Here is a 69,416-nt window from a genome sequence, read left to right on the forward strand (position 1 = left end):
TATGAGACCACAATCTTTTGTTGTTGTTTGTTTGTTTTTGGCTTTTGGCGACAGGGTTTCTCTGTGTAGCCCTGGCTGTCCTGGAACTCACTCTGTAGACCAGGCTGGCCTCGAACTCAGAAATCTGCCGGCCTCTGCCTCCCAAGTGCTGGGATTAAAGGCGTGCACCACCACCACCCAGCAATACCTACTTCTTAAGGACTCTGAGATCTGCTCTGGCTCCAGGCTCTACTTTCACAACTTCACCAGTCTATATCAGCATCCTGATTTATAATTGTTTGAATTGTTAGGGACCCAACACAAGGCTTGGCACAAGAGAGACAAGTTCTCAACTACTGAACTATACCCTCAATCTATGCTTTACAATTCTTAAAGTTTTTTTTAAATTATTTTTTCATTATTAGTTTGTGCATGTGTGCAGAACAAAAGGCCACTATTAGGAATTGGTTCTCTCCTTCCATTAAAACCTTCTGACTACCATGAGTGTGCTTGAGTCCTCTAAGATTTAACTTGTTGGAGCTGGAGAGATAGTTCAGCAGGTAAGAGCATTTGCTGCTCCTCCAAAGGACCCGGGTTCATTTCCCAGCACCCACAAACATCTATGACTTAACATGGGATCTGATACCATCTTTTGACCTCCACAGGCACCAAGCACACATGTGGCCCACGTACATCTATGCATACAAGATACTTATAAAAAATAAATGAATAAACTTAATAAATTAAAAAAACAGTTTAAATGTGTATAGTTCTGAGTAGTGCCATGAAATATGATTGAAAATCATCCCTTTGTCTAAAATCCATGCTGCATTTGCTATTTAATCTATTAGTCAATTAGACTTTTATTTACTTATTTATTTAATTAGTTAGTTTTTTGAGACAGAGTTTCTCTGAGTAATAGTCAGAGAAACTGGAACTCACTTTGTTGACCAGACTGGCCTCGAACTCAGAGAGATCCCCTTGCCTCTGCCTCCACTGCTGAATTGATTAGACTTTTTTTTTTAAAAAGAAAGATTTATTTATTTATTATTTATATGAGCAAAGTGTAGCTGTCTTCAGACATACCAGACATCAGATCCCATGGTTGTGAGCCACCATGTGGTTGCTTGGAATTGAACTCAGGAGCTCTGGAAATGCAGTCAGTGCTCTTAAACCCCGAGCCATCTTTCCAGCCCCCAACTAGACATTCAATAATGAGATCAGTTCCTTTGGGATTGCAGTACTTATGTTCAAGTAGTTCTTATTTTATGTAATGAGGACCCAATGAGTGATGTGGCAAATCAGAGAAGTCATAGAGGAGCTTCCTTTAAGTGAATGGTCCTGAAAGACACTTTGAAACAGAGAGCCCACTCACGAAACTTTCATTATGATATATTATTAAGAGCATTCTATTTTAGCTTCATTGTGGTGGCACAGGACTTTTATCCCAGCGTTCGGGAAGCTGAGGCATCAGAAAGCTGAGGCAGGTGGATCTCTGTGAGTTTGAAGCCAGCCTGGTCTACAGAGAGAGTTCCAGGACAGCTGAGGCTACACAGAGAAACTGCCTCCAGAAAACAAAACAAAACAAACAAAAACCATTCTATTTTAATTAGAAGGTGTTAAGTTCTTACTGGGCCTAATATAAACTTAGTTCTCTTTGTATGTATAGGAAAAAAAATACATTCCATGTAGAGATTCCTATTTTCAGAGTTTCAGACATGCACTTGAGGAAAAGGGGAGACTAATTACAATGTCAAATAAAAAAGTGGAGTCAGGGATGAGAATAGGTTGTGCAAGCTCCCAGGTTCAATCCCAGCACTCCCTCCTTCCCACCTGGAGAAGAGGAATTATGTGTACATGACTTGTTATGGGGTCTAGAACGGTAGGTACAACATTCCTCTGAAAAAGACAAAAGCATGGAGAAGAATGTTTGTTCCTATTAGAATGATTGTACCAATGCCTTCAACACATGGAAGTTTTTGCCTGTTGGAGCACAAGGAAACACTTTTGAACTTTGTTCAGGCTCACTCAGTGCCAGATCTGGCCCTTTGCTGCTCTCTAAACTAGAGAAAAGTCAACCCGTTTCTCTGATTTTTATATTGCAGGAGGACGTGGGTGAAGGATGGCAGCTGGTGCTGGGAGGTTTATTTATTTATTTATTTATTTATTTATTTTTTTATTTTTGGTTTTTCGAGACAGGGTTTCTCTGTGTAGCCCTGGCTGTCCTGGAACTCACTCTGTAGACCAGGCTAGCCTTGAACTCAGAAATCTGCCTGCCTCTGCCTCCCAAGTGCTGGGATTAAAGGCGTGTGCCACCACTGCCCGGCTGCTGGGAGGTTTAAAAGTGCATCTGCACAGTTCCTTCTATGAGTATTGTAATATCAAATGGATATTATTGGGAGGGGGACTTTGTCATTATTACCATTCCTTGTTCCAGACTGCCCTTCTCTCCCTTCTGTTTGTCTGTCCGTCTATTTATTTTTGTTTCTACTGGTGCTGAGACTTGAACCCAGGCCTTGAGAATGGATATATGGTCTATGACTGAGCTGTATCCCAGAGCTGTTCTTCCTTTTATTCAGCTGAGATCACAGGATTACTCTTATTTATTTAGATACTTTATGTCATGCATGTATTATCTCTCACTTAAAGCCCCCGTACTGCCTTAGGAGGCAAACGTTATTATCTGATATAGGCCCGTAAATAGCACCTTTGTTAGAATCAAAACCATGGCTTTGCCAATTGTGTGACCCTGACAATAGTAAGACTTCCTTTCTTTATCTGCAAAATGAGGATATTGATTCCTTCCCTGAGGGGCTGTCAGATGCTCAATAAGTGGTATTTAGATCCCACCGAAGAAACACAAGTTTGATAATTTGCTTAAGGTCATATTATTTGGTAAATGGCCTCAGATTCTAATTCACCTAACCCTACAGCTAATGCTTTTGTACGACTATTTTATAATTGGTTATAATCATTTTGAGTGAATGTCCTGTGAGCTTCTGGTTCTTCGTATGCAAATGAGGATAATATTTTATAGAGTTCATTCATTAAACGTTTTTGTATAAGGTGTGGGCTTAAGCGAGACTCCAGTTGCTTTCCCTTTCTCTATTTCGTCCCACGTAAGATATTTATCCTTTACATGTATTTATTTCCTTAGCTTTCAAAAGAGCCCTGCAAGCACTTAGCCAAGCCGACCGGCGGCCGCACATTCTTACTGTACTCAAGATTCCCCTTTATTTCCTCTTCCACCTAGGCTCCCGCCCCACCCAGCGCCAGACCACGCCCCTGCGCGTGACGTCAGCACGCCTCGTGCGTCGCGTCGCGGCGCTTGCTGGGGGCCCGGCTTTCGCCCGCTGCTGCCGCCGCCGCCGCCGGCCGCGGCTGCTCTCCCAAGATGGCGGCTCCTCCGGGCGAGTACTTCAGCGTTGGGAGCCAGGTGTCGTGCCGGACGTGCCAGGAGCAGCGGCTGCAGGGCGAGGTGGTAGCCTTCGACTACCAGTCCAAAATGCTGGCTCTAAGTATCCTTCTCTGCGTGGACCCCAAGGCCGGGCCGGCGTATAGGTGCGGTGGTGGGGGGGCGGGGGACAGCGGCGGCAGCTAGGGCCCTCTCCCGGCCTAGGGGCGACCGGCTACCGCGGTGCCCCGGGCGCATGCGCACGGCCCTGAGTTCCCCTCCCCCTCCCGCGGGCCTTTCGGTCCACTTTGGGGACCCTTGTCTTCCACCCCTTGTGGGAGCTGGGCCCCAACTGAGGGTTGGTGGGTGGAGCGGGACTTGACACGCGGGTGGCTTTTCGGGAGGAGATGATGTGTTAAGGGGACTCCGTGATTAAGGGAGGGGGTAGTGGTGGGGAGAGGGCTGGAGATTGGAACCTGGACGGAGTGGGGAGCGGTAAAACACTGGGGAGGGGTGTGTAGGGTGAGGAACTGCTAGTTGGGTAAGGGTATGGACTTTACGAGTGGACTGTCTGCTGATGAGATTTGATTCAGGAAAGGGCGGTGGTGGGATGGTGGTCTAATGGGCCTTGCCAGTTTGGGGATGGGAAGTGAGAGACTGAGTTGTAAATGAACTGGTGGCTAATTTTGCTGGAGTCGACTATGCTTGGTGTCATTGTGTGTGCTCACTTGGAGGTTCTCAGTCATTTGAAAATTGCTGCTTAGGGGGTGTTGGAATTGGAAGCCTGGTTCAGAGAGGACTTGCTCCGTTTTTAGGGGTTTGTGTATGACAGCGTGGGCTTCTGTTCAGTTCAACACATTCCATAGTAACATCCTTCTTTTTGAAAGTACCAATGTTAAACTGCATGGAAGAGGTGGCCCTGTTCCTTGGGGTGGGGATTATTTCTGAATTACTCCACCAACTCACTGTTGGAAAACAAGACACTTCCTGGTTGGAATAAATGAACCTCTGCCTCCCCCTTTATTTGAGCTACAGGTGGGTTTACTCGAATTATTTTTAGAAGGTAGCCTCTGTCTTTAAAACGAAGTTTCTTACGGAGTCTGCTGTTTTAGTTGTGAGTTGTTGATTTCCAGCTGAGAAAGATTTCTTCATATACAGCATACAACAAGAACAATTTATTTTTGTGTGTGTTATTTTAAAAACAAGAGATCATACTTGGCCTAAACCCTCTTCCTTTGGTGACTTAGTGGAAGAGTCTGAAAAGGAAACCCACTCTCTTTATCTGACATGCAGCAGGGTCTTAGTAAATGGTTGGAAAATGAATGAATGAATGGATGAATGGATGGCTGAATAAGGCCTCATCTTGGGCAACTTCCTTCCCAGTGGTGTAGTTTTTGCCTCTGAAAAATGAAAAATTTCAAGTGTGAAAAAGAAACTGAAAAAAAAAAAGAAAGAAAGAAAAAGCATGAAATCTGAGTGAGAAGCACTCTCTAGATTCAGGGAGATTCCAGTGCTGCCTGAAAGCACTGGTGACTCTTTGTGGCTCCTAAGTTTAAGACAAACAGTGCATCTACCATCAAGACTGCATTTCTTCCCATAAAACCCACGGAGAAAGTGACAGGAACTCTCTTGAGGGTTTCAGTTTCTGGCTGTATACCGAATTGAAAAACTTGAGATCCTTTGCTTCTGCGTTTTGGCAGGAGCAAGGTGATGGAGGGTTATTGAGAGCTAAGATTCCTATGAGGCTTACATGGGGATGGTATCATTTTCGTGTGTGTGTGTGTGTGTGTGTGTGTGTGTGTGTGTGTGTGTGTGTGTGTGTGGTGTGTGGTGTGTGGTGTGTGTAGTTTTTGGAGACAGGGTTTCTCTGTGTAGCCCTGGCTGTCCTTTAACCCCCCTCTGTAGATCAGCTTAAGTAGACATCCATTGCCTGTGCCTTCTCCCGAGTGCTGGGATTAAAGGTGTGCCACACCACTGCCCTGCTGCCTGGATTGTTGTATATACTACTTGTGCAATGTACCTTTGTCCTATTTTCCTTAACTTTTATTTTCTCACCAGAATGTCCCTCTTCCAGTGGAAAGCCCAACCATGCAGACATCTTGCTTATAAACTTACAGTATGTTTCAGAAGTGGAAATAATTAATGATCGAACAGAAACCCCTCCTCCCCTAGCTTCACTCAATGTTAGTAAGGTAAGGACTCAAGGACGGTTCTAGCTGTCGGAAATGTTGGGAAGGAGGGGTGCTCTCCAGCTTTTGGTGATGTATACATTGTTCTCTTGTGCTTTTTTTTATTGACTTACCATTGTGGTATCATGTTTGTTTGTTTTTTCTTGGGGTGGGGCAGGAACTCTCTTCCCTTTTGAGACAGGTTCTTGTGTATTTTATGCTAACCTTGAATTTAATATATACCCAAGAATGACTTAGAACTTCAGATTTTCCTGACTCTGCTTCCTGACTCTGCTGAGATTACTGGCATGTGCCACCACACACAGTGTCTGTGATGCGAGGATCAAATACAGGCCCTTTGCCTTGCCTGCTAGGCAAGCACTCTACCAACTAACTTTCCCCAGCTTTTCTTTGGTTTGTATGAGACAGGGTCTCATGTAGCCTAGGCTGGCCTTGAACTTTGCTGTGTAAACTTTGTAATAATTACTTTAAACCCAGATCTCCCTGACTACATCTCCTAAGTGGTAAAATTACATGTGAGTCCCACTATATCTGGTTTGGTATCTTTTCTAAAGTATATTTGTGTAATACCGCCCCCCCCCCCTTATTTCTGAATGTCTTTGTTGCACCTTAAGAAATGCTTTGGAGCCAAGCAGTGATGGTGCACCGCCTTTAATCCAAGCACCTGGGAGGCAGAGGCAGGCGGATTTTTGAGTTTGAGGCCAGCCTGGTCTACAGAGTGAGTTAAGAAATACTTTTGAACCAGGTGTGATGGTACACACCTTTCATCCCAGCACTTGGGAGGCTGAGGAATGCAGTTCTTTTTAGTTCAAGGCCAGCCTGGTGTACAAACAAGTTCCCAGACAGCCTGGGCTCTGTTACACATAGAAACCCTGTCTTGGGGGAAAAAAAAAAAGAAAGAAAGAAAGAAAAGAAAAGAAAGAAAGAAAGAAAGAAAAGAGAAAAGAAAGGAAAGGAAAATGGTGGTACGAGCCTACAATGTCAGCACTTGACAGGTAGACACAGGAAGTTCAGAAGTTTAAGTAATTCTCAGCTGCAGAATGAGTTTGAGGCCAGCTTGGAATATGTGAGACCTGACAAAGGAAAAAAAATAACAAGTATCTTGAAAGTTGGGCATAGTGGTCCATGTTTATATATAGTCCCAGCATGCAGGATGCAGAAGTAAGAGGATTGCTGAAAATTCAAAGCTAGTCTGCTTTATATAGCAGACTCTAGATTGGAACAGTATACAAATAATGATAATAACTTATGCATTTTAGGGTTTTGTTTTTTTGTTTATTTTTTTTTGTTGTTGTTTTGTTTTGTTTTTTTTGTCATTATTTTGAGACAGGGTCTCAAGCTGTGTATTACTGGTTGGCTCAAAACTTGCTAATATAGACCAGCTTGGCCCTGAATTCATGGAGATTGACCTGCCTCTGCCTCTCAAGTGTTTGGATCAAAGGCGTGCGCCATCATGCCCAGCCTGTGTATATAGATAGCTTGTTGTATGTGTGCAAGTGCCCGAGGCCAGAAGAGGGCTCAGATCCTTTGGCCTTAGGCTGATAGGCAGTTGTGAGCAGCCTGTTGCTCAGATCCTCTGGAAGAGCATCAAATGCTCTTAACCACTAAACTATCTCTCCAGCTTCTACCCAGTCTAATCTTAATTCTCAAATAGAGTTTAGAGCTTGCTTTTGTCCTTTATAAAGAGCACTTGTGTGAATACATTTGGAGGGTAGAGGATGACTTCCTTTTTTACTTTTCTTTTTATTTTTTGAGACAGCTCTGATTGACTTAGACTGGCTGGCCAGAAAACTCCAGAGTTCTGTTTGTCTCTTCCCTAGAGTAGAAAATCCAGACACAGGCCACCACACCCAGCCATTTATGTGGGTCCTAGGAGTTGAAATCGTGGTCTCTTGTTTGTGTGGCCAGCACTTCAACTGATTCACCTCCCAGCTGTTTTTTTCCCCTTCACCTGCTTTTTAAATCTAGACTCATATGTGTTAATTTTTGGTGGTGGTGGGGTTAGTAAGGGGGTGCCTGTTGACCTGGAGTTATGTGATGTGGATATTTGTATATAATGGGTGTTCAGGAATTTCGTGATATAAAACCTTTGAAAGCCATAACCCAAGTGTGGCTCATGCCTTTAGTCCTGGCATTCAGGAGGCAGTCACGTGGATCTCTTTTGAGTTCAAGGTCAGCTCGATCTATACAGTTAAGTTTCAGGATATCCAAGGCTACATGGAGAAATTTTGTATCAAATATGTCTATGTCAAATATGATTTATGGGAACTGCAAGTCGCATAATCTTTGACTCTTCAGTTCAATTAGTCAAACAAAATGTTGATCAGTAGTGATAACCCCATCCTAGCCTTGCCAGAGCCTGTCCTATCTCCTCAGCTTGGAATGCTCTTCCAGAATAGCTGGAGACTTAACTATCAGGACCCAATAAACAGCACCTCTTTCATGAAGTCTCTGCTCAATTGGCCTAAAGTAGTCTGTAGCCATGATTCTTCTTGGGATAGGGTGTGCTTCCCTTCTGATGGCTTACAGCACAATTGGGGCAGTTTTTGAGAGTGAAGGACACATGCTTTTATTTTACACTTGGACAACAGGTAATGTGTCCTGCGTAAACTGTGCCCTAAAGTTACCTTATGTATAGCTTTTTGTAATTATATGTTGATTGTTTACTTATCTAATGTCTTTCCTGTCAAACAATGTATATCATACCTGTTAAGTACACCTTTTTTTTTTTTTTAATACAATACTGCTGTGGGTTTTTAAATTTTTTTTTTTTTTTAATTTTAGTACTTGGGTCTTGTGTATGTTAGACAAGCACACCCCTAGGTTTACTTTTGAGTATTATGCACAGAGTAGGTGCTTAATGGACAACTTTTGAACCTGTGTTAGGCCTTCAGTTTAGTAGCAGCTGTCTGAGATTAGCTTGGCAGGAAGTTTTTCCCTGTAGAGGAGTCTTGTAATAGTGTATGTTCTCTTGCCTCTCTAGGGAATGTGGAGTGTTTGCTACAGTTAAGCAAAGCAAGGAAACACTCAGGGAGCTGCAGCAGGAGATAGAGGGCAGGGAATGGAGTTCAGACGATCTGGAGCTCCCTTGTCAGATTCCAGGGAGGTGCCACACGTTTTGTTTTGTTTTCTTTTTTTTTTTTTTTTAGTCATGGCTAAGGATAGATTTGGAAGGGTCTTGGGTTTCGTCTCTAGGGTAGTTATCTTCTGGCTGTCCCAGTTTTTGAAGCTTGTAGATGTTTAAAGCCCTGGCGTAGTCAGATGCCTCCTACTAGGATATTGGAGCTCTTTGGGTGGCCTCTGTTACAGCTCATGAAATTTTAAAAGATTTGCATGAAGTGATTTATTCCCAGGATGTTAGAGCTGCAGGCTGTTACACTGTGTATAAAAAGTCTCCCCTGGACCTTATAGTAAGGATTATCGGAAAGAGGATGATTTTCTGAAAAGATACTGAAAAATAAAAAGAGATTCCTGTCCTTGAGACCAAGTACCACCATGTGGAAGGGTTGGATGGTATATGTGGTGCTGTTATGTGGGTACCGAGAAATTAGTCGTCGAGCATATAAACACATGGCCATTTACCTCACATCGTAGCAGCTCCTGCTTAGGTTAGTTTGTGAATTACTTTTGCTTTTAATGTTGTCTTGGTGCTATTTAGTGTTGTTGGTTTGTTTTTGTTTTAATTTATTTTTATTTTTTGAGGCAGGTTTTCATGGATCCCAGGTTGGCCTCAAACTCACTCTAGCTCAGGATGACCCTGAATTTCTGAGCCTTAACCTCCCAAGTGCTGAGACTGTAGGCATGCACCACTGCTTGGCTTTGCTGGTTGTCTTAATTATTCACTAACTTTGCTATAAACTGGTTGATTACCCACTTTTATTTTTAAAAAGCAGCAAGAAGCACTAGCTTGGAGAACAACAGAACTCTATTTCTTATACCTGTGCAGCTCACTTGCCTATTCTGCAAAAGATTTACTGGGAGGAGAAGTCAGGAACCAAAAGTTAGGTTGAATAAGTTATGAATAAGCTGTCTGCTTTCCTTTCAAACCGACCTTTCAGGATACTCTACCATTCCTCCTTGGAGACTGATTCAGATGGATTGCCTGCTGGGCTCTGACTGAAAATAATCTGAGTGGCTGTTATGCATCGCTTGAATAGCATGAAAGGCTCTTAGACTGAGCATGGAGCTCAGTGGTAGAATGCTTACCTACCATGCACAAGGCACTACTATTTGTTTATTTATATATTTTTTTCTGGTTTTTTGAGACAGGGTTTCTCTGTCCTGGAACTCACTCTGTAGACCAGGCTGGCCTCGAACTCAGAAATCCTCCTGCCTCTGCCTTTCAGGTGCTGGGATCAAAGGCATGCGCCACCACTGCCCGGCAAGATTTATTTGTTTGTTTGTTTGTTTGTTTGTTTATTTTTATGTCTTCTATACTATAGCTGTCTTCAGACACACCAGAAGAGGCCATCAGATCACATTGCAGATGGTTGTGAGCCACCATGTGGTTGCTGGAAATTGAACTCAGGACCTCTGGAAGAGCAGTCAGTGGTCTTAACTGATCTCTCCAGCCCCAGATTTCTTTTTTTAAAAAAAGAAACTATGTTTACTTTTAAGTGTGGTATCACAATGAAGGAAATACTGACTTAATTGTTATTTGAATTTTACTAGCTACACAGCTAAGAATCAACATAACCTTGTAATTTTCTGGTGATTTGATGGTTAAACTCCCAAGTTTGAGTACATTACTGGGTAGTTGATAGTTAGTAGATTGTGGTCTATTTATGAGCCTAACCCATTAGCAAGCCCTTCCCTTTATTGTATCTTTTAAAAAATTATGTAATTTATAATTATTTTATGTTCATCGATGTTTTGTCTGCATGTATGTCTGTGTGAGAATGTTAGAAGCCCTGGAACTCGAGTTGCAAACAGTTGTGAGCTGCCATCTAGGTGCTGGGAAATTCCTATCCTCAACGCCCATTACATCTTGACATGGTGTCAATACCAAGTAGGATCAGAAGTATCCCTGATCACCCTCCAGTTAGTTATGAGTATATATTTTCCACAGTATTAGGGATTAAATCCATGGGCTTTCTATATGCTATGCAAGCACTCCACCCTCATCTCTTTGGTATGTGTATTTGGTACATGGAGGAAGTATATAAATGAAGGACGAGAAAAAGCCACTGTTTTCTAGCAATAAATAGTTTTCCCCTGCGTTGAGGGCTGGGTATTAAACTAGAGTCTTCATATATGCCTAGCATATGCTTTCCTCTAACCGAGGAAAAGTTTTCTGTTGGCTGTAACTTTTCTGGCTCCTAGAGGCTATAATCTTTTAGAGTATTTAGTCTGCCAGAAGGATGGGTACCTGGTTCTGGGCAGACACTGTCATGGATGTGTCTTGAGTCGAATGGGAAGAGGAGAGGGAGAGCTTGCTGCCGAATGGCAAGGATTATGGTAAGTGAATTGTGTCAGACAGGTAGTGATTGGCTGCTGTGTAAGAAGGACTGGTTCTTTGAAGATCAGTTGCCCTGTCGTTGAGACTTGAGGGTCAACCTGACAGAAGAGCCATTGCTCCAGATCAGAGCTTGTGACTCGGCTCAGCCTACAGTGTGTGTCAGCCAGCTGACTCCAGGGCCTTCCTTAGGCCACTCATTACCAAGGCACCTTCTCAGTGTCACGTGTATGTGATGAGGAACCACTGCCTGCAGGAAAAGGCAAATTGTGAGCCAGTGTAATTGACAAAGTTGGGCCATAACATTTTGTGTCACCTCTTTGACTCAGAGGTGACAGTTGAAAGTATGGATTTTATGGTGGGTCCAATGGTGGTATTGCTTTCAGTGTTAAGCCGAAGGTCTTATTGGCTAAGGACAACTAGCACTGGAAGCTCTAGGCTAGCTTAGGAAAATGCTGGCCATTGCCCTGGAGATGAACAGTGAAGGTTCCACACACTCTAAGTGCCAAAAGTATGCTGTGGTAGAATGTGGAGTACAAGTCTCTTACAAAGCCCGAGCCATCCTTCAACTTGTCCTGCTTCCTCAGTCTCCTAGTGCTGAGGTCGGATGTGTGCACCATGCTCTGGAAGGACCATGTAAGTCATTTAACTGCTGGGAGCTGTTAGCTCTATGTTTGGTTTTGTCTACCTTCTCTCTTGTTCTCATTCCTTTCCAGGTACTGGGAAATGTCAGCATGATTAAGACACTTACCTTTCTCCAAGGAATCTCACAATTTGTTGGGAGTATTGAGGGTTAGCAGCACTTTCGGGAGGTATTCTGAAATTGACTCTAGACTTTTGTGCATGCTAAGTGCACTGTCCCTTGTAGGTACAGATCTATGGTTATAACAGCATAGGAAAGAAGAGAACAATCCTTTTCCTGTAAAGGATCAGGCAGTCATTCTTCTAGGTGTTGTGACCCATCTTGTAATAGACAAAACTAGTCAGTGTTGTCTTTGTAGACTATATAGTCAAACAGCTAGGATTGTGCTCCAGTAAAACTTATGTCAAGCGGGTAGTTGGCTGGATTTGGCTCTAGTTGTGGTTCATCGACTCTTGGCATACTGAGCTTAAGTGAAGGCTTCCCATATGTGACCTTGGAAAATAAATGACATCGCTCAGCTTGTCTGTCCTTTCTGTCACTGGCTACATTAGAAGTGTTAGAGAAGAAACTGTTAGAAGCCTTGGGAAAAAGCACAAAACACTTTTGTGGAGCTGGAGTGAGTGTAGGGCTTCATGTATGCTAGACTGCTGAGCTGTGTCTGCAGCCCAGCACCGTTTCACTTGACGAGAATCAGTGTATTCTTTTTTTTTTTTTTTTTTTTTTGGTTTTTCGAGACAGGGTTTCTCTGTGTAGCCCTGGCTGCTGTCCTGGAACTCACTCTGTAGACCAGGCTGGCCTCGAACTCAGAAATCTGCCTGCCTCTGCCTCCCAAGTGCTGGGATTAAAGGCGTGCACTACCACCGCCCGGCAAGAATCAGTGTATTCTTACAGTGTGCATCATATGCTTGTTTTCTGTGGGTACAAGCTGTGTGAGTGTGAGTGTATGTGAAGATCGGATGACAGCTTTGATGAACAGGTTCTTATTCTACCATGGCTGTAACTTTTCTGGCTCCTAGAGGCTATAATCTTTTAGAGTATTTAGTCTGCCAGAAGGTTCTGGTATTTAGTCTGCCAGAAGTGTCTGGTTCTGGGCAGACACTGTCATGGATGTGTCATGGTGTCCTAGAGACCACACTCAGGTCATTGGGCTTGATGGTGATTGCTTTTACTTGCTGAAGTATGTTACCAGTTTCCTGACTTGGTGGTGGTAGACTTGTTAGTGAGATGTTCTACCGTGTAGCTGAGGCTGGCCTTGAACTCATGATTCTTCTGCATCCTTCATCGAGGTCACTGAGATTATGTGTATGCTACCTCACCTAGTAAGTAGCTTTTTGTTGTTACATTATTATTTCTTGTATAGATCACAGTGCTTGCTTGCTTGCATGCATGTGTGTGCCACAGCATGCCTGTGGAAGTCAGAGGACAACTTAGGGGAGTTAGTTCTCTCCTTCTACCATGTGGGTCCCAGAGATAGAACTTTATATAGAGAGAGTCAGGTTTGCCACTAAATGCCTTTAGGAGCTGAGACACCTCCTTAGCCTTGTTTGTTTTCTAACTCAGATATTTTTGGTCATCTGTTTACTGTACAGTATTTGGGGATTTTAGAGGATACATTAGCAAACAACAATAGGAACAAAATTTTATTAAAGTTCAGCCTGATGTGCATCTGTGATTGCAGCTAAGGAATCAGGAGGCTAAGGCAGGAAGACACGAAGTTCAAGGTCAGCACAGGCAGCTCTGTGTCACACGAACACACACCCCTAAGTTAACTTTGCAGCCAACACTGGCCTTGAACTCTTGGCTCTCCTGCCTCTACTTCCTGAATGATGGTATTATAGGCTTGAGTCAACATGCTTAGCCATTTGTTTGGAAAATATTCCCTTTAGGATTTACATCCTCTTTAGCAGGTCTTTTAGCAAATACAAGACAGGTTTCTAATAGAGTGATGGCTACGTGGTGATTAGTATTTTGAGATGATCTTGCTGTGTATCCCAGGCTGGCTTGGAACTCATAATTGTCCTGCTTCCACCTTCTAAGGGCCAAGATTATAGCTGTGCACTATAGCTGTGCACTACCAAGTCTGGTTTGGATATGAGAACTCAGCTACTAATAGTGATCCTTTTTTACTATCCATATTTTTAATAACATATTGCATACCTCAAGGATATAATAAAATGTGTATTAAAAGGGTGAAGAAGCAATGAACTCATTGGCTACGGGAAGGATTGAATTGCTTTTTTTTTTTTAAATAACCCATAAGCTGCCTTCTCTGTACTCATAATGTTAAAACAATATCTAATATCTGTGAGTGCGTTATAGCTCACCTGGTGCTGTTTCAACTTCCACACAGAGCTTCTTTAATGGCTCTATTGTGAGATGGCTGTGTTGAGCATCCGTTCTCTGAGAGAAGTGTTGAGGTCGCTTTCAGCTTGTATTACACTTGGGTTTCTCTCTGACAGAGACAGGGTAAGTTTGACGGCAACAAGCCTTGGTTTCAGAACCTTAAGACTGGGAAATCATTCATTATCAGTAGTACTTAAGAGCTGAAGTGGTTTCTGTAGCTGCCAGTGATGTTGACAAAATCTGTGGCTTTGTTGACACGTGTTTGTATTTTAAACCAATTAAAGATAAAATTTTGGCCCGGCGGTGGTAGCGCACGCCTTTAATCCCAGCACTTGGGAGGCAGAGGCAGGTGGATTTCTGAGTTCGAGGCCAGCCTGGTCTACAGAGTGAGTTCCAGGACAGCCAGACAGCCAGGGCTACACAGAGAAACCATGTCTCGAATAAAAAAAAAAAAAAAAAAAAAAAGATAAAAAAATTTTGCCTGTAATATATATTGACTGTCTGGGATCTGGTTCCCTGTGATGAATAGCAGTATATGGACTTTTTACACTAGCAAGTTGAATTTGTAGTGTTAAGTGCAGGAGGCATCCCTGGATTTACCTTTCTCTAGTCTTAGAGCCTTAAGAAATGGTGGTTCTGGGGGGCACATACCTATTTTTATCAGCTGAAATAAGTGGCTTTCTAATGAAGAATTTGTGTTCTTTGAAATGCTGAAGGAGATTACATACTTTCTGCTTATTTAAAAGAAAACAGGTTATTGAATGTGCCGCAAACGGAACAGGCTGAGCAGAGGTAAAGAGGGGCTGGGCAGGCAACTGGCTCTTACAGCATATCCTGTCCCCTTTATTACTTTTTGTAAGTTGACTGCTGTGTTTATTAGGGCTTTTGTTGGCATCATCCTGGTCTCTGTAAACCTTTTTGGTTTTATTGATTAAATTTGTCCTTTGACATCTTCATTTATGTACACAGCACTATTACTATGCTGTTGCTCTCACCCCAACCTCTCCTGGTGCCTTCCCACCCCTGGTAATGTGCATGCGTGCACACAGAGCTCATGCGTTTGTTTCCTACATTCCTGTGGTTTTAACCTCTGATTTTAACCAAGACATCTGGTATGGCCATGGGTTTGGAGCTATTGATGGAGCCTGGTTGGTTCATCAACTGATAGAAAACTGAAGGCAATTTTACTGTCTTTCTCTAGAATCCATTAATTAGACCACAGGCCATTACACTCAACTATGGTTCCCTTTTTCAGAATATTTTATTTCTGTTGTGTACATGAAGCTCCTGTATGAGATAGTAGGCATAGAGATAAGAGTACAACTTTGGGGGCATTTCCTTCCGTCATGGGTTCCAGGGATCAACCTCAGGTCATCAGGCCTTAGAGCAAGCACTGTTACTCTCTTAGCCATCATGCTGGAACCCAGATATCTTATTATTCAAATTTATAACCCTTTTCAACAGTGATTTTGACTTAAGGAAAAAAAACCATGCTTTTTAAGGATTTATTTTCAGTGGTGGTGCACGCCTTTAATCCCAGCACTTGGGAGGCAGAGGCAGGTGGATTTCTGAGTTCTAGGCCAGCCTGGTCTACAGAGTGAGTTCCAGGACAGCTAGGGGTACACAGAGAAACCCTGTCTCGAAAAAACAAAACAAAACAAAACAAAAAAAAAAAAAAAAAGAATTTATTTTCAGGGTATGTGAGTGCTCTTTGTGTAGGTGAAAGGAGTTGGTTTTCTGTTCCCACCGTGTTAGTCCTACAGAGTGAAACTCTAGCCAGCCTTAGACTTCACTTTCTTGTTCCGTTTGTTTTTGAGACCAGATTTTACGCCGTAGCCAAGCTGCCTTGGAGTGCAGAGCACTCCTGCTTTAGCCTCCCATGGGCTGGCGTTGCAAGCATGGTTAGATTTTAAATTGTTTCTTTGTTTTCCTTTTTCTTTTTTTATTTTAAAGTTAGGCTAGATTCCACTTTTCTTGTTAAAAATAAATGTAATTATGTTTATTTATTTGTATTGGGGCATCCACATGCCACAGTACTTATGTGGAAGTTGGAGGACAACTTAAGGGAGTCACCGTCTTCTTCCACACAAATAGATCATCAGGCTTGCTGACAAGTACTTGTATCCATGGAGCCCTAGAGTTCACTCCTGTTGGAGAGACTGGGAGTTACAGTCTGTAGTGCTCAGGGACACCTGCTGTGGCTGGGAGTTAGCGCCCTTTGATTCAGCATTAGATTCTAGGACACAGCTTCACACCGAGTACTGTACTGTTTAGTTTCCAGGATTGTAAGGAGATCTCTCTATCTTCCTCCTCCCTTTCCCCCCACCTCCCTCGGTCATGTGGTCTGTCTGTCTGTCTTTAGCTTGCACGTGTTTAAAATAGATTGGGCCTTGCCATATTGTTCAGTCTTCCTCCCAAGAAGCTGGGTCCACAGTTGCATGATACTGTCCCTGGCCCAGAGCCGTGGTTTACTAGAACTTTCAGGTTCAGGAGCTTTCAGCTTGGAATCTGTGGCATGGGAGTATTGATATTTAGAAGATTTTTTTGTTTTGTTTTTTTTTTTGTTTTTTTGTTTTTTTTTGTTTTTTTGTTTTTTGAGACAGGGTTTCTCGGTGTAGCCCTGGCTGTCCTGGAACTCACTCTGTAGACCAGGCTGGCCTCGAACTCAGAAATCCGCCTGCCTCTGCCTCCCAAGTGCTGGGATTAAAGGCGTGCGCCACCACCGCCCGGCGAAGATATTTTTTTGAGAGCTTGTTTGTTGCTAGCTTAGAATGAACATTTTTTATTTTAACAGCTGTAGTAGCACAAGTCTGTAATCCCACCACATGGAAGCAGAAGCAGTCCTCCTGTTTGCAAGTTCTAGGCCACCCTGAGTGGAACCATGCATCAAAAGGGCTTTGGAGGTGTGTGTGTGGGAGGGTGTTGGAGAAACGATGGCTCAGCTGTTAAGAACATTGGCTGTTCTTCCGGAGGACCCAGGCTCAATTCCTAGCACCTACATGGCAGCTCACACCTGCCTCTAACTTCAGTCTCAAACGATCTGACACCCTCTTGTGGGCTCTGAGCACTAGGCATGCTTCTTGTGCACAACATATACATACATGCAAAACACCCATTCACATAAAAATCAGTTATATTTAAAGGAGGAGGGGATCCTATGATTGCATGATTTGAAAGATCCAGGAGTGAGATTTTTATCTACTTTGCCCCTTCTCTCCACCAGGCTTGCAGGCAGCATCAGCCATTTCAGATGGCAGCTGCATTGCTGCCTAACTTCTCTGCAAGGGCAGCTGCTTACAAGACCCAAATACAAGGGGGAAGGCAAGTTGTACAGTGAAGTCAGTAGGTCACAGCAGCAGGTTTCTCCCTGGCCTCTGCTTCTCTTGCCCTGTCAGCTGTCTCAGTCTGTTAAGTGCTTGCATAAGAATCCCTCTGCAGTGAGTCCCCACAGCACCTGTGCTTTCTTGGGTGCATGAGAAAAGACAGTTCAGCCAGCAACAATATGAAGTACATAGTACTTGGATTTTCTTGTTGGGAGTCTTCCTTTTTCCCTACATATGACAGTATACAAAGGGCTCTGTGAATATCCTGGTGTTCATTAAATCACATGACTATTTAATACATATTTTAATAAATATTAAAATATTTTAATATATATTTTACATGTTTTGTATGTGTGTGGGTACATGTGAATGCACATGAAAGTCAGAGGACCGTTTGCACTAGCTGGTTCTCCTTCCATCCTATGACTCTGGTTATTGAACTTGGGTCAGTGGGGTTGGCAGCAAGCACTTTCCCCACTGAACCATCTCACCAGGCTGGGGCCACTTCATACTGATGTTCTTTGTTTTGGTATCACATTCATGTGCTTTTTTTTTTTTTTTTTTTTTTTTCCTTTGCTCACATCAAGATGCTATTTATAAAGTGGCCTCTGAAGGAAGCTCTGGTTTGTAGAAGTTACTTTGTTTCCAGTGGGAATAATACACAGTGGGGGAGGGGATATAAATTCAAGTTGACAGGTACATTACTTCAATTAAGCCACATACTGTTTTTTAGTGACATGTACTTGTGAGTTTATGCTTTGGATTTGCCTGAGCCTGCTGTGCTCTTAAACATGATGTTTTCTAATTTTTTTGAGGTACTGGCTGGTTCTTGTTTTGGTTGATAGCAAAGCCAGCAGCTAGTACTGATAGTAAGCATAGGGTAGGCTTTACTCAAATGAATGTTTTAAAATGTACTAAGAACCGTATCTAGCTCAAAATTGTCACTGGGACCTTTGCTCCTGAAGATAGCATACTGAGGATACCCAGGTGCACTGCTGGCTGAAGGTGATAGGATCTGTAGTAAGTGGAGGGCTCTGCAGCCTAATTGCAGGTATTGCATCATAGAGTAGTTGAGCCCATTGTCCATGAGGTGAAGCATAGCTCAGGGAACCAGCTGTGGCCCTCAGGGCCTCTGAGAGGTGCCACTGCCCTCTGGTTTATCTTCCTTTCCTTGGAGACTTCATTTTCTGAGACATTGTTTGGAAAGCAAGACTCAAGGAAACCCCTCTGGTTGGTTACCAGGGTTTTCTTGGTTCCTGAAAAGGCGTTGATTGTTGCTTAAAATACATACCAGCAGTTCTCTTTCCATAGAAACTCAGTGTTTCCAAGCTCCAGGCTTTCTCACTTCAGTTGGAATTGACTTGCTCAGAGTACATCAATTCCTCTGTGAAGTTGTAGTCTGATGGGCCAGAACAGCAGCCAAGCCTGCAAGATAACTACTACACTGCTGTGGTATTTGTCTGTCCGTATCTGTATTGGGCTGGCTTGTTTCATTGGCTTTGTAATCATGCTGACTCTAGACCCATCTTTGCTGACCTGCTTCCTCAGTTTGAGGTTCAGAGTTGGAAAGAACGAAGCGGAACACTTTTCTGACTCTTTTTTCTCTCTCTCACCTTAGCTTGCCAGCAAAGCACGGACAGAGAAGGAGGAGAAGCTGAGCCAGGCCTATGCAATCAGCGCTGGCGTCTCCCTGGAGGGCCAGCAGCTCTTCCAGACCATTCACAAGACGTGAGTTGGGGGAGCATAGGGGTTCCTATTCCTGAAGCTGTTATTCTTTGGCTGGCTGTTGGACGAAAGGCTTCTGGGTGGTTGTCTTGCTGAAAGTGTACCAGGGCAACTGGGGTAGCTGTTGACAGCATTTTGGCATCCAGAGATGTAGCACTTGGAGCTCCCTGTACAGTATACTGTGATGCTAAATCAGTCATTGCAATCTTTCTGTTTGTGAAAGCTTGTTTGAGATTGCATTGTCTTGTAAGGGTCTCTGGTAATAGTAATCCATAATTTAGAGCTCATGATTAGTTTCCTGTTTGTTGTTGTTATTGCCGTCCTTACCTCTAAGATAGCTTAATAAAACCACAGTTTTATTAGGGGAAGTTATATGACTTTCCCTAGTTTGCCTTGGGACAAACACAGGGAGCTAGGAAGAACAGAAGGCAACCTTCTTACCTCTTCCTAAAACACATGTTGTCACAGCAGAAGTCATTTGACTCTCTACTAGCTTCCCTAAGTGCTGAAAGGCTGGAACATTTGACACCCTCCTCAACCCCCTCCCCCCCACACGCTGCCTTCTGTTACCCTGTTTAACCACCCAGGGTCTGATGCACAGATGGCAGCTGGCTGTAGAACTGTCTGGGGCCGGGTGTATCTGAGCATTTCCAGGTATGTGAAGGAATTCTCTTAGTAGCATCAGCTGCCCTGGGATTCCCCATGTGTGAAATCAAATGGATCTTCTTGGTCTGGCAGGTGTCTACCTATCTGGTAATTGAGTGGGGCCAGCTGGAGTGCAGCTTGCATGGTTGAGGGTAGAGGCTGGGTGGGAGCAAAGTACAGATCATTATTTCTAGAAGTTCTATTTTTTTTTTCCCTAGGTCAAGAGCGGGCAGATTATGCCAGCAAGACAGATCTGCCCCTTGTATATGTGTCATCCGTTGGCAGATTTCTGTAGCTGCTTATAATCTGACATTGTCTAGAAAGCAGTTGGCAGCCTCTGCTCTAGACCAGTATGTCAGTTCTAGTGGTTTAGGTCTGGTTGTTCATTTGTAACTTGGTTTGAGCTTCTGAGACCCTGATGCTGCAGACTAACAGCTCCGGGCTCTCCCTAGGATAATGTGCATTACTGCTGTACTTTTCTGTCCAGAGATGCCCAGGGAATGGTTCTTGTCTCCTCTCTATGGCTCAATAGTGAGCTAAGAACTTGGAGTCAGCCTGTTAGTCTAGTGGTAGTTTTTTCTTTTCTCCCCTCCCCCTTTTTTTTCTTTTTCCTTCTCTTCTCTTCTTTTCTCAAGTTAGGTTTTCTCTGTGTAGCCCTGGCTGCCCGGGAACTTGGTCTGTAGTCCAGGCTGGCTTCAAATTTAGGCCCACTTGCCTCTGCCACTTGGCTCTGAAGTCAGTTCTTCATTAGATGGGAGGATGGTGTCCACAGAATATCACAATCACTTATATTCTTCTCCTTCCAGCATTAAAGACTGTAAATGGCAAGAAAAAAACATTGTCGTCATGGAAGAAGTTGTTATTACACCCCCATATCAAGTGGAAAACTGTAAAGGCAAAGAGGGGAGTGCACTGAGCCATGTACGCAAAATAGTAAGTAAGGCGCCATGGAGCTTTAGAAGGGGAGGGTTCCTTGGCCTTGGTCCTTCCTTGTCAGAGCAGGACACCCGTGTTCCTGCAGTCAAGATGTCTCCTAGCAGTGTTGCCTGCTGCCCCTGCTCACCAGGCTCTGCAGCTGCGTCTTAGATGATTGGAGATAGAAACCTTGGGTATGGCATAGGGTAGGCAGTCAGCCCCGCGTCTTACACATAATTGCAGAATTACAGCACATTTAATAGTATAGGCTGTAAACCAGGTTCGGGATTCCTAACTGTAGGTAAAGAACTGTACGTTCAGTTGTAGCAGTTGTAAAAAAAACAACTTTTAATCTCTGATGATTGAAGGCCACTGTTATGTGTCTTTGGTTTTTTAAATTTACTTCATGGGTGTATTTTGCATATGTATATGCAAAATACATACCATACATGCGTACATGCATGCATGCATCCATCCATCCATCCATCCATGCATATGAGACTGTACACCATGTATGTGTCTGTTGCCTATGGAGGTCAGAAGAGGGTATTGGGACGCGAACTGGAGCTGTAGCTAGCTGTGAGCTACCGTGTGGGTGCTGGGAATCGAATTCAGGTCCTTGCCAAGAACAAGTGCTCCTAAGTCCGAGCCTCCTCTCAGGCCTGCACTGCTGTGTAGTTAGAAAATATAATAGGACTGATTTTCCTACCCACTAGCTTTTTCTTCTGTATTTATGTCAGATAGGAAGAAGGGGCTTGAAGAGATGACTCAGCAGTTAAAGAGTACTTGCTGCTCTTCAAGAAGACCTGAATCTGTTCTCTGCATTTATGTAAGGCAGCTCACAACTCTTTGTATCCTAAACTCCAGTGGACCCAAGGCTTCTGACACCTGCACTCTCTTACTTGTGCACATACACAACTACACATAATTAAAAATAAAATAACACAATACATTGTTATAAAGGAAGGGGAAATTTTGGTGGTAATAATTACCCCATTTTATTACATATTAGTTTATAGCTAGACTATTAAGCCAGTCCTAGCTTAGTTTCCACACATGTGGCTGAAATAAGAGGTTTTTCCTGTCTATTTTGCAGTTTGGGGTGGGGTGCAGGGAGCATTGGATAACAACAAGCCAAACAGCCAGGCTTGGGAAGCTTGGCTTAGATTGTACAGAAGACCTTGTCCTGTCTCCATTTCTAACTTGGCTGTTTGGTCTCTTGCAGGTTGAAAAACATTTTAGAGACGTGGAAAGCCAAAAGATACTGCAGCGTTCACAAGCCCAACAACCACAGAAGGAGGCTGCGCTGTCATCCTGAGTCCACAAACATGGAGGACTCTCCCAGCATCCAGCCACAGAGGTGGTGGTGGTGGTGGCTTCAGCGGAGGCAGGCCGGGGGAGGGGAGGGATCCTGTATTTCTTGCTGATTCTTATTAGGGTCAGTGTTTCAAAAAAACCTAGACTTGAACAAACACCCAACGAAAAAAAAAAAAAAAAAGAACAAGAGAATAATTTAAAGTTGAATCATTACTTGACTAACAGACTTCGGCCCACCATGTCCTTTACACAGCCCCCTGGAGCAGTCATCTTGTTAGTTTTATTTTTGCAAATTCCTTTTCACTCTGCCCTTCACCTGTGACTTTCCTTCCCTAGTCTGTTTCTGCTATTCTGATTTTATAAGTGGATATACTTGCCTTCTGAATGATTGAAAGAAACTTTTACATCTTTTCTTCCAAAATAAAAGTAACAAGCTGACTGTGACTCTAAAGTTGAGACCAGAGCAGAAGACAGAGGTCTCACTTTGAATTTTTCCTTTTTTTTTTTTTTTTTTTTTTTTTTTTTTTTTTTTTTTTTTTTTTTTGACTTTTTTTTTCTTTTTTTGCACAGGGCATGGCTTGAATTAGTTTTATTTTTCTTAACTTTAAATATATATATGGAAATATATATTAAAATGTTCTCTAAGTATTTTCTGCTTCTTGCAGGTCTCTTTTTACTAGATCATGGCCACTCTTCCCACCTCATCCCTCTGAAAACAAAAATGTGTTGTCCTTTCTACCACCCAGAGCCCGACGATTAACTTGACTTAGTTCACAGCGAGGATCTCCTGCAGCCCTGCAGAGCCAGTGTGCAGACGGGATTTGGCTTTGAGGGTCCTGATGGCTTTCTGGTCTTTAACTGTATGTACCTGTCTCACATTTGGTCCCAACCTCAGGACTCCCTCTGCCTTTGTCTTCATGGTACTAGACGAACTCTCAGCGCTCTCCACTCGGGAGTCAGTGGCCCCTCCCCCTGTGCCTCTGCAGGAAGACCTCGCTTGCATGGCACATCTCAGCTCCTCCTCCTTCGGGCTGGTTTTCTCTTCTAAGAAACCTGGACTCCATCTACCCCAGTCTTTCTTAAGTCTATGTCCAGAGCCTCTAGCCCAGGAAAAAGCTTGAATAACCTCTAGTTTCTCTTCTGCCATCCTCCTGCTCTTCTGCCCCCTCCTACCCCTGAAATCTTACAAGCTAATGACAGTTTGTATGTGCTCAGCCAATGGGCAGAAAACCTGGAAAGAATTTCTGGACTTTAGCCCACCAGTTTGCCTGGTTTGACTAACCTGCTGAGAGCCGAAACTGGTACTTGTTGCCCCTGCACCTCCATGGTAGTCTCAGGGGGCAGAGTGCCACCACCTGAATATCAGGCACTGAGTGGGACATGGGTGATGCTCATGTGACTGGCTAGAGCTTTGGGAGTAGGGTGGGGCTAATTTTTTTTTGGCCATGATCTTTTTTCCCTTCTTTTTTTTTTTTTTTTTTAATTAAATAAATGGATCAAAATTAAATAATTCAAGCCCTGCCTTCAAAATGGAAAAAACTTTTTTTTTTTTTTTTAGTATTGTTTAGCAAAAACAATAAAACCCAAATTTTTTTAACCATCACTCATGTCTCAGGTTTGTGCGTACTTTAGCACCCCAAATGAGGGGTCTGAAATGTAGAGGATGATGTGTCTCCTAAGCTCAGCCTTTGTCTTTAGATTGCCTACTTTTCTTTTTACCTAGTCTTCTTACTCCCGAGAAGTCATCCAGAGGTGCCAGGTAAGGTGTGTCATTAAGAGCAGCTAGGGTCAGAGCAATTGGAGCACAAGCCTGATGCTGACCCCAGTCTGAATCCTGGAACACACAAAAGGGAGGAGACCCAACTCCATATACAGACTGCAGTGTGTATGATCATGAACACACACAAGTTTTAAAGGGGGAGGGACCCAGGGTTTCTGTGTGTGTGTCTGTGTGTGTGTGTGTGTAAGAGAGAGAGAGAGAGATTCATTCATAGAGCTCCATTCATTGTAAGTGGATTTATAGAGCAACTGAAAAAAGAACCTGTGCATCACTTATCACTTGCTGTTGGCCAGATTCAAAGAACAGCCTTTGATTTAATTCACACAGAAATGTAGGCCTTAGGGAAGAAGAGACCATGTCAGATCCAGAGAGCCCAAGAAATACAGTTGGAGGTATGAAAGTAATTGGATATGGTTGTGAACCTGTAGTTTCAGCGCTCAGGTGGCTGAGAAAGAAGGATTGAGAGCTCAAGACCACTCAGGTTGTCTGTATAGTGAGTTACAGGCTAGCCTGGGCTATATAGGCAGTCCTGTTTCAAAATGGAAAACTGATCCAAAAAAGGAAGAGTGGCTCGATGACACTGAGAGAAGAGTCAACTGGGTAGGTGCTTCTTGGTTTCTAAAAGGAGGAGAGAACTTTAAGTCGTCCCAGGGGTGCTGTTGGTGTGGTTAGGGAGGCATAGGGCAAAGATTTAGAAGCATGCAGTTAGAATCAATTCCTTACTCTTGTTCCATTCTTTGTAATTGGAGAAACATATTATCTACCCAAGACTTGCCAGCTCTGAACACGAAAATACCTATCTAGAATTGGCATAAATGCCTGGATGTTCTTGATATAAATACCCATGAAAAGAACTTAGTCCTAGGGTGTTTTAATTGAGAGATGAAAGTGAATTCAATGCCTGCTAGGGACTCAACTTCCATTTAGAAGCAGGTATGGTAATATATCACTAATTCAGCATGTGTCAGGCTGAGGCACAGTCATGAGTTCAAGGCCAGCCTGGGATATATGAGACCCTACTGTTAAAAAGGTTGTTTGTGGTAAAACAAATGAACAAATAAAACCCGATGATTTGTATTAAAAATCTGTGTTGGGGAGGGGGCTGTTTATGTTCTTTAAGTGCCACAGTCAGCCTGCATAGATGCTGGGAACCACAGTATATGCTTTTAATCCCTGAGCCATTGCTCCAACCCCTTTCACTTTTTAATTTGTGTCACTTTGTGAGTTGATGTACACCACCCATATGTGCATGTCTAAACAAGACAGAAAAAGGTGTGAGATTACCAGGAATTGGAGCTAATATGATTATGAGCTACTGTGTGTGGGTTCTAGGGACCAAACCAGGTCCCCTGTGAGAAAAGTAAGCACTCTTAACCAGTTACGTCATCCCTCCAGCCCTGTGAAAGGATATTTTATGTGAGGCTAATAAATGATCTGTTGGCAAATATAGTTTAGGCAGAGTAGAGGGCTCACATCTCTGCCCTCCGTCCCTCATGGAGTTTTCCTTTGAAGTCCCTGTGAAAACAATTGGATTATTATCTGAAAAACAATGTGTGTGCCCTCCCCTACCCCCATGAATTCCATCCAGGCCCATGACTTGACCACAGTGTCTCAGCTGCCTGTAATGTGGAACTGGGGCAGTCCCCAAGCCTTGGTTAGTCTATGGGCCTGTGCTGTACTATGACGTTCCAGACTGACTCCCTTTGCACAGCTTTAGTTGCTAGGTTTGGGGTAGGATCCAATGCCCTGTAAGTTGAAAGGACTTTGAAGTAGTCAAGAATATGATGCAGAAGGCTGTGTCTGGTGAAGTGTGTACAGGCAGCTTCACTGTGTCTCCTTGGCCTTGGGGCATTGTTTTCCTCCCCACATGGACCCCGACACCAGCATTTGATTATCTCCCACTGCACACTGCTCTTTAGGGTGCTAGTATGGTACAGGGGTGATGCTGAGTCTGTGCTGTTTTGAGTCTGGATGTCTGATTTCTTTGTTGTAAAGTTTGGAAACTTAGACCATCACCTTGACACTTTTTTTTTTTTTAGATTTATTTATTTTGTATATGTGAGCACACTGTTACTGTCTTCAGACACAGCAGAAGAGGGCATTGGATCCCATTACAGATGGTTGTGAGCCATCATGTGGTTGCTGGGAATTGAGCTCAGGATCTCTGGAAGAACAAGTCACTTGACACTATATTTTCCATTGTTTTGTTTTTTGAGAGGGTTTCTCTGTATAGACCTGGCTTACCTGGAGCTTGCTCTGTAGGCGCGCCTTCAACTCAGAGATCTGCTTGATTCTCCTGAATACTAGGATTAAAGGTATATGCCACCATGGCCTTACTTAAGGTTTATTCTTAAGACAGTGTTATTATTCTTAAGCTGGAGGGGAGTTAAGGTGTTTGTAAGTCACCCTCGGAGGATGCTGAGAGCCGACTTGGGTCCTCTGAAAGAGGAGCAAGTGCTCTTAACCGTTAGCTCAGCCATCTTCCAGTCCCCAATTGACACTTAATTTTTTTTTTTTTCATTTTGTGTGTTGGGGGAGGGGGCACATGTGGGGATTAGAAGACAGCTTGCAGGACTTGGTTCTCTCTTTCTATAATGTGGGTCCTGGGGCTAGAACTCAGGTCATCGGGCTTGGGAATGGTCACCTTTACATTCTGAGCCACACTGCTGGCTGCTCCTTAACACTTAAGAATTTTTGAAAATTTGTACGTGTGGTTGTGGGTATGTACCTGCCGTTGTGCCGCTGTGGAGGTTGGGGAGCATGTGTATGACAGAGATCAAACTCAGGTTGTCAGACTTGGTAGCCAGAGTCTACCTGCTGAACCGTCTGACCAGTCCTCCCCAACACTGCTGAAGCTAAGAAAGCATGTTTCAGAATCTATTCTTGGGGCAGGCAAAGTTTGTCTTCCCTACTGTACTGGTGTTTCAGTTTCCCACACTGGTCCGTTGTGTTCCTTGGTAAGGAGGAAATGACATAGTGGGTGCTGCGGAGGTGCACACCAGCACTAGGGAGGCAGTGGCAGGAGGATACCTGAGTCTGAGGCTGGCCAGGGCCTGTTTTTAAAGAAAAGTCATATATATACTATTTTCTCTTTTAACTACCAAGGGTGGTAATGTATAATGCTGGGACCTGGTTGAATGAGTGTTAGATCTGGAGGGTGGTTACATCCCCACGATGGGCTTACCTTTCCATCTGCATCAGATTTCCCCCTAAAGAAACTTGAAATTGCCAGGTAGTGGTGACACATACCTTTAATGCCAGTGAAGGCAGAGACAGGTGGAACCCTGTAAGTTCGAGGCCAGCCTGGTCAGCGGAGTGAGTTCCAGGACAGCCAGGGCTACACAGAGAAACTATGTCTTGAAAAACAGAGCAAAACCAAACAAGCTTGACATTCCAGTGTGCTGCCTGAGCTTAAGGAATTTTCTATAGTGATCAATAATAGCACCTTACTGGTCAAGAGGGGATCCATACTGCTTCATTGTGTTTTAACCAAACTCACAAAAGCCTTTCATGGTGTCATATACAAGAACTTTAAGAAGGCAAGTATTTTTTTACCAGTCATCTCAAAGTATTAAAACCTATTGTGTCCTTTGCCATAAAGACTGATTTTCTAGAGTCTTAAGTAATCTTCCTGCCTGTTGCATTTCTTTTTTTTTTTTAAATGAATTATTTATTTTATGTATAGGAATACACTGTAGCTGTCTTCAGACACACCAGAAGAGGGCATCAGATTGCATTACAGATGGTTGTGAGCCACCACGTGGTTGCTGGGAATTGAACTCAGGACCTCTGGAAGAGCAGCAGGTGCTATTAACCACTGAGCCATCTCTCCAGCCCGGCCTGTTGCATTTCTGAAGATGCAGCCACCTTCACTGTCAAAAGAAACTTGCCAGGGCTCTCCTTCCCTAGCCACGGAGCCCATCACTGACTCAGTGGTGTGCTCTGCCTTTTGGCACCTTATAGCTGTTGATAAGAAGTTTGGAGCTTGTTTATCTTATGATGCTGTGCTTAAGAGGCAGCTGCAAACCAGGTGGTGATGCACCCCTTTAATCCCAGGCAGAGGCAGGATCTTTGTAAGTTTGAGGCCAGCCTGGTCTACAGAGTGAGTTCCAGGAAATCAAGGGCTACACACACACACACACACACCTGTCTGGGGCTTGGGGGAGAAAGTGATCCATATATTTTTAAACAGGATCTCTCTAGCCCTTGCTAGTCTCAGGCTCATAGGTATCCTGCCTCTGCCACTGCCTCCGCCTCCCTAGTCATGGAATTGTAGGAGTGTACCACCACACACCTGCTTTTAAACATCACCTTTTATGCTACTGCTCTGGCTGGCCTGGAACTCACTAGCCAGTGTTCTCAACCTTCTTAACACCGTGGCCCTTTAATACAGTTTCTTATGCTGTGATGGCCCCCATAACACTTTTTCACAATTTTGCTAGTTATGAATTATAAGTATCTGTTTCCCGATAGTCTGATAGGTAACCCCTGTGAAAGGGTCATTTAATTCCCCCTCAAAGGGGTCATGAGAACCACTGCACCAGCTCATGCTGGACTTGAACTCAGGACAATCCTGCTGCTTCATTCCTCAGTATAGTGGGGTTGTAGCTGTGAACTACCAGAGCCACCCCACCTCTTGTTCTCTCTTTAAATTACTTTTTTGTGTACATGAGTATTTATTTTGTCAACATATATGTCTTTATACTACATGCACACCTCATGCTCCTAGAGGCCAGAAGAGGGCATCGGATCCCCTGGAACTGAGTTACAGATGGTTGTGAGCCATGTGGATGCTGGGAGTGCTCTGAGCCATCTCTCCAGCCCTTTCTCCAGCTTCTAGGATGTATCACTGTCCCTGCACTGATGATTAACAAAGCCCGCCCAGACTTTCTTCCAGAAGTAGCTAGGATGCAAGTTACTTCCAGCTTGCATAATGCAGAGTTTGAATTCTTTTTGTTTTTGTTTTTTTATTTATTTTTTTTTTTTTAGATTTATTATTTCATGTGTATGAGTTCTTTGGCTGTGTGTGGTGTTTAAGGAGGTGATGAGCCTCCATGTGGAGCTAGGAATCGAACCCAGGTCCTTTGCAAAAAGTGCTCTTAACCACTGAGCCAGCTTTCCAGTTCTGAGGTTTGTTTGTTTGATTGGCTGGTTGGTTTTTTTTTTTGTTTTTATTTATTTTTTTTATGTGTATGGTTATTTTGCCTGCATGTATGCCTGTGCACCATGTGTATGCCTGGTATTCACAGAGGCCAGATGGGTGTTGGATTTCCCTGGAAATGGAATTCTGGATGGTTGTGAGCCACCATGTGGGCGATAGGAAACCTGGGCCTTCTAGAAGATCAACCAGTGATCTTAATCACTGAGCCATTTTTGTAGCCTCTGCCTGAGTTTGTTTTTCTAAATACGGAATTTTACATCTTTCTCTGTAAAACTGTTTGTTTAGCAGCAGAAGATTGAACTCAGGGTCATGTATGCCAGGATGAACCTTAGCCCAGCTCCAAATGTTTTAAACTGCCTATTGTAACCTAGCTTAAGAGCTGGAGACATGGCTCAGCAGTTAAAAGTACTTCCAGAGGACCCAGGTTGAATTCCCAGCATTCTCATGGTGTCTCACGGTTACCTGTTGAACAACACGAAAAGTTTTAAACACCGCATGGTGACATACAATTGCAGTCTCAGCTGGCTGAGGCAGGAAGATCATGAGTCTGAAGTCATTCTGGGCTTCATGTTTGTAATGAAATATGCTACTTGAAAACAGAAGTTACAAAGCTGAATTTGTTATGCTAGTTCCCTGTCAATATAATTTCCAATTTTGATAAACATTTTAAAATATTATTTTGCTTTATTATTGTGTGTGTGCATGATGTATGTGTGTGGGTATATGTACCACAGCACACATATTACAACATGAGTAGAGGTCAGAGATTAACTTTGTAGAATCAGGCAACCTGAGTTTGATCTTTGGAACCCATGTGAAGTTGGAAGAAGAGAGCTGTCTTATTTTATGAGACAGGTTCTCATATGGACCAGGCTGACCTTGAACTCTGGATATCCCTGCCCCTGCTTTCTAAATACTGGAGACAAGACCTACAGGACAACACCCCTTCATTTTGTTTTGCTTTTTTTCCAAGACAGGGTTTTTCTGTTTTACAGTCCTGGCTGTCCTGGAACTTGCTCTGTAGACCAGGCTTGCCTAGAACTCAGGTCCACTTGTCTCTGCCTCCCAAGTGCTGAAATTAAAGGCATGTACCACCACTGCCCAGCTGACAAACTCTTAATATTTAGTGACCTTACTGTAAAGAAAATTGGGGCTTTGGAGATGGCTGAAGTGCATGTTGTTCAAGTGTGAGGTGGAGCTGAATTTGTGGACACCCAGAACACAGAACCCATATGGTGTTTCATGCAGGTGCACTTAGAGGCCAGGGGAGATGATTGGATCTTCTGGACCTACGGTAACGGCTAGTTTTTACCTGCCTAATGTGATTCTGGGAACCAAAGTTTCTGCAAGAGCAACAAGTGCTCTTAACTACTGAACTGTCTTTTCAGTCCTTCCCCCGCCCCATCCCAACTGCTTTTCATCCTGATAGTGCTAAGAGAAAGTGAAACAGCTGTGGGGATCAGGACAGCAGCATCTCCATTGGAGATGGAAGTTTTTTTGCTTTTTTTTTTTTTTTTTTTAATAATGCAGGGTCTCATATCTTGGGTTTGTACATGGCCGTGAACTCACCATGTATGGGAGAATAACCTTTGACCCTCTGATCTCCTTCCCCTATGTCTCCAAGGGCCAGGATTACAGGCCTGTGCAGCCATGCCTAATTTATGTGGCACTGGGGTTTGAACTCAGGGTCTTATGCCTGCTAGGCAGTCATTCTACCAACTGATGACCAGCCCTTGTTTTGTGAAAGGGTCATGATCTATAGATCTATAGATATAGATCTATGTATCTAGACTAGCTTAGAAGTCAGGGAGATTGTCCTGCTAGGAGGATAGGCACGGCCTACTGTGTCCTGCTTAAAATTAGTCTTGCCAGGAGGAATTGAAGCATGAGGGTCTCCCTGTCCTCTAGTCTCCAGTGCCATCTTCAGATGAATCTCTGACTGGACAGGAACGGGCCAGGTGCAGCCACTCCTTGTTCACAATGACCACACCATAATAGTGGGCTTAACCTTTCTTTGGAGTTTGACAGCAGTGTGTGCCAAACAGTATGTGGACTATGGGAGCCTCAGCCTGCTCTGCTTCCCTTCATGCTGTGAGTCGGGTTCCTGGAGCTGAGCCACAGTAACCTTAGCCACCTGCCACTTGCCATTTCCAGTAACCCTGGGGGCTCTACGGGCTGCCCTTCTCCCCCCCCCCCCCCCCCCCCCCAGTATCCTGTGGAGTCTGCTATGGGGTTTTGGACAATCCACGTTTCCTGGAGCTGCTCAATCTCTTTCTACACCCGACTGGCCCTCCCGCCTTAGAGTTTTTCAGCTGCTCTGGGATTTCTACTATGAATCTTTTCCACAACTGCTCACCACCTGGACCTTTGCACCCAGTAGCACTGGGGGAAGTTGAGGCAGCCTAGCCCGAGTCACAGCTGCCCGAATTGGACTGTAGCGGACTCACAGCTCTTCCACCCTTTACTGGTTCTCAATGGGACTAGTTGCAGTAGGAACCACCCTGGCTGTCACATCAGGCCTGAAAGCCCTCTCTGGCTGGGAGCAACAACAGCACACTGGAAGCCAGGGCCTTTGTGGCCTTGTGGGCAGTAATTTGTCTCTTTTGGTTAATTGGCTACAGCACCTCAAATATAAAGGGGCAGACACATGGTTTCTACTAGCCAGTCCCCCCATACTATCGCCTGCAGTGGGTCTTTGGAAAGCTGAGGTGCTTGCACCTGTCTGGCCTGGGCGACTTGCCATGCACTGGCCCTTCAGGGTATGCTGAGCAGTGTTGCGGCATTGCTCTGCCTGGCTAAGACAGTGGCCATGTTGGCCATCACAGGTACCACACTGGCCTCTGTGACAATGGTTATGGTCCTGGCCAAATACAAGTTTTTCCAGGGCCTTGGTGGAGCCAGGGGAGAGCTGAGGAGCCTCTGGTGAGGTGAGTGGGGCTGCGGAAGTTCAAGGGAGATGTGGGAGAAAAGAAGGAAGTTCTTTGGATGTCTGTGAGGCTCAACTGTCTCTATCAGGATGGGGCCAGAAGGAGGTGGGCTGATGCTGTGCTGATTTCTCAAGACATGCACAATCCATTTATCCCCTCCCTTTACCTAGTACTATGCTAACACCGGCCCTGAGCCCAAGCCTACGCTTAAGTCTATAGGGGAAGAGGGCAGAGTGGAGCGTGTATCAGAAAAGCTTCTGGGTTTCCAGAAGTTTCCCCTCACACATGCTGATGGCTGAGGAAGGCTGTTGAAATTGATTGCTAAGGTTGTGATGGAAGGGTGGGCCACTGCCACGTAAGCTTGTAGGGTCTCTTATGGATGTAAATAATCCCAGCATTTGGGAGGCAGAGGCAGGTGGATCTCTATGAATTTGAGACCAACCTGGTCTATAAAGTTTCAGGCAAGCCAAGGTTACATAGTGAAACCTTGTCTAAAAAAACAAACAAAAACAAAACAACCAAAGGGGGGAAAAAAGAAATAAAGTCCACACACGTGAATGGTACATGTCTTTAATCCCAGGCAGAAGCAGGTGGATCTCTTGAGTTCCAGGCCAGCCTGATCTACAGTGGGAATTCCAGAACAGCCACAACTACACAGAGAAACCTTGTCTCGAAAAAACCTAAATAAAGAAGAGAAAAATAAAGTTCTGTTCCTTCTAACCCCTCAGAGTGAGGTATCAGAGCACTGTGGGAGTCAGTGGTAGCTGAAGAGACGGGAAAGGATAACTTGTTAGAAAGTGATTCTATTCTGTGGACTTACGGCAAATATGTGGCTGCCACTGATAAAGGTAGACAACATAATCTTTAACCTGGACCTTTTCTCATCCCCTTTGTCTGTTACCCATGCCCAATTTGTATCCACACAACCCCATTCCCTAGTTCTTTGATATACTTAGACTTTGTTTTTAAAAAAAAAAAAAAAAAAGAATATGAGATGGGCTTGGTGACTTTAATCCCAGCACTCAGGAGGCAGAGGCAGATCTGTGACTTTAATTTTTAATGATAGTTCTTAAATGCTTTAACCTCATTTTAGCCCAACACCCACCAGAGGTAGTGGGGGGAAAAGGATACAGGGGAAGTGGCCCTGTTTAGAAAGGTTCTTTGGAACAACTCCTGTCTGTGTTGTATGAAAATCAACAGTTCAGTTCACAGGTCAACAGCAGCAGTTCGAGCCACTCACAAACTCCTCATGGATACACCAGCAGTCGGTTTGGTAGCGTCTGGATAGCAAACAAAACAGCGGTGGCACTACCTAGCAGAGATAGCCAGGCTTCAGCCTCGGCAGTCAGTAGGAAGGACCTGGAGGTGACCCAACCCACGGGTCAGTCAACAGGGTCTGAAAGGGAGAGTGGGAAAGGAGGAGCAAGAGACGAAGAGAATGAAGACAAAACAGGATGTCTGATCAAGTCTCGTTTATTGAAAGGCAACTGTGGGTATATAAGCACAAGCAGGGGAGTGCAGCTGGAGACACTTAACCATGAGTGCCTTGCAGCTGGGGTCACTAAACAAGTCCAGGCTATGTCTGAGAAAAACAAGATGTTTACCAGAGTGTGCTCAGCTGTTGTGGTCTGCTTACAAAAATATAATGCTAGAAAAACACTTCTCTTGTCAGGGTGGAAAAGTATCAAACTGCAAATATATGGCCTGAGATGGCTGCAAAGATGATAGCCGCTTTCAGCTAGAAGTCGGCTCCCAACATGGAGGGACGCCAGGAGAAGATCTTGCTGTGCTTCTCAGGGAAGTAAAGATCATCAAAGACTGGAGACCCACAAGTGCTACACAGCTAGCTGTACCAGCAAGCCAAGCTCAGCCTCCACGACTGTCGAGTCCTTTTATACTCCCTCCAAATATCATGTGTCCTCCACGTGTGCATCTGTCTCAGCTGACATCACTCTGCCAATCAGCTCGAGTCCGAACACCACCAGAAGGTTTTTGGTGCATTTCTCTCTATGGAGTCCCAACAAATGCAGTTCAACTATGCAATGTAAAGCCGACCAATACAAGCGTGTTATTAGGAAGGAAACTTTCATCATGTCCTTTCACGTAATTGCTTTAGCAGAACCTCTTTTCACTTATGTCTGCCTCAGCAAAACGTTCCTTCACAAGTCTGTCTTAGTCTTTCATCTGTGTCCACTTTAGCTAAATGTCCCTTCAAGTGTTTGCCCCAGAAAAACACCATCCAACTGACTTTCCAAAGTACCATTAAGTTTCCACTTCACAGATCTCAAAATAGAGACTGGCCTGGTCTACATAGCAAGTTCCAGGCCAAACCAAGCTACATAGTAAAATCCTGTCTTCAAAAACAAAGGAAGAACTATGTGGCAGCCAGATCTCTGAGTTGGAGGCCCGCTGGTCCACAGAGGGAGTTCTAGGACAGTTAGGGCTACACAGAGAAATCCTGACTTGAAAAACCCAACAAACAAAAAGGAAGAAAAGAAAAAAGTACAAGTTTTATTGTTCATCTTTTGCTCACCAGCTAATCGGAAAATTTTTGTCCTTATGGTCAGAAATGCTGTTTGGTCATGAGTCCCTTCCAGGGAATTGAAACCAGGTCCAAAATAAATGGCCCATTGGCATTGGATTGCTTACAGGGTCTTACCTTCAATATTAGAGGGTGAGATAATCTATTAAAGGGTGTGTGTGTCCCCAAATACAGATGGGGCAACTACATACTGCCCACACCTCTTGCTTCTTTGATACTTGCTGAATGCTGACTGTGATCTACAAGACATAGTGACAATGCCGTATGTTCATTTATCTGTCTGTGCAGTACATGAGTCCTGAATGCATGCTTGGCCCTTCGGCTATAAATAAGCAGGAAGTTACTGTCTTTGCACTTATGGAATTGACAATGTGTGTGTATGTGTGCGTGTGGTGTGTGTGTGTGGTGTGTGTGTGTGGTGTATTTACTGATAGTAAATACATAATTGCCTTTGTGTTGAGCTGACTAAGGAAAGGCAGCTGTTAGTCATGGTAAGGCATGTTCACAGTCTACCCTTGAGGTGGAGGCAGGAGGATCACAAGTTGGAGGATATTCTGAGCTACATAGAAATTTTATGAACAATCAAGTCATTCTTCTCCTCCTCCCAATAGATGCTTGGAGGCTAGGGGAGGTGGAGGCCACTTGAAGACTGCTGAAGTTAAGCTAATTGTTATTTGGAATAGGATGGGAATATTGCAGATGGGAAAAATAGTCTGGTTATGATGTCTTAAATGAGCAGGCCTCTCTCTCTTCTCTCAGGAAACAAAGGCATCAAGATCAAACAGGTGACTTAGAGCCAAGAGCTCTCCTTACTTTAAAAGTTCAGCCAAGCCGGGCAGTGGTGGCGCACTCCTTTAGTCCCAGCACTTGGGACGCAGAGGCAGGCGGATTTCTGAGTTTGAGGCCAGCCTGGTCTACAGAGTGAGTTCCAGGACAGCCAGGGCTACACAGAGAAACCCTGCCTCGAAAAACCAAAAAAAGAAAAAAGTTCAGCCAAAGCCAGGGAATTCTCTCTGGGGCCTGTGTGTATGTATTACACCCTTTTATTGGGTCCTTCTTATCTGCCGATGCCACCTTTGTTACATTTAAGTCTTTCATCATTGACGTGGTAGAATGTCATTATCCCCGTTTCACACTCCAGTCTCCATTTAGGTGACACAGGATTGGTTTTCCGATTGGAGTCCATGTCTGGTTACATCCAGAATTGGTTGCTTCCATACATCAAGCTGTGTTCCAGGATTTCTGATATTTCAACCCTATGATCCTTGCTCCTGTCCCATTTTGAAAGTACAAAGAACACTGGCTTCTATTTCAGAGCAACCTTAGTGGCTCACAACCATCTATGTTAGGATCTGATGCCCCTTTCTGTCATTCAGGAATGCATGTAAATAGATCATTCATGCCGGGCGGTGGTGGCGCACGCCTTTAATCCCAGCACTTGGGAGGCAGAGGCAGGCGGATTTCTGAGTTCGAGGCCAGCCTGGGCTACAGAGTGAGTTCCAGGACAGCCAAGTTTCGAAACTCTGTCTCGAAAAACCAAAAACCAAAAAAAAAAAAAAAAAATCATTCATATACATAAATAGACAAATCTTTTATGTTTTCTCTTTAATGTATGAGTGTTCTGTCTGCATGTACACCGGCATGCCAGAAGAGGGCATCAGATCCCTTTAAGGACGGTTGTAAACCACCCTGTGGTTGCTGGGAATTGAACTCAGGAGCTCTGGAAAAGCAGCAGTATCCTTAACTGCTGAGCCATCCCACTAGCCCTTAAACAAATCTTTTTTAAAGGGAAAGTAAGTGCAAAGAGAAGCTCTGAGTTCTCTCCACAGGGAGAGTTCAGAAAGGTTGACTCCTTCCAGAACACATTTTCCTTCGCGGAACTAGAGAGCGCGAGCTTTGTTTCCCGACGAAAAGAAAAACACCGAGGGACCGGAAGTTGCCTGTATCATCCTCCGTGCTGGTCTCCCAGACCCGGCTGAGGCCGTAGCGGACTGCCCATTCCCAAGATGGCTTCGAAGATTGGTTCGAGACGCTGGATGCTGCAGCTGATCATGCAGCTGGGTTCCGTGCTGCTCACGCGCTGCCCCTTTTGGGGCTGCTTCAGCCAACTCATGTTGTACGCTGAAAGGGCCGAGGCGCGCCGGTGAGCGCGCCCACGAAGCCATCGAGTGCGGTGGGGGGCGGTACGGCCTGTCCCAGGAACTGGGGTGCGGTGATGTTAGGGGAAGTTGGGGCCCAGAAGTCGGGACACTTAGACTGGGAGGAATTGGTACTCAAACAGGTTAGAAGATGCTTTGGTTCGGTTGTACGACCAGAGTTCATGTGGTGGCTCCAGTGAGAAGGGTCTCGGGGTTCTGGGGAGCAGTGGAGCTTGGGGGAACTTACAGAGGTCCCCAGACACTTACTCTCCATTCATTCTGTTCCCCTTGTTCCCTATACTCGATTCACAGGAAGCCCGACATCCCAGTGCCTTATCTATATTTCGACATGGGGGCAGCTGTGTTGTGTGCTAGCTTTATGTCTTTCGGAGTGAAGCGGCGTTGGTTTGCGTTGGGCGCCGCACTCCAGCTAGCCATTAGCACCTATGCCGCATACATCGGGGGCTATGTTCACTACGGGGACTGGCTAAAGGTGAGCACAAGAACTCTAGAAGAGATTTAGCTATGGGGAAGGAGCTGCAGGGTCCTGGTGTACTTGGTGGGCTCGTGTGGTATTCCCAAACGTGAAGCCTGGGAAGACAAGGGGTACTAGTTTGTAGCAGTTTTGTGGAGATTATTACAGAGCACAGACGTGTCAGACCCATAGAGACCACACAGACCTCCCTTATAGAGTGTGAAAATGGAGGTCCAGAGATGGGAAATGGATTTTCACAAAATCATGCCACAATGTATCGAAGGTAACTTACAGAGTTTTCTGATTTCCAAAATCCTTTAAACCATTACTTTATTAGTCTCAGACTTGTAAAGCAAAAGAGACCTTGGAGAATATCTGGTCTACCCATCAGGTTTTATGAAATGTGATTAATACTAGTTCAGAATTTGTGCCTGCAAATGCAGAAGCTGCACCGGTCACCTGGAGGTAAGGTGGCTTGGAGACAGTGAGTAGACTCACTCAAAGACCAGACTGTCAGTCTAGTAGGAGAGGCAGTGTGTGAACAGCTATGGGATAGTGGGGCTATTTGTTTTGTTTTGTTTCTAGACAGGATTTCTCTGTTCTGGAACTTGCTCTGTAGATCACAGTGGCTCAAACTCAAACACAGAGATCTGTTTGCCTCTGCCTCCCAAGTGCTGGTATTAAAGGCATATGCCGCCTCCACCACCACTGCCTGGTTGGCTATTCTTGTTTTAGTTGGTATAGAGTCTATACTACATAAAGGGAAAAACCCTGGGATTAGGTTTCAGACTAGGGGTGGAGGTGGTGGCAATCTGTGGCATCTGCCACTTTCTGTAGGACCATGGACAGTTTTCTTATCCCCCCTCAGCCCTCAGTTTTTGCCTTGTAAAGAGGATTCTCTCTCTCTCTCTCTGAAGACTACCTTGGAATAGGGAAGAGGGTTCATCAGATAGAATGAGATGTGTAGAAGTGAGCAGTTCTGTGTTCTTGACAACCAAGAGACGTGATTGCAGCTCTTGACTAGGGTTCCTTTTTCCCTGGCCTTAGGTCCGTATGTATTCCCGCACAGTTGCCATCATTGGCGGGTTTCTGGTGCTAGCCAGTGGGGCTGGGGAGCTGTACCGTCGAAAGCCCCGAAGCCGCTCTCTGCAGTCCACTGGTCAGGTGTTCCTGGGCATCTACCTCATTTGTGTGGTACGTTGGGGTTCTCTCGGTTGGAGACACTGTGTGGGAGTGACGTGAGCTTACGCCTGGTAGAATCTTGATCATTGGGCAGAGCAAGGCCATGCGAGTAATTTCTGGTGGCTCCTACAGATTGTCCTGGACAGCTTCTGATTCCTTCTGAAGGGCCCTCCAGGTACCTGATACCTGGCTGAGTGAGGGCCCCTCCTTTCAACATTATTGCTACCAGCTAGATAAGAAGTTGAACTGACCATTCAGTCCCAATCTTGAGAATCCAGCAAAGAAGATGAGGTGATTTTTCTCATTGCTTCAGCCTCTGGAGGACTGAGAAAGGGACAAAGGAGAGGCATGATGCAAGTCAGCTGTAGCTGTAGCTCTGCCACCTAGAGCTGATGGGAGTTATGTAGCATAGTCAGGTAGAGCTCCCTGGTGCACTGGAAGGCCACTGTAGATGAGGACAAAGATAGGCTTTAAGCTCTGGACCTCACCCTAGGAACCAGGAATTACATCCTATGTGTAGAGCTCTAAGTGGGCTTCCGTAGTGTGTAGATTCAAAAGTTAAGTCTCTGTCTGACTGTGGAGGCACACTTCCTTTCTTCAGAGGCTTCCAGGAGACTAGAGATCAGCCTTACCTCTTAGGGCCCTATAATCAGAGTGGGAGACAGGCCCTACTTTCAGAGTCCCCATTCTGAGGAAGGACTTCGAAGCCCACTTTACAGGGGCTGACTTGTGGGTACCACCTCAGGGAGGCACTCATCTGCTGCACAGTCTTAAAGGATGCTGTGTCTCTAGGCCTACTCGCTGCAGCACAGCAAGGAGGACCGGTTGGCATACCTGAACCATCTTCCAGGAGGAGAGCTGATGGTCCAGCTGTTCTTCGTGCTTTATGGGGTCCTGGCCCTGGCCTTCTTGTCAGGCTACTACGTGACGCTGGCCGCGCAGATCCTGGCTGTGTTGCTACCTCCCGTCATGCTGCTTATTGATGGCAATGTTTCCTATTGGCACAACACACGGCGCGTCGAGTTCTGGAACCAGATGAAGCTGCTTGGCGAGAGTGTGGGGATCTTCGGGGCTGCTGTCATCTTGGCTACTGATGGCTGAGTTCCACAGGGAGAGCCTGATTCGGGCACAAGGGGCTACCACCGAAGGCCACCTCATCTTCCTCCTTGCTGGCCCAGTCGCTGTTTATTTATGCTTCTCGGTTTGTTTGTTTACTTTCTTGTTTTTTGATTTTAATAGTTACGTTTTTTTTTTCCCCTCAAGTTTGTAGCTCAGACTTTGGGAAGATGGGAGCCCTCGTGCTAAAGCCTCCTAAGGTTGTTGTTGTTTTTCTTGCCTGTTTTAGGGGAGAGCTGAGGCTGGCTGCTTCTCCCCCACATGGCCAGGGAGGGAGGAGTCCCTGAGAAAGCAGTAAGGCAGAGCTGGGGTGTGGGTAGGAGTCAGGGACGGAGGAAGATTCGGAAGTAAGCAAATTCGACAGATGCAGCTAAACTGAACAGTGCTTTTCAGACGAGTGTGTGCATTCGCACATGTGTGTCTTCACACATACAGAAGGAGCCCTGCAAGGAGGGGCAGAGTGGCTGGTGCTACCCAGGTCACATGGGCTCTTTGGGGGTCTGCTGGGGCAGAAACAATCCCAGCTCTCTGACTCTCGATCTAGAGTTGAGAGCGGGCCCTGATGTGCTCTGGGATGTGCAAGGTGGAGCAGGCCTGTCAGGCAGCTGCTACTGCATCTGCTCTCAGCTGACTGGCTGGGTGGAGCACCCACCCAAACACCAGACCACACCATCCTCCAAAAATAAACATTTTATACAGACATTGTGTCTTTGCTTCTGTCTGTCTTCCCCGTGGGCACTTTGCCGTTGGCTGGGGTTGATTTGGGCGTTCTTGAAAGATCATCTTGGGTTGAACCCCATCTGGTCCTTCTATGATTCCTCCAGCACCCCAGTTCTAAGAGTTCCCACAGTTCTTCAACTATCTTTAAAAACAAAACAAAAACCAAACCAAACAAACAAAAAACCCACATACTTCCTGGGTGTGGTATCGCACTCGTCATTAATCCCAGTACTTGGGAAACAGAGGGAGTCACATCTCTGTGAGTTTGAGGCTAGCCTGGTCTACAGAATGAATTCCAGGACAGCCAGGGATACATAGAGAAACCCTGTCTTAACTTCTTTCCCAAAGAATAAGTAATTAAATTAAAAAAAAAAAATCTTAAAACATCAGCTAGAATTGGCTTAGTTGAGCATTGAGCACGGGCCTAGGATGTCCTGGCCCTAGGTCCTATTGACAGCACTGAAGAAAGATCTGTCACATCCTGAATCCTTACTGTAAGTTAGGTTTTCTTAGGGTTTGTTTTGGTTTTTGAGACAGGGTTTCTCTGTGCAGCCCTGACTGTTATGGAACTCACTTTGTAGATCAGGGTAGCCTGGAAGTCACAGAGATCCATCTGCCTGTTTCCAAGTGCTGAGATTAATGGTTCGTGCCACCACACCCAGCATTAATTTTGTTTTTGAGGCAGCATCTCTGTAATCTAGCCTGCTCTCAAGTTCCCATTTCCCCATCCCCACTTCCTGGTTGCTGAGGTTACAGGCATGTCTCTATGGCCAACTTAAGTGTATGCTTTTGGTTTCTCCCTCTGTTCCCCCCATTTCCCCTTCACTGCCTGTTTGGGGCAGGTCTTTTGAAGACATCTTTGGCCAGGGCAGCTAGGAGAGAACTAATGTCGTGTTACACATGATGAAATGGGAGATTTGGGGGAAAGTCAGCAACTTGCCTCAAACCACAAGCAAACCCACCTGAGGCCAGATGGCTAGTACACGAGGAGGCACAGCTACTTAGTGAATTTCAAGCCAGCCTGGGCCACACTGCATCAAAAGTGTGTGTGTGTGTGTGTGTGTGTGTGTGTGTGTGTGTGTAATGAGCTGGAGAGATGAGTGGTTAAGAGCACTTGTTCAGTCATGAGGACTAGAGTTCAAACTCACATCAGGTGACTCACAAATGCCTGTAATTCCAGCTCCAAGAGATCCAATACTCCCTTGGCTTTCATACATGCTTTTGCATGCACTCTTACACACAAATAATGTGTTTTTAAATGTGTAGGAGTATGTTGCCTGCATGTACATCTTTGCACCATGTTCATGCCTGGTACCCACTGAGGCTAGGAAAGGACATCAGATCCCATGGAACTGGAGTTACAGACAATTGTGAGCTACCATGTGGATGCTGGGACTAAAATCTGGGTCCTGTGGAAGAGCAGCTAGTACTTTTAACCACTGGGCCATTTGTCCATCTCCCATAATAAAATCAATAAAATATTTAGGGTTCAGTGGCTGTCCTTTCATGAACACTGGCTGTCCTTCAAGAATCATAGTTTGGTTCCCAGCGTCCATGCCGGGTGGCTCCCAACCATCTGTACTTCCAGCTCCAGGGAATCTTAGGTTCTCTGTAAGTACCCATGCACACACACATGCACACACACATACACACACACACAGAAAAAAATCATTTGAAAAAAATACTCAAAAAGCTTTGCACGAAAAAGCTGGCTTCCTGCCTAGCTGGGATCTATTAGTCTCATCAAGATGCCATATAATCCTATAGTGAGAGAATGGCAAAGTCCGGGCTAATAAGCCAAGGCCATCTTGTGATTTCTTTGAGTTCTTATAGGTAAATATACCATTGCTGTTAGCTGGGATTTTCATCCTTATATGTTGTGTGTGTGTGTGTGTGTGTGAGTGTGTGTGTGTGTGTGTGTGAGTGTGTGTGTGAGTGTGTGTGTGTGTCTGTGTGCACTCCTTTGTTCCCTACAGTGACAGGCAACCATATGGTTTGTAGAGGATGATTCCTGACCTAGGAGTAGAAGAACCCCTCTAGGGGTTACTGATCCCCAAGTGATGAGACAATAGAATGTTTACCCTCAGGGCCTTCCAGCTCCATCCAGGAATCTTCTGGTCTCTGGTCCTTAAGCACTTGTTCCCAGGGGATTACTATCTTTAAAAAGAAATCTTAAAATAGCAACTGGGGGTTTAGCTCAGTAGTAGAGCACTTGCCTAGAATGTCCCAGGCCCTAGTCCCAGGCCCTAGGTGCCATCTCTGGGATTGAAAAAAGATCACCTCATACCCTGAAGTCCTTTCTGTAATTAAACTGTTCTTGTTTGTTTTTAAGACAAGTGTGACTGACTCAGACAAGCATTTTCCATTTAATCAAGGCCTCCTGAAGAATTTTGAGATCCAAATGAGTGGAAGATCAGGCAGGCTTAGATGGCTATGTAAGACAACGGAGCCTAAAGACAGCACAGAGGCCATGGACACTGGCCTGCCCTTAAGGTTACCTTAAGTAGAGCCCCGGAAGGCAATCCCAGCCCCATTCTCCAGGCTGAACATTGAAGGCCATCTGGTTTGACTTTGGAGCAAAGTCCTTAGCTGGCTCTTGTTGTTTGTCCTACTCCGGTGCCCCTCAGCTGACATGGTGCAGCTTCCTCCCCTCAGCTGCCTGGGGTCACCCCCAGCAGGCATGGCTTTTGGTCCATCCTGGCTGACCCAGGATTTACAGGGCCTGTGATGGTGGGTCAGCTGCCTGGGTCTGAAGCTGGCTTGCAGAAAGAGTCTGGCAGCCCCTTGGCATGATTGACTAGTTCATAGGAGTCCCGGATGTCGGCCAGTCCAAACCAGAAGAAGATCCACTGCTTGTTGGAGAAGCTGCCGTCACTATGTGTGAAGTACCTGGGTGTGGGGGCAAAGGGCTCAGCTTTGGAACAAGACTGGTGCTCACTGCTCTCTCTGGGTTTTCAGGACAGCTGTCTATTACAGGATGCCCCACTAGGACCAAATGTCTGTTATTTTATCCTAGGAGTGGCTTGTGAAGCCTATATTGCCATTTCCCCAAACAGCAGCAGGTTTAGGCAAGTTAGGCAATTTACCAGGATCCTACAGCCCACCTGGTGTAGTGAAGGAGCTGGTCCTTTGTGGTTTTCTAGTGAGTGGAGGTTGAGGGTGTGGTTGCTGAATGGAAGTGGTGGGTATTCCATAGAGACACAGCCCTAGAGTTAGGAGCTTGGCAACCAAGCCTGAGAAGAGCCCAAAGCTTATCAGAATCCTAATTGGATGCCACTTGCTTCACAGAAATGTGGGATTGAAGAATGTCACTAGGAGACCTTGACTCTACAAGAGCCTTTTTTTTTTTTTTTTTTTTTTTTTTTTTTTGAGACAGGGTTTTTCTCTGTAGTCCTGGCTGTCCTGGAACTCACTCTGTAGAAATCTCACTCATTCAGAAATCTGCCTGCCTCTGCTTCCCAAGTGCTGGGATTAAAGGCGTGCGCCACCACTGCCCAGCTGCTTTTTTGTTTGTTTGTTTGTTTTGAGACAGGGTTTCTCTGTGTAGCTCTGATTGTCCAGGACTAGCTTTGTAGACCAGGCCGGCCTTGAACTCACAGAGATCCACCTGTCTCAGCCTCCTGAGCGCCTTTCTCTGATAGGGAAAGAGGAAATGCCCAGATATTGTTGGTGAAGCCTGGGGCATGGCTGGCTGGGCTTACCAGGGATTGATAGGATTGGTGACTCGTGAGCGCCAGAACAACGTTTGCAGGTCCCTCCGAAGGCATTCCCACAGCATCTGTCCGGAACCTTGGCCCTGGCGGCTGGAGCTCACCACGAATTTATCCAGATATGGGGTGCCCCCTAGTACAGGCTCCACTGTCAGAATGGCTGCCGCGTTGTACCTGGCACAGCAGGAGAGAGGTAGGTTAAGACCTCTCCTTGCCCTAAAGGTGCCCCCGCTCAGGACCTTGGGTCCTGCCCTATGGGGCCTGGAGGCTCACCCCTCAGAGACATAGATGGAGTGCAACCGAGGGCGCAGTGACTCCAGATAGTCTTCTCGGAGCTTCTTGCCGAAGCTGGTGTTGACTAGGTTCACTAGGCGGCCCTGATCCAGGCTGTCCAGGCTACGCACTCGCAGCATCCGCTCAGCATTTTTAAACAGAGTGCCACAGCCTGGGGAGATTGGAGAGAGCGCTTAGGTTGGGCCAGAGTCAGGTCCACCGCTAGGGGCGCTTTCCGCCCGTCTCCCTAGTTCTTAAGTTCCTTACTCCAGTCCCCGCTGTCTGAGTTCTCTTGCCTCCCTCCGGTTTCCACAGCATCGGGAAGCCATCGGTGCGGCCTCTCCCTACAGCTTTCAGCGGAGGTGGGGGCGGGGTGGGGGTGGGCGGGGCACTCCTGCTGGTCCTCAGCTGGGCCCTGCCGGTGCTCACCCTTGGGACTCAGCCTCGCCCACCTTCTCACAGATCTCACCCTTGTTACTAAAGAGTTCCGTGAGCAGCGTGCTCGCGGCTGTGATGACTGCGGAGGAATAGTGCGGCAGGCGGCTGAGCACGTCCACGATGAGCCGAATCTGCTGCCGCTCTTTGACGCTCAGCCACTCAGCGTTGGTAACCAGATCAAGGTCGGCGGGCAGGTTCACGTTGCTCAGGATCTAAGTCCCAGGAAGAAGATGAGCCTCCAGAAGAGACACACTCATACTGAACACTTAACTTTTGTTTTGTTTTGTTTTTGTTTTTTGAGACAGGGTTTCTCTGTGTAGCCCTGGCTGTCCTAGAACTCACTCTGTAGACCAGGCTGACCTCGAACTCAGAAATCCGCCTGCCTCTGCCTCTCAAGTGCTGGGATTAAAGGCGTGCGCCACCACTGCCTGACTGACCACTTAACTTTTATCTCCTCTGCTGGGAAGCGCTCAGATCTGGGCACCGAGGAACAACCCACCTCTAAGATCTTCTGTTAGCTCTTCCTACTCTATTGGCTTGAGAATAACTGTAGCCTGCTATGGAGTCAGGTTGGGTACACAGGGTAGGGGACTCAGTCTTGCCTAGTGTCATGAGGTGGCACAGGAGAGGGGCACACCTTCTGACTGGTATTCCGCAGGCCGCCTGAATTATTGAGGAAGATGATTTTGGTGGGCCGCAGAGCCTTGGCCAGAGACGCAGTCACCTCCAGCGAGTCAAGAAGCACCGAACGGCGCGCAGCCGTTTCCCCAATGGGGCACAGGATCGGGATGCTGCTGGACTCCAGGCACCACTGTAGCAGGTCTGTCTCCACCGCGACGATGCCGCCGTAGCTGTGGGCCAGATGTGGTGCTCGAGCGGGACCAGGGCAGGGCCAGCAGAGTGGTCCGCTCTAAGGATGCCAGGGCGGGCTGGGCTGACACTAACCTGGCATGGGGAGCTGGCTCCGCAGCGCTCAGCACTGATCCACCGCCAAAAAAGGGCACAGCAGTAGCCGCGTTATGCCGTAGTTCATCCACCAGCACCTTGCAGCTCTGAGCAAGCTGTGCCTTAGCTTCCCAGAAGGAAAGACAGCCTGAAGGTGCCGTGGGGGCCGGCAGCCCCAGGACCACCAGCGGCTTCATGTCCATGCGTTGCAGGAAGGCTAGGGCGAAAGCCAGGCGGGAGACCGCCTGCCGGCACCGGAACACCTCCTCATCTACCTGTATGGAAGTGGACGTTCAGGGGCACGACACTGGCTCTAAGTCTCTATTCAGGCCTTAGGACCCTCAGTGACCACATTCTACCCAGGGGTCACTGAGCCCCACTTTTGGCCAACTGCTCCGCCCTTTGCCCGTTGGGTCTTAGCCACCCCCTTATCTAGCACTAATGTTCCTCCCTCGGCTCCTCCCAGCGGCCTTGGACTCTGGGACACCTTGGGGGGAGGGGTAGTGCGACAGTTCAGCCGACTGAACCCCTAACTGCGCCCACAGTGAGAGGCCTTTCTCAGACATCACTTCTGGAGAACTGGGTTTCCTTAGCGCCAGGCGCCGTTTCCGTAGCCTCACGGCTTCCCCTGTCCCCAGCAATAACTCAGCACTTCTGCGCTCCAGATTCACAGGCAGGCATGCCAAGACCTACGACGTGCTATGGACCAGTCACCATCTCCTTGCAGTGGCACGATGACACTGGGATCGGCTTACCTCTATGACGGCGAAGGGCTTGTCCACCGAATGGTAGCAGGTCTGGAATTGTGTGAGCCAGTGGCGTGCCTCCCCCGGGCTGGCACCACACTGATTCAGGAAGGCCTGGATGTCCCGCTGCACCAGTGATCTGCCGGCGGGAGGCGCAGGAGATTCGAGGGGCGTTGGAAGAGGTGTCCAGGACGGCTCCTCGACGGCAGGAGACTGGACACGACCCTTAGCGCCCTCGGTGTCCTCTACGTGAGCCCTGGCGGTGCTGAGCCTGCGTCCCGGGCTGGCGCTTCTCGCCCCGCGCCGCCGTGCGCTACCGCTCAGTCTCCGTGAGCCCCCGGGACCTCCCGGGCTGCGCAGCCTTCTGGCCGCCGCAGCAGACCTCAGGGCTGTGGCCACCCACGCCGTCGCCATGACGACAACCAAACCCACTCGTCCCCCCCACCCACAGGTGACGGTCGGTCTGGAGCGCACAGCACTAGGGGTTCTTAACTTGCCGCTGAGCTGGGCTGGATCAGACTCGGGGCGGGGCGCTATAGGAAGCCCGGAGTGGCTTCTGGGTGCGTTTGGGGTGTGGCAAGTCACAGACCGGAGGGTGGCGCCTCTAGACTTCTCCTCCCCTTGTGTGTGTGTGTGGGGGGGGGGGGGTACTGGAACCATTAGCGAGGGTCACGAAGGTCAGAGTTAGAGTGGCGGAGCTCTTTGATCTGCTACCAAAATGCTGATTCTAGAAAGTGCTCAGATGTCCCAGGTGTGAGTGCAAATTTGCAGGGTCGTGGAAGTGACTTGAGTCGATAGAAGGAGTCTGGGAAACTTGAACACGGGGGTGTGGTCCTCTCTGTAGCATATGGATACAAAGTCCTGTTGTCAAGCAGGACTTGATGTGACATATTTGTATTCTCAGCTCCTGGGAGGTTGGGGCAGGATTGCTTCGAGTTCCAGGAGAACATAGGTTACATGGTGTGTGTGTGGGGGCAAGCCTTGTCTCGAAAGATAAAACCCAGCACTCCTGAGGCAGAGGCAGGCCCGTATCCACCAAGTTCAAGGTTGGTCTGGTCTACACTGAGAGTTCCAGGACACCTAAGGGTCTACATATTATAGAGAGATGATCCTGCTTCAAAAAAAATGAGAAACACAACAACAAACCTAAAAAAAAAAAAAAAAAAAAAAAAAAAATACAAAAACAAAAAACAAAAAAAAATTAACCGGATGTGATGGCCACATCCTTGTAACCCCACATTCCTGAAACGGAATCAGGAGGAGCAGAATCAAGGTTATCCTTGACTTTATAATCAATTCAAAACCAGCCTAAGCTAAGAAAGCCCAGCTTTTTATCTTTTAAGGCACAGGGTTTCTCTGTGTATCTCTGGCTGTCCTGGAACTCACTCTGTAGACTGGGCTGGCCTTGAACTCAGAGATCCGCCTGCCTTTGCCTCCAAGTGCTGGGATTGAAGGCCTATACCACCACCACCTGGCCTAAACCCTACCTTAAGAAAAGAAAATCTTGTCTGAGCTCATTATCAGGTTAGCCAGGGTTTGTCATCTGCAGGTACTGGAGCCACTTCGAGGAACACTGTCATAGCCTCAAATACTCCTCTGTTCTTGTTAATGCTTTAGACCATTTAAAGCTAAAATCTATTCCTATGCGGCTTGTGACTTGAAGGCTTCGGTTTCTTGCCAGAGACGGAAAAATATAGCTTAAGATTAAGAAGAGAACAAAACCATTACATCCCCAGTGGAGGAGCCTGGCCTGCTGGCTTGAAAACTTTGAAAGTTAGTTTGTGACAGGTGCTAACAATACTTTAGTACTAGGTGACATGTCCCAGGCAGAATGTCCAGCTCTGTGAAACCCTTTTTCATCATCTTCAGGGTGACCTCAGGGGAGGTGTTACATCAACCACCCCATTTGCGGACCCAGACCTTGAGATCCAGAACTGATAAGAGCAGAGGACCCATGGTTCATTAGCAGGGATGAGCAGACAGCATGTGCCCGTGAAAATGCCCTTTATGTTCTCCTGTGAATCCTGTCCTGCCCTGGGTACACTCCATCCAGTCTAGTCCCCTGTTGCTATAAAGGAGGAAATGTGACTGTCATTGTAAAGGGAAGGTGACTTAGCCAAGGCCACACAGCTCAGATGCTGGCCATTACATCTTCCCTAATGTCTTTGTTGTCTCGCTGTTCAAGTGCCTGTTTTGAGAAGGTGCCTTGCTTTGTGTACCAGGCTGGCTTGGAACTCACCTCAGCATCTTGATTTCGGGTAACATAGGCATGTGTCACCACACCTACCTCTTAGTGTGGATTTTTCCCCCAGGCCAGGATCCCCAGGGTACCACCTATAAGAGGTCACCTGAGTATTCTGGACTGTTTCCAGGATGCTGGACTGGGGGTGCAGTTCTGTGGAGTATGTGAGAGATTCTGGTCTCTATCCACGAAAGAAAAAAAAAAATTCCAGAGGCTGCTGTGTAAGCGTGCTGACCCTTTCCTGGAAACTGTCCCTTCAACACACCCACACATACTGGCCCGGGATTCTGGAGTGGGAGGAGAGCCTGACCTTTGGGTCTTCCTCATTGGTATTTCCATTCTCCAACTTAGAAAACTAGACAGGCAATGCTCTAAGGCTGAGGAGGTCTGTGTGTGGCACGGGCACGTGTGTTCACACACATGTACACACGCACACACAAAGGCATACATGTACATGTTCATGATGTGGACCCTCCAGAGCCGTTTTCTCTTTTCTCTGTATGACCAGGCCACTGTGCCCCTGCCAGCCTGGCCTCTGCCACATAACTTTTCAAAGTCCCCGAAGGAGGTAGGCCTATCCCTTGAGCTGTAACTTTCACCCTAAAACTCCTCCCTGACTTTAGGGTCCTCAGCTTTCAATGAACTTCCCCTTCCTACTGGCTTTCCTGCATCTGAGTGCTCACCCTCTGGTCTCTCCCCTCCAAACATCTATCTCTTCCTCCTCCTGATCTTATTCCCCCCATCTTTGTTCCAGACTGGAGCTTCCTGGAGACAGGGCTGCTATATCCCTCTTGGGACTAGGGGATTCCTGAGTGCCCACCCACCTGTTCAATTCAGGAAGTGTCATCAACATTAACCCCATTGCACCTGACGGATACTGGCTGGGCACCCACCCAGAGGGCTGTGTCCCTAGGCAGCCAATGGGACCCAGGTATAACCTAGTGAATGATTAACACCAAGCTGATGGACCTGGGGCCACTATGTTCCCACTGCTTCTTACTTAGGGAAGGCCAGCCCCATCACATGAATACAATGTATGGCAACAGTGACCTGACCTTCTAACTATGGAAAAGCCTCCCACATCGGACGCCTCAGCCCTAGGAGTGGAGGTTTCCCCAGTCCTTTCCTGTTATTTTGGTTATTTTTGAGACACAGTCTCAAGTGTCATCACCCCCTTCTCTCCACTCTAACCTAGGATTTTGCTGCCTTCACCCCTCCCCCAATGCTGGGATTTTAGGCATGCACCTCCATCTGACTTTTTAGGGGTTCCAAACTCAGATCCCTTTAATTCTGCAAGAAACATTTTGCTAACTGAGCCATCTCTAAAACATTTCTGTATCTTAATTGAAAAACAAACAAACAAACAAACATACGTGCATTGGTGTTTTGCCTGCATGTATGTCTGTGTGAGGGTATCAGATCTTCTGAAACTGGAGTTATGGATGGTTGTGAGCTGCCATGTGGGTTCTGGGAATTGAACCCGGGTCCCCTGGAAGAGCAGCCACTGCTCTTAGCCGCTGAGCCATCACTAGCACCCTCTGTGTCTTTTAGTATGCATTCTGACTATTTGTGAATAGAATAAAAACATGCCTAATGTTTGCTTCAGAATAACTCTTCTGAAGAGAAAGAGTGTGAGAGAAGAGAAAGGCAAGTCTCTTTGGCTTAAGAGCTGACACTTGTGATGGGCAGAAGGGATCTGGGACAGCGTAAGTTTCTTACTTATGCTTGGGCATTTTCCTTTTTTTTCTAAAACGAATTATTTTGTGTGTGTATGGTTACTTTGCTTGCATGCATGTCTGTGTTCCACATATGTGTCTGGTGCCCTTGGAGGCCAGGAAATGGCACTAGCTCCCAAGGCTGGAGTTACAGACAATGCTGAGCTGCCGTGTGGGTGCTGGGAATAGAACCCCAGTCCTGTGGAAGAGCAGCCAGTGCTCTTCACCACCGAGCTATCTCTCCAGCCCCGGCGTATTTTCAAAATAGAAAAACAAAACAAAACAAAACAAAACAAATGCTTTTCTATATGTTACAGAGACACCCGATACATGCAAGTTTATTTTTTCTAAGTGTAGTTTCCCTTCAAGCCATAAATATATAAAAAAAACAAATAAAAAAATTTCAAGACAGGGTCTTGATGTGTATCCCAGGTTGTTTTGTGGTTTTTGATATTCCTGCTTAAGCTTCACAAGTGCTGGGTTTAAAGGTAAAATATTCACATAAATTCTAACCACAAATACCTAATACACATCCAATGAAAAAGCAAATAGGCTTATGAATTTAGCAGTTTCAGTTCCAGGGGACTGGAGAGATGGGACAGCCGCTAAAAGCGCTTCTGCATGTCCAAGGCACACATAACCTTCCTCAATGCCACGCATACACACACATGAAAATAACGTCTTAATTTCAGCTCCAAGTGTTCTACCGCTATAATCCAGCAGGGGGTGCTAAATGCTTTGTCTTTTCCCTACTACCCTGGGGTTCTGTGGATATAGTATCAGAAGTGTTACTGTCCTCAGTTTTGAGACTTTTCGATGGTTAGAAAGGGGCGGGAAGAAGAAGGGGAGAAAGAGGAGGATGGTGGGTGAGAAGAGGAGGGAGGAAGTGGAAGAGAGAATCTGGGGATCAGAGGAACTTAGGAAAAATCTGTTGTCTGGAAAATAGTAGGGAACTCCCCCAGGCACTATTTTAAACATTTGCCAGGTGTCTACTTTCTTTTCTCTTTCCTTCTTTTCTTTTCCTTTCTTTCTTTCTTTCTTTCTTTCTTTCTTTCTTTCTTTCTTTCTTCCTTCCTTCCTTCCTTCCTTCCTTTCTTTCATCCTTCCTTTCTTCTCTTTGCTTCTTTTATTTGACAGAATCTCATGTAATCCAGGCCAGCCTCAAACTCACAGTGTAGCCATGGATGAAAAACATGAAAAACAACACTTCTTTTACATTTCTTTATTTGGTATGTGTTTGTGCATGCATGCCCAGGAGTGCACACATGCAGCACACGAAGGTCAGAACACAGCTTGCCTGGAGTCAGTTCTCTATCCTTCTACTACGCTGATTCCGGGGATCTAACTCGGGTCTTCAGCTTGGTGACAAGTGCCTTTACTCACTGAGCCATCTTGCTAGCTCTACTCTTGAACTTCTGACCTCCTGCCTTCACCTTTCAAGGACTAAAACTGTGTGTGCTTGGCAGTGGTGGCGCACACCTTTAATCCCAGGATTTGTAAGGCAGAGGCAGGTGGCTCTCTATAAGTTTGAGGCCAGCCTGGTCTACAGAGTGAGTTCCAGGACAGCCAGGGCTACACAGAGAAAACCTGTCTTGAACACACACCCTCCAAAAAAAAAAAAAAAAAAAAAAAAAAAAAAAGACTGTAAGTGTATCGCCTCTGGCTTATGTGTGTGTACTAGGGATTGACCACAGTATTTCAGGCATCATAGACAAGCACAATATTAATTCAGTCTTGTGCGTTAACAATTTCACACTGCCTCCTTGAAGCAGGCATTATCATTAGAGGGTTCCCATGAGTCTGGATTCAGACACATGCAGGTGAGGTGTTTTCTAGAAGGTGGTTGGAAATGGGGCCTGTCATAAAAGAGAAAGGACCTATCTGGAGCGGTCCCTAGGATTTGACAGTTGAAGCTCACTTCATGTGACAGAGGATACACATTTAATGTGTCCCTAGAGTGGGTATCAGCTGCCAAGAGGGACTGTAGAAACACCAGCCCACGGTGGACCAGGAGTTGGAAGTATGTCAAAAGTGGGAGATCCCCCAGGAATCACTCAGAATCCATGGTTGGAACATCTCAAGGAGGAAGGAACACTTCCAGGGTCGGGGGTGAGGAAGCCAGATAGCCAGGATAGGGGAAGGGCCTGGAACGACCATAGCCTTGGAATGCATAAAGAAGCTGTAAGCCATGGCTGAAATGTGGGGTGTGTTTGGCTATGTGTGTGTTATATGCATGGGTTTGGGCACCCTAGTGCTGTAGCATTTGTGTGGGGTCAGAGGACAGATAACCTTAGATGTTGGTCCTCACCAAAACCTTCTACCTTATTTTTGAGACAATGTCTCTTGTTCACCACTGTAAGCTCACGTATGTCTTTGTGTTAGAATGTTACAAATGATCAATTAGTGGGTGTTTCAGAAATTTCTGTGGGAAATGAACGGGTGAAGGGAAGGCCTGCGGAGTGTCAGGATTTATGAACAGGTCTTTAAAATGAATATTCAGTGTCTGCTGCTAGAACGCGCTAAATGTAGCAGTGTGTAGTTACAAGTAACGGCCACCAGAGGGAGACGCCGACTCGCGGCTCCGTCCGAGGACGTGGTGCTTGCTCCTTTAGGAGCGCAGCGCTGAATCCGCGGAGGGAATGATCCCTATCAAGGACCAGGCTGGGGCAAGAGGGCCTGCCTGGACCCCGGGCCCCTCATGGACGAGCCTACCGCCCCGTCTGTATTAGGAGGATCGAGCCTCCTGGTTTCCTTACTTCTTCTGGGCACAAGGTCAGATGACTTGACGGGAGTGGAGTGGGGTGGAGTGCGGTGGCCAGGGGTGAGGTGTGGGTCAGTGGGGATGGGGCACCCTGAAAGCAACTTGGAAAACCACTGCAGGAGTTTAGGAAGCTGGTGTTTGAGGGCAGATGGTGTAGGAACTCAAGGCAGGCTGCTGGGATGGTTACAATAGGATTACTTCTTTTTTTAAAAAAAAATAAAATACATTTTCCTTATAAAAGTAATTTAGGAAAATTACTGGAAAACTTGAAAATGTGATAACAAAACTTACAGTCTACAAATGTATTGCATCTGATCTGTTTCCTTCGACATTCTTATTTTTGTGGGTTTTTTTTTTTTTTTTTTTTTTTTAATTTTCTTAAAATTTGAAACAGGGTCTTGCTTTGTAGCTCAGGCTGGCCACTTCACAGCAATGCTTGTCAGTCTCTTCTGCACTTTAAAACCAAGCAACCAAATAACAACAACAACAAAACCCACAGCGTCTCAAGCCAGTGAGATGGATCGGTGGGTAAAAGTCCTTGCTGCCAAGCGGATGTCCAGGGTACTCACAGTGGAACAAAAGAACTGACTTCCTCAAAATGTTCTCTGTCCTCCACATGGACACTGTGACATGCACATACACTAACACACACAAATAAATAATGTAATTAAAAGTAAAAATAAGGGCCAGGCATCATGTCACACACCTTTTAATCTCAGCACTTGGGAGAGGCAGAGTCAGGCAGATCTCTGGTCTACAGAATGAGTTCCAGGACAGCCAGGGCTACACAGAGAAACTCTGTCTAGAAACAAACAAACAAACAAAAAAAAAAAAAAAAAAGAAAGAAAGAAAAGAAAGAAAGAAGGAAAGAATAAATAAATAAATAAAACCAAAAACAAATTGAAGACAAAGAATGAAAGAGAGTCTAACTAGGCAGGCTTTCTGGTCTAAACATGTAATCTGAGCTTTTTGGAGGTAAAGGCTGAAGTGTCAGGTGTTCAAGGTTAACTTTTACTATATACTGAGTTTGAACTAGCCTGGACTACATGAGACTCTGTCTCCTAACAAGGTCTTTCTCCAGGGTCATGAACAACTGAATCAGGAGAGGCTAGGAGTGCCTGGCTGACAGCAGAAGATGGCTCTGGAGTTCTGGTTCTTTCTATATTACATGCCCCAGGCCCTGAGCCTTCCTCTGTGGTTTCTCCTGTGACTTTTGAGCTTGTCAAGGTCTCTTCCCAAAACAGCTGGAGTTTTTTTTTCTCTTCTTATTTTTCTATGGTTTGACTTATTTTTCCATTTAACTTAAAATAGACTTCATTACATTTATTCATTTCATGTGTGTGTATTCACCCGAGAGTGCATGCCCCAGAACTTGTGTCAGAGGACAGCTCTTGTTTGTCTGTGCTTCCTTCATGTGGATCCCGGGATCAAACTCAGGTCCTCAGGCTTGGCATCCAGTGCGTTCACCAGCTAAGCCGTCTTGCCCCACGTCTGACTCGCTAATCTGGGTACTATGCTGGGGTTTAGCCTACCTGAATTAGTGGGGCTGGCAGTTTTGGACAGTGCCTGCTCGTTATCATCCAGGCTCCGTCTCTCCTGACTCTTGGGGTGTATGGTACCCACTCCTTACCCTTTCCTGTGACTGTTTTAGGTGATGGGTGGGTCTCGGCATGGATGATCCAATAATATCGCACCAGCCTTGAGGTATGAAGGATTCAATGTTGACTTCTTGGAGTCAGTGGCATGGCTTTAGTGGGTAAAAATACTGTTGCCAAGCCTGACGACCTGAGATTGATCTCCAGGACCTACCTAGTGGATGGTGAACTGATTCCTACAAGCTGTGAGCGATCTCTGTCTCTGTCTCTGTCTCTGTCTCTGTCTCTGTCTCTGTCTCTCTCTCTCTCCCTCCCTCTCTCTCTCTCTCTCTCTCTCTCTCTCTCTCTCACACACACACACACACTGCTGTAAAAACTTCAGTAGCATGAGGTAGAGGAGGAGAGGAGGCTGGACCATTTTCCCTTTTCCATGCCCCACAAGCCAAGCTGTTAATGTCTCAGATTCACTTTCTCCATTTAAACGACAGATATCTGTGTGTAAGGGTTGGGGCGAAGGGGGGAGCAACAGTGTGAAAGAGAGTGGAAGTAGAGGTGTGGAGGATGGGGATGAAGAGATGGCTCAGAAGTTAAGAGTGTTTGCTGCTGCTCCCTGCTCATTGCTCTTGCAGAAGACCGAAAGACAGGAGTTTGGCTCCCAGCACACACATGGAGTCTTACAAACATCGGAACTCCAGTTCCAGGGGATCTGATGCCTCTTCCAATCTCCTCAGAGACCAGGCAGGCACATGGCACAGACGTACATGCAGGCAAAACACCCATCCTCAGAAAAATAAAATTTACACTACTCAGCACAACTCCCAGGATTCAGGAGGCTGAGGCAGGGGAAATCAGAAGTTGAAGGCTAGCTGGGCTACTTAGTGAGACCCGGTTGTAGAATAAATTGAAGAATAAAAAATGAACTCATTTTAAAAAATTAAATTGAGTTATTTGCTTGTGTGGGCTCTGGGGTCACACACTGTCTTGTGACAGTCCCTGGAGCAGGGATGGGCACACAGGTAGCCTATGTTGATGGGGACTGCTGAGTGCAGGGAGGGGGAGGGGGTGGCCTGTGTTGATCTCTCATGAACCTGAGTATGGTCAGTGTTAGGCTGGAACCCCTGCTCACCCCCTCCCCCTCAAAAGCTGGGGGGGGGCTGCCCTCCTCCCAACCCCTCCCACACAGAAGAAACTCCCCCACCTCTCAGAGAAAACTCTGGGCTAACATGTCATCACTCCTCATCTCCCCATTTCCGAAATCCACTCAAGAGTGCCCACCCAGGGGCTCAGTTTCTGACAATGTATGGACACCATCCAAGCTCCTAGCTGGCACAGACTTTATAAAACCCCTTTGCTTTACCTTGGATGGGTGACTTCACCTATCTCCACCTGTGAGATCAGTAAACCCACCGGAGACCTGCCTCCTAATAAAACTGCCTTTATCTACTTTCAATCTGGTCTAATCTGGCCTATATCTGAGTCACCTAGGAGAGAAAAAGAGTTTCAGTCAGCATGAGGCAGGAGCTTGTGAGTGACCTGCTCAATCCCCAGGGTGGAGAGAGACTTGGATACATTCCCCCACCTCCTCGATGGGCCAAGCCTTCTCTGGTCTGGTCTCAGCCTGCATCCTCCGTGCGCCGCTCCTGTGTCCCCAAAGGTGTTCATGGTGGTAGAAACCTGCAGCTGGTTTGGAAACAGGGACAGGCATGGAGGCTGGACCCAAATAAACCAGGCTGGGGAAGGGAAGGCAGGGCAGGATTGGAGAGAGCTGGAGACAGGCTCAGGATGAAGCTTGGGTCTCAGGGGCTCAGGCATTCATTACAGCCAGGAGTAATTAAAGGAGAAGTGGGGTGGGGTAGTGCCTCTCAGGGGACTCCGAGTGTGACTGACAGATAAAGGCGAGAGCCTGTGAGCATTTTACCATCCAGGAATATTGCGGATTGGAGATCTGGCTCTGGGCCAGACCATCCATTTCTGTGCTGACCACCAAAAGACCGGCACTGACAAAGGCAGCGGAATGTGCTGGCATCTGGCTTCCTCTAGGTGGCTTACAAGGCTGGGTTACACTAGTCTGAGCTAGCATTGCCTTCTCTGTGTTATGGGATCTTAGGCTGGTCGTTTTGCCTCTTTGAGCTCCATTCTGCAGGGGCCTGGAAGGATTGGCGTTGGGATTAAATGCAAGACACAGTAAAACAAGCTGAGTTTGCTGCAAACATATGGAGAGCTGTGACACATGAAAAACACATGAAAAACAGCAGTCGGGGGTGTAAATTCAGTACTTATGGATGTGTGCTTTTTTTGGGGGGGGGGGTTGGGGGTTTTTGTTTGTTGGTTGGTTTGTTTTTGTTTTTTGGTCAACTTCACACAAACCCGGGCATATCTTTTAAGAGGGACTCTTAGTGGCTGGAGAGATGGCTCAGTGGTTAAGAGCATTGGCTACTCTTCCAAAGGACCCAGGTTCAATTCCTAGCACCCACACAGCAGCTCACAACAGTCTGTAATCCCAGTTCCAGGGAGTCCAACACCCTCACACAGATAGACATGCAGGCAAAAACACCAATGTATATAAAATGAAAATAAGTAAATCATAAAAAAGAGGGAATCTTAATAGAGAAAATCCCTCCATAAGAGTGACCTACAGGCAGATTAGTGGGGGCACTTTTTTGATTAATGATTGATGCAGGACCTGTGGTGGGGTCCTGGGCAGTGGTCCTGGATGGTATAAGAATTCAAATTGAGCAAGCCACGAGGATGCAGCCAGTAAGCAGCACCATGGTCTCTGCATCAGTTCCTGCCTCCAGGTTCCTGCCCTGCTTGAGTTCCTGTCCCAACTTCCCTCAGTGATGGACTAAGATGTTACATGCAAGCAAAAAAACCCTCCTGCCTCCCCAAGTTGGTCATGGTGCATTCTCTCAGCAAAAGAAACGTTAAGACAGTATGGAAAAAAAAAAAAAGTTCTCAGCCATGGGCTTGAGTCCATGGTGAGCAGAGAGATGCTGAAGGAAGAGGTATAGCCTGCCCTCACCACCTGCGGGAGCCGACAGAAGGCAGCTATCATCTTTGCAGCCATCTTGAGCCATATACCCTGACAAGAGATTTGATTACATCAGCCTACAACAGCTGAGCACACTCTGATAACATCTTGTTTTAGATACCCAGGATCTTCCCTTGGGTATGTGAGACTTAAAGCTGTGATTTAGAGCCGAGACTTAAGGTTGTGACTTAGAGATCAGATTTAGAGATAAGACCTAAGGGCATGACTTAAGGGCGTGGCTTAGAAGTGAGACATATAAAAGTCGAGAGGCAGACAGAAGAGTTCAGTACAACTTACAGTACAACTTGGAGTAGGAATTAGGCATTGAGGAAGAAGACATCTGGACTAGAGAACTCGGAAGAAGAATGATTATTAGGTATTAGGCACTTAGCTCTTGGAAGAAGTAACTTGGAACTTGGAGGCACTAGGGACTAGGAACTAGGGACTAGGAACTCAAGACTAGGGACTTGGACTAGGAAGAGAGACTGAAGAATAAACGGGATTGAATCACACTCTGTCTGGTCTCCATTCCTTGAGTCTGTCCTCACTCTCTCTCTTGCTGAACCCCGACCCTCGGACTGGAGCAGCTTGGGGCAATGCTGGCTCTAACAGTTTAGCTCCCAAGGGTTTTGGCAGTGCGGGTCCAACATTGACAGAGCGGTCCTCGACATTTTGGCCCCCAAATGTGGGGCAGCTCGGGCCGCAACAACCACCAGCCTCGGTACAGACATCATTAAAGTCTCAGGTAAAAGATTATTTTTAAAGACAAGATCTCATGTAGGCCGGGTTGGCCTCACAATCACTACGTACCCAACCAAGACTGACTCTGAACTACCAATCCTCCTAGTCAATTCTCCCGAGTACAGCCTCCATTCAGCTTAAAGTGTTTGAAGATTTATTATAAAAAATAAGATAGCCGGGCAGTGGTGGCGCACTCCTTTAATCCCAGCACTTGGGAGGCAGAGGCAGGCGGATTTCTGAGTTCAAGTCCAGCCTGGTCTATAAAGCAAGTTCCAGGACAGCCAGGGCTACACAGAAACCCTGTCTCAAAAAAAAAAAAAAAAAAAAATCACATACTGAAATTAACCAGAGCCAAAGACTATGCAACTCAATCTGGAATGGGAACTGTGGAGTGCCCTATTGGCGCATACACTTTCACCATAGACTATATGCTATATTCTAGTTCCCTTATCCGACACCAAAACTGCAAAACTCATGAGAGTTAGAAGGAGAAAAACAATTATGTTCATATCCTTGTGGTCACATCAAATATATGTAATATATATGTATGTGTAAACGCGCAAACATGTGGATACAGCATGACTTGTACAAAAAGGAGGAAGAAGGGTAGACATGGGGAGAGTAAGGACGGCACACAGGCAATGCTCAGCTCCCAGATGCTGGCTAGGGTGTGAGCCAGCGCACCTGGTTGGATGCTTTCATGCATTTTTACTCTGTTTTGAGTGCCCTTGCAAGGCAGCCCCTTTCTTCCAACATTTACAGATGCTGAACCCCCAAGGGCCAGAGAGAAAGACCAAGCAGCTTGCTAAAGATCAGTGTGCTGTAGGCAGGATTCAGAGTCAGACTGGTGTGAGGCTGTGGGGCACATATACGCATACACATTACACACACTTACACACACCAACACACACCACATAGCACACACACACACACACCCCACAATACTACATAGCATACATTCACCACAATCCACCACACACACACACACACACACACACACACACACACACACACACGATACTCCTATAAGCTGGCATGCACAGAACTTTGGTGAGCAGGTTAGGTCACTCCAGGTAACTCAGGCCTGGGGGAACCTCGGGAGGAAAGGGTACCAATTCCTCTCAGGAACCCCCATGCCCTCACCTGAAATATACCTAAATACTAATCTCAGAGGAGGGCCTGGCCCTCACCTCTCCTTCTGTGGGTCGTAGGGTGCTGCCACCCTGCCGTGGAATCCCAGTAAACCCTCAGTCTCTGCTCCTCCCCTCATCCCTAGGTTTGGGCCTGGCTCTGTTCCTTCCGGCTGGACAGCAGTCCCTTGGGGCTCTGGCCCTTCCCCATCCCTCCTTCCTGGAAGGAGGCTGGACATATCACCAGAGGGCACAGGTGCTGAGATGTGGAGCAGGTCGTGAGGGCATTGAGTTTTAGAAAGAGTCCCAGTGTGTGCAGCCCACGCTGGTTCTAGAACTTGCTGTGTGGTCCAAGCAAACCTGAACCTGGATCCTCTTGCCTCAGACTCCCAGGTCTAGGATTATAAGTCGAGCCACCATGCACCATGATATAGTATTATATTTAAATGTAGGCAGATCTGTAAGTTTTATTTGTTTATTGTTTTTGTATGTAGAAAGGACTCCCCTTTCTCATTACAGAAGTCATGGTGCTCTTTCTTCTACGTGTTCAGAAAGGAAACAAAGTCCTGGCCGGTTCTTCCCCCTTCTGCAACCAGACGGGATTTAATTAAGAGCAAATTGAGATTTAATGAGCCTTCAGGCCCTGGTCTAGACTTAGAAAAAAATCGATTTCTGTAACCTGGGTGTGTGGGACGAGGTAATGTGTCTGACACCCAGACAGAGTGCACAGGAGGGCACAGAGAGACAGCCCAGGGGGTAACCTAGGATCAGTTTCCCTATCTGTGCAGGCAGGAGGTGGTACTAACTTGGTGGCATACTAAGATGAGGCAGGTGCAGGATCTGTAAAAGGAGTAAGGGTCACCTGACCACTGACCAGCTGTCTCAACAGAGGGTCTTCACCTCTCCAGTCTGCAGCTGCCCTCTGAGGCAGGGCCCGCGTCTTCACATCAGGACAGGGAAAATCAGATGGCAGGTTCGTCTCAGACATACCTGCGTCCTGCTCCATCTCAATGGGTATGGGCTGTTAGTGGCAGTGTTTGGCTGACGGAGTCTAGGAATTCCAAGAAGCCCCAGGTATCACCCCAAGGGGCAGGAGATAGACAAGTGCTTCTTGGGGACCAGAGGAGAGGCCCTGACTCCAGTGTTGGAAAGTATCACGTCCTATCCTGTACCCCTCTCTCCATATCCCCCTCCCTGCTTGAAACCCCTGTCAGCCGACCTTGTCACTTCTTGGATTCAGGGATGATGGCAGGTGGGAGGGGGGCCGAGAGTTGCCGCCCCTCCAGTCCTTATCAGCGATGGGCAGATATGTCCTGGCCTAATGGAGGCGTCATGGGAGGATCCGGCGGATCTTGGGTGTTTGCAGAGATAAGCGAGGGCAAGCATCTGGGCTGGGTACACAAAGGCCACTTAATTGGGCAAACAGCCCAGCTGCCCGAGGATACTCAGCCAGGGCTGGCACCTACGACCGACCCACTTGGGTCCTGCCTCTGGCTCTGGAAAGCGAGACCCCAGGAGACCAGGAAGGGGGAGTATGGGTGTGTGTGACAGGTGACAGGTGACAGTAGCAGCCACCACCGCTGGACCCCAGGGGATGGCTGAGGGGGCTGGGGCTGAGCTGAGTGAGCTGGGGAGGGGTTATGTCAAGGGCATGAGTATGCCAACAGGCACAGAAGTGTGTGTGTGTGTGTGTGTGTGTGTGTGTGTGTGGTCTTTGGCTAGTGTCAAGCCTGAGTTGGAGAAAGTGTGTTTATATGGAGGATTGGAGGACTGACTGTCCCTGCTAAATTTGGCCTGGAGACTTCCAGCACAATGCTTACTCCCTGTACAGTTGAGTCTAGCTAGCCTGTACATGCTCACAACTCTCTGACAGGCCGCCACCCTCCTTTCCTAGGGCCAATCACCCACAGACCAGAGTCTTCTGACGTGAGAGGCTCAGTCAGTGTCACACTGTGCCTGAGACACGGACCAGGCTCTAGAGTTGGGGGCTACTGGTGCACCCAGCCGATGCAGGGCAGGAGAGGACCTGGGAGGGAACACAGACCCTCGAAGCTTTCATCCTCCTCCCGTCCCTTCTACTCCGGTAACCCCGCCATGCCTGCCACGGGAGGCTACAGACTTGGGGCCACCCTCCTCATCTTCTCTTTAGATATCACTTACCTACACATCTGAGGTTAGGATGAAGTTATTGGAGAAGCCCGTGGGATGTAGTATGATGGAGGAGGCATCAGGCTTGCAACGCCAGCTTGGTCCAGTGCTGCACATACCTTTGGTAACCTTTCCTTAATTTGCCCTTGTCCCATCTTGTGTCCTGTGCAGTCACACGTCCAGATAACCTTGGCTATCCTTTCCCTGTGGGTTTGGCCTGTAGTCTATAAGCGCTCAGGTTGCCCACACACAAGCACATTTCATCTTGGGCACACGCCTTGACACACATGTGTTAATGGTTCCATCCCAGTCAACCTGTACTTCAGTCCCCTGTGGTGGATTCTTTTCCATCCAACATTCCCAGAGGTGAGCTTCCACTCCAAAGGTGGGGGGAATGCTTGTTACCTGCCATTCACAGTTGGGGTGATGTAGATGGCTGAGGGTGTTGGTCCAAGTGTATGTGGATATGCGGAGTTCTAGGGAGTTCCCTGTGGAAACACTCATAGAGCTTAAACATGTCCATAAAGTGGAGTTTCATTAAATTTAAAATTGTGTGTGTGCATGTGTGTGTGTTTGTGTGTGTGTGCGTGCGTGTGTGTCCGTGTGTAGAATGTGTGTGTATGTGTGTGTGTGTAGAATGTGTGTATGTATGCATGACTGTGTGCATGTGTGTGTATGTGTGTGTGTGTGGGCGTGTGTGGTGTGTGTGTATATAGAATGTGTGTGTGAGTGTAAAATGTTTCTCTCCTTCCATCATGTAGTTCCAGGGTATTGAACTCAGGTCATCAGGACTGGTGGCAAGAGCCTGCACTTGCAGAGCCATCTTGCTGGTCCAGCAACCAGCCCCGCCCCTTTCTCGTCTTTCTTTCTTTTCTTTGTCTTAGACAATGTCTCACTGTGTAGTCCTGCCTTACATGGATCTCACTGTGTAGACCACACTGCCCTTTAACCTTTAACTTACAGAGATCTGCTTGCCTCTGCTTCCTGAGTTCTGGGGTTAAAAGTGTGTCTGTCCGGATGTCCCCACCGCACCCTCAGCTGTGCCAGCAATAATCTTGTAAGTGGAAACCTGCACAGCTACTTTGGAAAATTCATCATCTCTGCCACAGGGTGACGTAAGCCATTTTATAAGTCAGCACAGCCACCCCCGGCTGTATACATTCACAAAAATGTGTGCACGTCATCACCAAAAGACACTTCCAAGTATCTATAACCCCAGGACAGGAGCATCTGGCTGGCAGCCCAGGCTAGCAGGATTGGTGACTTCCAGGTTCAGTAAGAGACCCAATCTCAAAAAAATAAGGTGGTGGGACTGGAGATATGTCACACGCACATGTGCACATGCACACGTGGTATCTGGACCTATAAAACACTGGCGTGGCTACTCCACTGATACACTAGACGACAGTACCCCAGGCAGAGAAGAAGTAAGGAGGGGTGCAGAAGAGGCTTGTAGTGGGGGCTGTTTCCTGTGCTGGCTCGATGGATGTGTTCAGTTTATGAAAAGCCATCAAGCTAAACATTTACAGCCCTTGTGCTTTAATGGGTGTACACTAGTCTTCAATAAAAAACTGAAAATGGTTTCTAAACATTTATGGAGCTAGCATTTAGACGAACTTACGCCACATTAAACTGTTGGCACCACCACGGTCTCCTTTGTCTGTCTTCTGCTCCCTCTTCTATTCCTGGGTCTCATCCAGTACCCCCAGTCCCCTCTCTTCCAGGGTGGCCTGCTTCTGGAAACTCAGGCTGTGTGAAGTGTATTTTAACACATAAAAACAAAATTTTAAAGTTTTATTTTTATTATTTTTAATTATGTTCATAGGAGATCAGGTGACCCCAGAGACATCAAATCTCCTACTGCTGGAGTTATTGGTGGTTGTGAGCTGCCCAACATGGATGCTGGGAACAGAATTTGGGTCCTCTGTAAGAGCAGTATAAAATCTTGACTGCGGAGTGGTCTCTTTAGGCCCCATTATATTTGATAGCTTATGGTACAGAAATTCTGGTCATCCTGTCTATATTACTTTCTTGTACCATTGCTATCACACCGATCACAGCTGATGGAAAGGAATTTAAGCAAGCACGGCTAATGCTAACCAAGTGTGGGTCCTCTACAAGACTGATGCCTTAGCTGTTGAGCCATCCAGTGTGAGCCGGAACTCCCCAGGGAGCCAAGACTGATTTTGAATGTTCAGTTATCCGTGTTCATTGGCTTCATGTGTGTTGGGATTACAGGTGAGCCACCAAGATGAAGACGTTCAAGATCATCAGCTACTTAAGACATTCAAGGCCAGCTTGGGATACATAAGACCCTGCCTCAAAAAAAAAAGGGGGGGGCGGGGGGGGAAGATGTGGGGAGAGGCTGGATGGCTCAGTGCTTAAGAGCTCTTGCTGTTTTTCCAGAGGACCTAAATTTAGTTCCCACCATCCCAGTCATCAGTGACTCCAGTCCCAAGAGGGTCTGGTAAACCTCTTCTGGTCTCTGTGGGCACTTGCACACACATAGTACACACACACACACACACACACACACACACACACACACACAAATGGGCATGAGTATGAATTAAAAATGGCAGTTTCCTAAGGGATTGTCTGCTGGCTGCTTCTGTGGCCTGGATGTCCTTGGGCTTTGGGCTCGGGTGCATCAGTTTTCAGAGCTTTTATGAACAGCCCAAAAAACCTGGCACAGAAACTCAGGAAGATGACCCCTGGGGAGTAGCAGAGATGGTTTGTGGACTGACCTGCAGGACCTAGGGATCCTAGACTCACTGCAGAGACTGAACAGGGTGAGGGAAGGGCACAGGATAGACCCAGAGAGTCCTTGAATCAGTGGCACTGAAGGTCAGAGGTCACAGGAGGAAGCATCAGAATAGGTCACAGGATGTCTCTTAGCTGGGGCAGGGTATGGGGTGGGGGAGGAGCCCCAGGCCGACGGTTTCCATGGAGCTGTCCTAGCCTTGTTCTTCCTGGGAGGCGGCAGGAGGGCGGGAGTTGGGTCATTTTCTTGTTTTCTCCTTGCTTGGCTGTCAATTACCACCCTCCTGTCTGATGGATGGCACAGAGCAAGTCACACTAATGGCTTTCCTTCCGCAGAGCCCTCAGAACTAATGAAGCGCTAACGAGTGAACTAGTAAATGAGTCAGGCTGCTTCATCACACCTGTCCTGGCCGAGCTTCCGTCAAAGGCCACAGAGCGAGCTACATCACAGGACAGATGGGGATGCTGGTGAACCCTGGGTGGGGGTGCACGCTGGGCCTATCACCCAGGTTGGGTGTGGAAGTCTGGGGAGAAGAGAGATTGCTCTTGAGGTGAAGGATGAAGGAGTGTACGAGGAGAGTCTGTGAGACTGTGGAAACAGACGGGAGGCAGGGGACAGAGTACAGATAAAGACGGGGTTACAAAGACGGGTCCCCTTCAAACGCAGGCACTGGGAAACAAAGCTAGGAAACCTGGGTAGACCTCACTTTCCTTTCTTCCAGAGTCTTTCAATATGTAGTCCAGGCTGACCCTCAGCTTGCAATCCTGCCTCAGCCTCCCCAGTGCTGCTATAACAGGCATGGGTCACCATGCTTTGTTTTCTTGTGGGGCTGAGGATCAAACCCAGAGCCTTGTGCGTGCCAAACGGCCATTCTCCCACCAAGCTGGGATAAGCGTCCAGCCTTGTTCCCAAGGAAAGAGACCACGGCTCACCAAGGAGGGCGATTATATACCAACTGTTTTAATAGTAAAATGAAACCCAAGGCACCAGTTTTATCTTTTTTTTTTTTTTTTTTTAAATGACAAGGCTCAGAGAAGCTAGACAATTTGTCCAGAGCCACACAGTGAGACCCTGGAGTCCATGCCCTTTGTGAAAACAAAGGACTAGAGATGGGAAAAACACATCACTCTGGCTTGATCTGATTTCTGTGCTGATGCGATTATGTGGCCAGAGGTCAGGGTGCTGGAAACTCCCTTGTCTGGACTTCAGCAAGGCCGTCAGCAAAATATCTCCTGACACCCTGTGGACACATGGAGATATGTGGGTGACACGGCTCAGAGGCTGCCAGAATGTCTTAACACGACTCAGCCTATCCCCCACCCCAACCCCATTTAAGATCTATTTATCTTATCTTATGTGTGTGGATGTTTTGCCTGTGTATATGAATACCCACAAAGTATGTGTCTGGTGTCCTGAGCCATCTCTCCAGCCTGAGCAGTAATCAGATGCTCATATCTGTCTGTCTGTTTGTCTATCTATCTATCTATCTATCTATCTATCTATCTCAGGATCTCAAGTACCCCAGGCTATCCCCAAACTCAATATAGAGTTGATGATATCCTTGAACATCCAAACCTTCACCTCCTGAGAGCTGGGATTGCAATCACATGTCACCATGCATGACTGGTTTACATGGTATTGGGGTGGAACCCAGGGCTTCCTGCATGCTAGGCAACCACTCCAGCAACTGAACTACACATCCAGGCCCCTCTTCTGTTTATTTTTACGTTGTTTATTTATTTTTGAGACAAAGTATTGCTATGTAGCCTGGGCTGGCCTGGACCTCCCTGTGTAGACCAGGCTTACCTTGAACTCATAGAGATCGGCCTGCCCCTGCCTCTTGAGTGCTGGGATTGAAGGTGTACACCACCATGCCTGGCTTTCATTTATTTTTAATTAACAAAGCAATCTGTATCTGCTGTAGAAAAATAAAAGCTACAAATGAGAGAAAGAAAAAGTGACTCACCTACATCTCAGCGACTGTCAAATAGTCTATTCAACTCCCTGAAAAATAAAATTAAAAAAATGAGCCAACAAAAGCCACCCGCGTAGGCTCTGGCTCCGGCTGAGTAACTCAGGCCCCGACTCCATCCTCAGTACCTCTAAAGACAACAAAAGAAACTTACTGTCCACATTTACATACATCCTGCATATCTTTGCACTGTGAACAATAGCATGTAAGGCTAAGGGCACGTAGGATGGGCTGGAACAGGGAGGCACGCCGACAGGCATTTCGTATGAGTAAATAGTCACTCAGAGCTATTTAGGCACTTTGTCCATCACAGAGAACAACATGGAGGCTGAAAATGTTGCCAGGCTCAGGCCACAGAGACCTGGTGAGCGAAAGAGGCAGGGTTTGAAGTAGTTGTTGTTATTGCTGTATCATTATCATTATTTGTGTGTGTGTGTGTGTGTGTGTGTGTGTGTGCGTGATGTGTGTAGAAATGGGTACACACTATGCCATCCGTGAAGAGGTTAGGGGACAGTTTTGTGACACTGGTTTTCTCTTTCCACCTTGTGGGTTCTAGGGCTCAAACTCAGGGCCTTGGGCTCTTGAACAAACTCCTTAACCACTGAGCCATCTTGCTCCCCATGGAGCACATTTTATTTAGTCCTGAATCCTGACTCCAAGCTGGGGTAGGCCCTGAACATTTGATAGGTTTTTACTCCCCACCCCCTTCTGCCCAACCCCATAATTCATCCCAGCCTTGTCATGTAGTTTGTCCCTCCCACCCAGCCTTGTTGTGCAGTCTGTCCCTCTCACCCACCTCTGCATTGGGGACTATAGGAGAGGGCTGCCCACCATGATCTGACCTTGCTATCCCTCAGCTTGCACAGAAGGATCGCCTAGGTTGTGACCCCATGAAGGACTCAGACCCCAGTGAAGGCCAAAATCTTTAAGCAGTACCCAGGATGCCTGTTAAGTCTTTCTTTTACCACTAGAGGACTTTAACTAGGAAACTGGGAATTTATCCCTGACTAAACAGCACTTTTTGAAAGATTGCTGGCTTTCAGATATCATTCTGAGCACTTTTGAAATAACTTTATCTATCTACATTTTGTTTTGTTTTGTTTTGTTTTGGTTTGGTTTTTCGAGACAGGGTTTCTCTGTGTATCCCTGGTTGTCCTGGAACTCATTCTGTAGACCAGGCTGGCCTCAGACTCAGAGATCTGCCTGCCTCTGCCTCCTGAGTGTTGGTATTAAAGGAGTGTGCCACTGTGTCCTAGCTATTTACTTACATTAAAAATATTTATTATGTACAGTTTTCTGCCTGTATATCAGAAGAGTGTAATGGCTGAGCTGCCCCACATTGGGCAGCCAAATTGTAACACCCAAGCTCTGTTCTGCAGGTCCGGGTCGAGAGAGAGAGAGAGAGAGAGAGAGAGAGAGAGAGAGAGAGAGAGAGAGACAAGCGACTCGAAGAATGGAGACATGACAGAGGGTCTGATCAAGTCTCGTTTATTGTGTCTCTCTCATTGTCTCCCGAATTCTTTCTATTGAAGGGAAATCTAGGGTATTTATAGGCTTTTGCCACGTGCCTTGTAGGCTTAGATACCACGTGCGCCTTACAGGCATGTATGGCGTGGATAGCACGTGGATAGCACGTGAACCGCATGCCTTGCAGGCGTGGATACCACTTGCACCTTGCAGCTGGGGGCAGTAAACAGCAAAACAAAATATGTGGGATATCAGAGTGTGCTTCAGCTGTTGTAGGCTGTTGAAAAACAAGTCTCACGTCAGGGTATATGGCTTGAGATGGCTGCAAAGCTGATAGCTGCTTTCTGCTAAAAGTTGGCTCCCAACAGAAGAGGGCACCAGACCCCATTACAGATGGTTGTGAGCCACCATGTGGTTGCTGGGAATTGAACTCAGGACCTCTGGAAGAGCAGTCAGTGCTCTCAACCTCTGAGCCATCTTTCCAGCCCCTACATTTTTAATTTTATATTGATAGTGGTTTTGCAACCATGTACATCTGTGCACCATGTGTGTGTAGTGCCTGCAGAGACCAGAAGAGAGCATCAGATGCCCTAGAACCGAACTTACAGATGGATGTGAGTCAACACTTAGGTGCTGGGAATCTAATCAGGTCCCTTGGAAAGGCAGCCAGTGTTCCTAACAAGTGAGCCATCTCTCTAGCTCCAGGCAGGGATTCTTGTACAGACTGAACTATCTTCATGACTCAAAACAATAGTTTCATCTTTCCACTGTTTATTTTTGGTAAGCACAGATCTGTTCTCAATCACTTTAGTTTTATCTTTTGGCAAATGTCACATAAGGGGAATTATACAGGATGTATCCTTCCGAGACAGGCTACGCTCATGTGTCCTAATCATCTTTAGAGAGTAACCCAATTTGTTCTGAGTATCAATAGTTCATTTCTTATTATGACCAAAAGTAGATAGCCTTGTTTATGTCATACTTTATTCAGTCCTTGTTGGAAGGCTTTGGCTGCTGCAAACAGCTACGCTTGGGTTTTTGTATGGACATGTGCCTTCACTTCCCAAAGACAATAACCCTGCATTTCTGGGCCACACACACATGCATTTGTTTTTATAAGAGTATGTTTCACTTTAGAAGGCGCAGAAGTATTTTTCTTGAACAGCCATCCTGTTTGCAGCCTCTCACCCCGCCCCGCCCCCGCCCCGCCCCGCCCTGCCCTGCCCTCGTCCTGTGCCATCATTGGCAAAAATATTACAGTAGCTCTGTCAGTAGTCATCATTGCAGCATCTTCCTAGGTGTGATTCCTCATGATGTCGGATCAGGGGGCCTTATGAAAACCTTGATAGCCTGTACCTCACTATGTAGACCAGGCTGGCCTTAACTTTCGGTAATCCTCCTGCCTCTGCCTCCCAAGTGCCAGAGATCATAGGCATGTGCTACTAGGCCTAATCTCTTACTTTTAAAAAAAAATTTAAACTTTATTTACTTTTGTGTGTATGAGTGCTTTGATGGCATGTACATGTGCATGTATGAATGTGTACTGTGCGTGTGACTAATGCCTCCAGAGGTCAAAGGAGGGAGCTGGATCCCTTGAAACTGAAGTTCCAAGTGGTGATAAGCTACCTTGTGGTTGCTGGAAATCACAGTGTTCTTAATCACTAAGCATCTCTCCAGCTCTCATTTTAACGGCATATCTTTATTTTATTTATGTGTGTGTTTGTTTGAATGTATGCCACATACATGTGGTGTCTGAGGAGGTCAGAAGA

At 46.4% G+C, this 69,416-nt stretch overlaps 3 protein-coding genes across 3 annotated transcripts; 2 read left to right on the top strand and 1 right to left on the bottom strand.

Annotated features, from left to right (window-relative positions):
* The first annotated feature begins 3,286 nt into the window (after positions 1-3,286).
* On the top strand, positions 3,287-22,129 carry Lsm12 (LSM12 homolog). The gene is made up of 5 exons (XM_034507236.2): positions 3,287-3,497; positions 5,432-5,565; positions 18,945-19,054; positions 20,503-20,629; positions 21,837-22,129. The coding sequence occupies exons 1-5, from the start codon at positions 3,374-3,376 to the stop codon at positions 21,927-21,929; spliced, it is 588 nt and encodes a 195-aa protein (XP_034363127.1). The 5' UTR covers positions 3,287-3,373; the 3' UTR covers positions 21,930-22,129.
* A 14,144-nt stretch (positions 22,130-36,273) lies between these two features.
* Tmem101 (transmembrane protein 101) lies at positions 36,274-39,951 on the top strand. Its single transcript, XM_034504308.2, has 4 exons — positions 36,274-36,481; positions 36,789-36,969; positions 37,999-38,145; positions 38,926-39,951. The coding sequence occupies exons 1-4, from the start codon at positions 36,345-36,347 to the stop codon at positions 39,232-39,234; spliced, it is 774 nt and encodes a 257-aa protein (XP_034360199.1). The 5' UTR covers positions 36,274-36,344; the 3' UTR covers positions 39,235-39,951.
* A 2,365-nt stretch (positions 39,952-42,316) lies between these two features.
* Nags (N-acetylglutamate synthase) lies at positions 42,317-46,603 on the bottom strand. The gene is made up of 7 exons (XM_034507204.2): positions 46,091-46,603; positions 45,336-45,610; positions 45,028-45,241; positions 44,422-44,602; positions 43,953-44,124; positions 43,671-43,853; positions 42,317-42,858 (listed from the first exon to the last, which is right to left on the bottom strand). The coding sequence occupies exons 1-7, from the start codon at positions 46,493-46,495 to the stop codon at positions 42,705-42,707; spliced, it is 1,584 nt and encodes a 527-aa protein (XP_034363095.1). The 5' UTR covers positions 46,496-46,603; the 3' UTR covers positions 42,317-42,704.
* Between the last annotated feature and the right edge of the window lie 22,813 nt (positions 46,604-69,416).

This window comes from Arvicanthis niloticus, chromosome 6, assembly GCF_011762505.2.
Source record: "Arvicanthis niloticus isolate mArvNil1 chromosome 6, mArvNil1.pat.X, whole genome shotgun sequence".
NCBI lineage: Eukaryota > Metazoa > Chordata > Mammalia > Rodentia > Muridae > Arvicanthis > Arvicanthis niloticus.

Bases quoted from the DNA above. Each gene is read 5' to 3' on its own strand.
- Lsm12 (XM_034507236.2), top strand. From the start codon at position 3,374: ATGGCGGCTCCTCCGGGCGAGTACTTCAGCGTTGGGAGCCAGGTGTCG. The intron at 3,498-5,431 runs GTATCCTTCTCT...TTTTCTCACCAG, and splicing joins GTCCAAAATGCTGGCTCTAA to AATGTCCCTCTTCCAGTGGA. The intron at 19,055-20,502 runs GTGAGTTGGGGG...TTCTCCTTCCAG, and splicing joins TTCCAGACCATTCACAAGAC to CATTAAAGACTGTAAATGGC.
- Tmem101 (XM_034504308.2), top strand. From the start codon at position 36,345: ATGGCTTCGAAGATTGGTTCGAGACGCTGGATGCTGCAGCTGATCATG. The intron at 36,482-36,788 runs GTGAGCGCGCCC...CTCGATTCACAG, and splicing joins GAAAGGGCCGAGGCGCGCCG to GAAGCCCGACATCCCAGTGC. The intron at 38,146-38,925 runs GTACGTTGGGGT...CTGTGTCTCTAG, and splicing joins GCATCTACCTCATTTGTGTG to GCCTACTCGCTGCAGCACAG.
- Nags (XM_034507204.2), bottom strand. From the start codon at position 46,495: ATGGCGACGGCGTGGGTGGCCACAGCCCTGAGGTCTGCTGCGGCGGCC. The intron at 45,242-45,335 runs GTTAGTGTCAGC...TCTGGCCCACAG, and splicing joins GAGCCAGCTCCCCATGCCAG to CTACGGCGGCATCGTCGCGG. The intron at 44,603-45,027 runs GTGTGCCCCTCT...CCTGGGACTTAG, and splicing joins TGCGGAATACCAGTCAGAAG to ATCCTGAGCAACGTGAACCT.